The 72,089-nt window shown below is 40.4% G+C and overlaps 4 protein-coding genes across 7 annotated transcripts; 2 read left to right on the top strand and 2 right to left on the bottom strand.

Annotated features, from left to right (window-relative positions):
• Positions 1-17,627: 17,627 nt before the first annotated feature.
• LOC105040076 (beta-xylosidase/alpha-L-arabinofuranosidase 2-like) lies at positions 17,628-24,370 on the top strand. The gene is made up of 9 exons (XM_073256824.1): positions 17,628-18,032; positions 18,813-19,397; positions 19,697-20,002; positions 20,511-20,680; positions 20,793-20,893; positions 21,024-21,374; positions 21,454-21,864; positions 21,982-22,583; positions 24,137-24,370. The coding sequence occupies exons 1-9, from the start codon at positions 17,628-17,630 to the stop codon at positions 24,368-24,370; spliced, it is 3,165 nt and encodes a 1,054-aa protein (XP_073112925.1).
• Positions 24,371-34,248: 9,878 nt separating this feature from the next.
• Positions 34,249-37,445, top strand: LOC105040075 (beta-xylosidase/alpha-L-arabinofuranosidase 1-like). Its single transcript, XM_010916446.1, has 7 exons — positions 34,249-34,755; positions 34,911-35,216; positions 35,373-35,542; positions 35,618-35,718; positions 35,798-36,148; positions 36,239-36,652; positions 36,826-37,445. The coding sequence occupies exons 1-7, from the start codon at positions 34,249-34,251 to the stop codon at positions 37,443-37,445; spliced, it is 2,469 nt and encodes an 822-aa protein (XP_010914748.1).
• An 11,935-nt stretch (positions 37,446-49,380) lies between these two features.
• Positions 49,381-54,071, bottom strand: LOC105040033 (pentatricopeptide repeat-containing protein At5g48910). Its single transcript, XM_010916414.4, has 3 exons — positions 52,076-54,071; positions 49,987-50,048; positions 49,381-49,465 (listed from the first exon to the last, which is right to left on the bottom strand). The coding sequence occupies exon 1, from the start codon at positions 53,967-53,969 to the stop codon at positions 52,341-52,343; it is 1,629 nt and encodes a 542-aa protein (XP_010914716.1). The 5' UTR covers positions 53,970-54,071; the 3' UTR covers positions 49,381-49,465; positions 49,987-50,048; positions 52,076-52,340.
• A 1,777-nt stretch (positions 54,072-55,848) lies between these two features.
• Positions 55,849-67,856, bottom strand: LOC105040031 (protein GFS12). Of its 4 annotated transcripts, none has more exons than XM_010916411.4 (17): positions 67,568-67,854; positions 65,628-65,662; positions 65,431-65,502; positions 63,141-65,315; positions 62,503-62,830; positions 62,144-62,359; positions 61,979-62,051; positions 61,679-61,884; positions 61,522-61,584; positions 61,149-61,357; positions 60,952-61,063; positions 60,274-60,795; positions 58,904-59,199; positions 57,630-57,873; positions 57,480-57,553; positions 56,564-56,699; positions 55,849-56,239 (listed from the first exon to the last, which is right to left on the bottom strand). In XM_010916411.4, exons 1-17 carry the CDS (start codon positions 67,817-67,819, stop codon positions 56,087-56,089), a joined length of 5,166 nt encoding a protein of 1,721 aa, XP_010914713.2. In that variant the 5' UTR covers positions 67,820-67,854; the 3' UTR covers positions 55,849-56,086. The 4 variants fall into 4 exon arrangements, with proteins under 4 accessions (XP_010914713.2, XP_019704179.1, XP_073106776.1 ...); XM_019848620.3 differs by having other exon boundaries at positions 55,849-56,236; XM_019848622.3 differs by lacking the exon at positions 55,849-56,239 and having other exon boundaries at positions 56,672-56,807; positions 67,568-67,856.
• Between the last annotated feature and the right edge of the window lie 4,233 nt (positions 67,857-72,089).

The following is a 72,089-nucleotide window of genomic DNA, read 5'->3' as shown; positions in this document are numbered from 1 at the left end:
TAAAAATAGTAGATTATAAGCGGGTTAGGTCATTTGTTTACAAGTATGGAGAATCACTTTTTGAATAGACTGATTTGAATCTCATAGAGAAAAGAAATAATTTAAGATCATTTTTTCTTTCCTATGGGATCCGAATTAATCCACTTAAAAATGATCTTAGATATTTATAAATATAGGATCTGATCTATTTATAATCCAATATTTTTTATGATGGGATCATGAAGCTTATAGGATTTTGGGTCCAACCATCCAAATAAATTTTAAAAAAAGAAAAAAAATTAGTAAAGTAACAGACCACTGAAATTTATCAAGCCACAAACCCAAGGAACTAAGTAAATGGAAAAAAAAAAATTATTATTTTGTTATTTCCAATAATCCTTGCATAATTTACATTCCCTTCAGGTAAACATATCCCAAGACATACAAGAAAATAAATCCTGTAATTTTTAAAAGAAGTTAGAGATCCATAATAAATCCCTACATGATTAGTAATAAGCTTAATTATTGATGGGCATTGGAGTTCCATCTTTTAGGCGTGGGTGAATTGTGGTAGTAATATTTTTTATAATAATTAGATATTTTTAAATTTATTATTTTTTATGTTTAGAAGAAAAAAAGAAGGGAGATCCATGTGCTTTATAATTATCTGGATTTATAGATTTACACCTACATAGTTATATTTTTTATCTTACGGTTTTAGAGTTTCTAGAAGAAAATTTTTTTCAAAATCAATTCTAATGGCAGTGTGTGTGCTTGAGAGGAGTGGGATTTGTGATTCATGATCCGGACTCGAGATTATTGGCAATGGATGGGAGTTGCTTGATGGACACTATGGTCCCGAAGACAAAACTGTGGCAGCATGGGCTAATATTATCTATGCGAGGTTGGCCCTTAGGACAGATCAACTCACTAATGAGAGTGATCGGAGAGGATGCTACTCACTGCTTATGAGGATATTGCGATGCTGCTAAGGGGGCTACCATCATATGTGTCAGATATGTCTACAAAAGGGCCAACATCGCAGTAGACTGGATTGTCTCTTTTGAAGTGGAGCACTCGGAGGATGTAATTTGGACTAATATATCCGCTATGCCATGTGATTTTTGTGATATTTTATTTTTGAAATTTTTGCATGTATATCCTTTTAAACATCCAAATTTATATGGATACCCTTTTAAAATCGATATTTACATGTATATCCTTATAAAATACTTGATTTGCATGTATACTCTTTTTTTTCTTTATTTTTTGTATATATACCTACGTCATCCAACGTCGTTAAAAAAATTAACAATTTAAATTTAAATGATTGAAATGCTTTATGGGTATATATGCAAAAAAAAATTATAAGAGTATATATGTAATTAGCAATTTACGAGGGTATATAAGTAAATATTAATTTTGAAAGGATATTCATGCAAATTTTGACGTTTATGAGGATATACAAGCAAAAATTTTTAATTTAATTTTTTTCTATTGTATGTTATTTTAACGAGATGGAAAGAATTTAAATACATTAATTAATATCATAGTAAGGATGATTCAAGTATATTAATTTTTATCTATTACTTCTTTGTTGGTGTTTATAATAGAGACGGCTCACTTGTTTAAAAAATTTTGTTCATCTATTGTCATTATTCTTAATAGCAATAGCTAAGATATCAGTCCTTAATGCAGTTGGATGCTCAATTTCATTCTATCTTTGATTCTCCCTTTGGTCATCCACTTGAACTTTCCTATTGCAGCTACTTCACCTCTACTTTGGTCTTGACTATCTAGTATTGATTGAAAAAACTGTATATCATTAGTCTCTTTTGTAACAAATAAGAAGCACTCCATCAAATCTTTATATTTTTCAAACAAACTTATTAATTTATGATCTGTATCTAAAATTATATAAGACTTAAATAATAAATGTCTAACCACAGACCAAATGTTTATGGTCTCTTCAAGCTTCAAATTAAATATGTGCACTGTTGGGGAATACCCACCGACCGACCGACCGATGGCCGGAGGAACCGACCGACTGCCGAAGGACAACCGACTGACGCCCGACCGACCGACTGACGGCCCGACCGACCGACCGACGGCCGGACCGACCGATTGGCGGTCGGAGTGACCGACTGACGGACGCCATCACCGGCTAACTATCGGCTCACGACCGACTGAGGATCTGTCGGACGCACCTTTTCCGACCGACTGAACCCAGAGGTCTGATGGCCGACTCATGTAAGACTCCCCGACCAGCGGAGGGGCCCGACGCCACTCAGCTGGCCACCGACTTAGGGTCGGTCGGCTCCTCCAATAGCCGTACAGCCGCTAGACCTTGTCAGTTCTGACAGCAACATGCGGCACGGCTATCTAGGGGCATTGTCCCGCCGAGGGCATTGTCAACCCTGGTGATTTGACAGCCCCACGGTGACATGACACTTTCACGGCGACTCTGACATCTACAGTGAGTTGACAATTCCTCACTTGACTGCGCCATTAATGACGGCGCCATGCCGTGCTCCGCTATATAAACCGAGGAAGGCAACAGTGCAAGGGATCCGGTCCGCTCCCCCACTTCTCGACTCCAAAAACACAGGCTCGCTCCTCTCCCTCTCTCCCCCTCTCGATCGAGCTCTCTATCTACATTTCACTGTTGCCCAGTCACCTCTCTGACTTGACCGTCGGAGGGTCCCCGCCGGAGCCGCCTCCGGTCAGTATGGACTTCTCGTTTTTGCAGGTGCCCGCTCCCCGGCGATCGGACGACGAGGCGATTGGCCGCAACAGATTGACGCGTCAGGTAGGGGACAGCATGACAAAGACAAGAGCTCAACGATCGAGAATCACTGGATCGGCGAGGTGCTCTTCCCGCCGGGAAGAGGCCTCCCCGCCACCACTGGCGGCGGAGCCCAGCTCTCCACACCCCGCGGTGACCACGGAGGCGCAGATCGCGGCCATCATACGGCAGATGACCGTACTGACGGATGCAGTCAAGAGCCTCCAGCAACAACCGGCGGCCCGTCCGATGCCCTCCAGGAGCAGCCGCCGACGACCGCGCCGATCCCCGTCGCCTCCGCGAGCGCCCTCAACAGCGCTCCCACGGAGAAGAGGAGGAGCGGCCCTGGCGTGACGACCGACGGTCCCAGCAGCCCTCCCTTTCCCCGCTGGAACGGGCAAGGAAGGAGAAACGACCGCGCACGCCGTCGGCCTCCCTCTCGAATCTTTCGGAGACTCCACTCCCGGGGTCTCCCAGCATCGACGAGCGGACGACTACGAGTGCCGGTTCGAGGAAATCGATCGCCGACTCGCCCAATTGCAGATGGACGGCCAGAAGTCTTCGAACGACATCGACTTCCAGACCGCCCAACCTCTCTCCCGACTGGTCCTCGACGAGCCGATTCCTAGTCGATTCAAAATGCCGCACGTGGAGCCATATGACGACGGCTCCACCGACCCAGTCGACCACCTCGAGGGCTATAAAGCTCTTATGACGATTCAAGGGGCAACCGACGCTCTTTTTTGCATCGGCTTCCCCGCTACGCTCCGCAAGGCTGCCAGGGCCTGGTACTCCGGTCTCCGATCGAGAAGTATCCACTCCTTCGGACAGCTCGAGCACTCATTCGTGGCCCATTTCAGCACCAGCCGAAAGCCGCGCGAACGTCGGACAGCCTTTTCTCCCTCAAGCAGGGGGAAAATGAGACGCTCCGCACTTCGTGGTGCGATTCAACACGACCACGCTTGAGGTCCGGGACCTCAACGAAGACATGACTGTCTCAGCCATGAAGCGGGACCTGAGGGCATCCCGATTCACCTACTCTCTGGACAAGACCCTCCCCCGGACATACGCCGAGCTGCTGGAGCGCGCATACAAGTATATGCGCGCGGACGAAGGAGCGTCCGACCGACGCTTGGCCGAGTCCAGAGGCCCGAAAGAGAAGCGGAGGAAAGGTCGGGAGCCCGCCGAACCTAGCAGGCCCCCGACCGATAGTCGGGTCTCGCCACCCCGACGAATCCAAAAGTCACCCCGGCAACAGACTCCGAGGCCGGCACGCCCCAGGTATGACTCCTACACTCCTCTCTCCGCTCCTCGTGCGCAGATCCTGATGGAGATCGAGGGGGAAAAATACCTGCGACGGCCTCCGCCTCTGAAGGCAAAGGGCCTCGACCGTCGGAAGTACTACCGATTTCACCGAAGCCACGGCCACGACACCGAGCAGTGCATCCAGCTGAAGGATGAGATTGAAGCTCTCATCCACCGGGGGTATCTCGGCAAATTTCAGAAGGTCCACCGACCCAACCAGTTGCCGATCGATGACCCCAGCCGATGAGAAGCGGCGAACAATCAACCAACGGCCGGAGTCATCAACATGATCTCCAAGCGGCTGGGCCCAGGGACGTCTGCGGGAGGGGTGCCGACAAAAGGCCGCGCCCGGACGGCGTAATCACCTTCACAGAGGACGACGTTCGGGGCATCCAAACTCCCCACGACGATGCTGTTGTTGTGTCGGCGACAATAGCAAATTATGATGTAAAACGAATTTTTGTTGATAATGGAAGTTCAACGAATGTTTTATTTTACTTGACCTTCTCCCGGATGCAACTGTCAATCGACTGACTTAGGAGGGTCTCCATGCCCCTGATCGGCTTTGCTGGAGACGCTGTCACGACAGAGGGAGAAATCACCCTGCCCGTGACGGTTGGCACTGAACCACGGCAAAGCACGGTCCTCCTAACTTTACGGTCGTCCAAGTTCCTTCGGCTTACAACGCCATACTTGGACGACCCGGATTGAATGCCCTCAAGGCAATCGTCTCGATGTACCATCTCCTTATTCGGTTCCCGACCAAAAACGGAATCGGGGAGATGCACGGAGATCAACAGCTCACCCGACGATGCTTCCAAATCTCCGCTCAAAGCGACGAGTCGAGGGTTCTCTGACAATCGACAAGCTGGATCAACGGGTGGAGGAAGAACGAGGTTCGCCGGCCGAGCAACTCGAGGCGATCCCGATAGGAGAAAATTCCGACAGGAAAGTTTGGGTCGGGTCCCAACTGTCCGACACCGAACTACGCCGACTAACGGAGCTGCTGACGGCCAATGCCGACATATTTGCTTGGTCGGCAGCAGATATGTCGGGCATCCCCCCAGAAATAATAACCCACCGACTCAACATCGACCCGACGATGAGGCCGGTGAGACAGAAGAAAAGGTCCTTCGCTCCAGAAAGACAGAGGGCCATCGACGAAGAAGTGGACAAGCTACTCGAAGCAGGCTTCATCCGAGAATCTACGTATCCCGATTGGCTCGCCAATGTTGTCATGGTCAAAAAAGCCAACGAAAGTGGAGGATCTACATCGACTACACCGACCTCAACCGAGCCTGCCCAAAAGATAGCTTCCCGCTTCCCAAGATCGACCAGCTGGTGGATGCGACGTCCGGATTTCGACTGCTCAGCTTCATGGATGCCTTCGTCGGGTACAATCAAATCCGGATGGCGCCTGAAGATGAGGAGCACACCGCGTTCGTGACTCCCAAGGGCCTCTACTGTTATCGGGTGATGCCTTTCGGACTGAAGAACGCCGGCGCCACCTACCAGCGACTCGTCAATAAGGTCTTCAAAGACCAGATCGGCCGCAACATGGAGGTGTACGTGGACGACATGCTGGTGAAAAGCACGCAGATCCCGGACCATGTTCAGGATCTCGAAGAGACCTTTCACACCCTTCGACGACACCGAATGAAGCTCAACCCGACCAAGTGTGCTTTTGGGGTGACCTCAGGGAAGTTCCTCGGATTCCTCGTTTCTTAGAGAGGGATTGAGGCCAACCCTGAGAAGATAAAGGCAATCCTCGACATGCGTCATCCGAACACCAAGAAGGAGGTCCAACAGCTGAACAGAAAAATTATCGCTCTTAGCCGATTCATTTCTCGATCAGTTGAAAGGTGCCTCCCATTTTTCAAAACTTTGCGTCACGCAAATAGATTTTCTTGGTCGGATGAGTGCCAACAGGCCTTCGAAGACCTGAAGAGGTACTTGGCTTCCCCCCGCTGCTCGTAAAGCCGCAGGTCGGGGAAACCCTGTATCTCTACTTGGCCACATCTTCTGAGGCGATCAGTTCGGTGCTCGTCCGAGAAAACGAGTGCCGAACCCATCAGCCTATCTACTATACCAGCAAGGTGCTCCACGGTGCAGAGGCCAGATACTCGGAGACGGAAAAGATGATTTTTGTCCTGACCGTCTCCGCGCAACGACTCCGTCCATACTTCCAGGCCCACGCCATAGTGGTGCTCACCAACCAGCCCCTGAGGGCGATACTGCGCCGACCCGACACATCTGGACGACTCGCAAAGTGGACGATGAAGCTCAGTGAGTTCGACATTCAGTACCGACCAAGGCCTGCCCTGAAAGCTCAGGTCTTGGCCGACTTCATCGCCGAATGCCCGACAACCGACCAAGGGTCGGGAGCTGAAGACCCAGGACGAGATGCGGTCTCTGAGCCAGACCCGATCTCCACCTGGGTACTCCACATCGACGGAGCCTCAAACGCTCAGGGAAGCGGGGCCGGGCTCCTGCTCATGAATTCGGATGGGGTGGTCACTGAGTACGCCCTCCGGTTCGACTTCAAGGCCTCCAACAACCAAGCCGAATACGAGGCACTCCTCGCCGGCTTGAGGATGGCAAGGGAGCTGGGCGTCGACAGCCTCCGAGCATTCTCCGACTCTCAGCTGATCGTAGGGCAGGTCAAGGGCGAATTCGAGGCGCGAGATCCGACCATGGTCAAGTACCTTCAGAAAGTGAAGGACCTCGTGGCACGCCTCAAGTATTTCAAAATTTCCCACATCCCAAGGACGGAGAACGTCCGTGCCGACGCACTCTCCAGACTGGCGACTTCGACCTTCGACTCCTTGGGTCGGACGTTCGTGGAGAACCTCGAGCACCCGAGCATCGATCGGGTTGACGAGGTACTGCAGCTGACATCCGAACCAAGTTGGATGGACCCGATTGTTCGGTATCTGACCGATGGGGTCAGCCCCGAAGATCCCACGGAGGCCAAGCGACTCCGATGGTCAGCCTCACAATATGTCATCATGGACGGCCGACTCTACAAAAGGTCGTTCTCCCTCTCCCTGCTAAGGTGTTTGGGACCGACCGACGCCGACTATGCTCTCTGAGAGGTTCACGAAGGAATTTGCGGGAACCACTTGGGGGGCAAGTCCCTGGCCTACAAGGTCCTGCGACAAGGTTATTACTGGCCTACCATGAAGAGGGATGCAGCCGAGTTGGTCCGGAGGTGCGAGCCATGTCAAAAGTATGCCAATATTCAACACCAACCGGCCAGCCAAATTGCCCCTATTGTCGCTCCGTGGCCCTTCGCCCAGTGGGGGTCGACATTCTCGATCCTTTTCCACCAGCGTCGGGCCAGAGGAAGTTCATCGTTGTCGCCATCGACTACTTCACCAAGTGGGTGGAGGCCGAACCATTGGCGCAGATCACCGAGCGGAAGATGGAGGACTTTATCCAGAAATCCGTCATCTTCAGGTTCGGATTGCCGCACACCATCATCACCGACAACGGACGGCAATTCGACAACCAGGACTTCAGAGACTTCTGCGCCAGGTTCCACATCAAGCACCGACTGACTTCAGTCGGGCACCCCCAGTCCAACGGCGAGGTCGAGGTGACCAACCGAACCTTGCTCCACGGACTCAAGACCCGACTAAACGAAGCCAAAGGTCTCTGGGTCGACGAGCTGGGCTCCATTCTGTGGGCTTACCGAACGACACCCTGCGTTCCGACCGGAGAATCGCCTTTCAGTTTGGCCTATGGGACGGAGGCCATGATCCCGCTCGAGATTGGACTGCCATCTTCAAGAGTCGAGCGGTATCAAGAGCCGGACAACTCCGAGAGTCGGAGGGCCGACCTAGACCTCCTCCCCGAACTACGGGACGAGGTCCAAATTTGCATGGCTTCGTACCGACAGAGGGTCGCTCGGTATTACAACGCCAAGGTCAGACCGAAGCTTTTCAGGCCTGGCGACTTGATCTTGAGGAAGGCAGAAGTGTCGAAGCCCTTGGACCAAGGGAAGCTGGCCCCCAATTGGGAAGGACCCTACAAGGTAGCAGACACCTACAGTCCGAGAGCCTACCGACTGGAGACCCTTGAGGGGAAATCCATTCCCCAAACTTGGAATGCCGACAACTTGAAGCTGTATTACCAATGAACTTTGTAATTCGATAGTCGGAATACAAATTCAGTTTGAAAGTTCGGAGTTTTAACTCTTCGACTAATGATCGATGCTCATCAAGGTCAAGCCCCGACATGCCAAGGTGGACTTAGTGTCTTCCTGGAACCAACGGCCTTATCGCCGGTGATCCATCGGACTCTTGCGAGGACCGACTCACCTACGTGGTCGGGAGTTGACACTCCTTCGACGATCGATGATCGACGGTACGTCAGACCCTTGCAAGGACCGATGAACCCTTATTGACGGGAGTTGACACTCCTTCGACGATTGACGGTACGTCAGACCCTTACAAGGATCGATGCACCCTCACGGACGGGAGTTAACACTCCTTCTACGGTCGAACTTTCGGGCCAAACCATCGACTGACAAGCCGATCGGGCCCCGACCAAAGAGAGGCGAAAAGCCTACACGACTGACGTCGCGACTTCCGACCAGGCTATGGCCGGTCGAGGGATATTCGACTTACCACCGTCTATCGCACAACGCGACCTTAGTCGCATCCACGACTTGCCGACCGACCTACGGCCGGCTGGACGATATTCGGCTTGCTACCGTATGTCGAAAGATACAGAACGAATACCCGACGCAAGAACATGGGGATCCGACTTATTGTCGTTCCCCCGACACTGCGCCGGATGACATTCGACTGAACGCGTCTATGGAAGCCCGACTACCGAACCTTTACCAGGTTCGGTCGGCTCCCGACTCAACAAGACGCGCCCGACTGATGAGCTCGACTATCAGAAGCCGACCCAAAGTCGGGACTTACCCTTCCTTCGTAGCGACACGAGTTGCCGAACGTCCTACCGACTTATGTGAGTTAGCGATTTACACAAGTTAATGACTCACTAAGGCATTCAACTATACATTTGGAAGAAGGAGACAAAGGGAAAGCAGAAGAAATTTTCATTCAAAATTTTCATTCAAAATGTACAAAGTCGGGTCGAAGCCCGATTACATGTATTTCAAAAAACAGAAAAAGCAAAAGAAAATCGGTATGGCCCGATCACCCGTCTGAGTCGATCTCCTCGACCGATGGGAGATCGGGGATGACTGGTGTGTCGGCCACGAGCGGAGCCGGGTCGACGACTGAAGCTGGTCCTTCGGTCGGTGGGGGACTGGCAGTCGGCGCCGCTTCCTCCGGGACGACTCCCTCCACAGCAACTACGCCTCCCGACGGCTGGTCGGCCATCTCCTCGGTGGCTTCCTCCTCGGCCCCCGGTGGGACGATGCTGCTAAGGTCAAGCTCCGGATACAAGGCCCGGACTACCTTCCGACCGTCCTCGTACCCCACCCGGTATGAGGCGAAACCCGACTCGAGCATCTCCTCCCGATATTGGTCGGAGACCCGGAAGTCTTCAACCGCTCGGTCGGCCGACTCCCTCGCCGACCTTGCCTCTTCCTCCGCGCGGCCGAGCGATTCCTTCGCCGACTCCACCTCCGCCTTTGCTATGTCGGCGTCGGCTTGGGCGATCGAAAGCTCCTCCTCGGCCTTGGCGAGCTTCTCCAGGCTCACCCGAAGCTGCTCGCGCTCGCCTTGGAGTTCGGTGGTGGCGCCGTCCCATTCGTGCCGAAGACGACGCACGGCCCGACCCTTATGTCTGGCCTCCTTCTTGGCCGACCTAAGCTCGGACCCAAGCCGGGAGACCTCGTCTACTAACTTGGCCTCCCGGTCGGCCGACTGCTGAAGATGGTCGACCAACATCGCCTTCTCGGCTTCGGCCACCGCCGACTTCTCCTTATAAGCGGCCCAGACGTTACCGAACCTCCGGTACCCGGCCTCCAGTTCCGACATTGTATAGATCAGCTGCCGATTGCAAATGCTTCGTCAGGATCACATAATGAGAAAAATCTCTAAGGAAAAGAGAAGGTGATGCGAAGCTTACCTCGGCCATAGTCGGGTAGAACTTGGACAGCATCTCGGTTACCTGCCGAGATCTCAGCGACTCCACGTCGGCCGGAAGGAGGATCCTCTGGCACAACCTTCTCGCCAGGTTATGGTCGGCCAGCGCCGATGCACCCTCAGGGAACTGCGCGCTGGGCGGCACAGATCGGCTCCCCGACCTTGTTTCGTCCGTGGGGTCCATCGGGGCCTTCCCTCGATCGGCCGCCCTGACCGACGGAACCGGCAGCGAGGGGATGCTCGAAGTAGAACCAGCACCACCCGCTGCGGCCACGGACCCTACCGGATGATGTTCGGTTTCCCGAACGACATCCGGCTCCACCGCCTCCGGTGATGCCGCCGACGCTCCTTCGGTCGCCTCCTCCACCGGCCTCTCCTCCGTACGAGCCGCCGGAGCCGCGAGCGCGATGACGGGCTCCGACTGATCGGTCACCGACGCTTCGACGATCGGCGCCGCTGGAACAGGCTTCTTCGGGGGGCGCGAAGGTCCGGCCCCCGATGCTGGCCTCTTCCTCATCGCGAATTATCGAATCTCCGCATCTGTCGGCCGCATTCTTGGAGGTGTCCCTGCAATACCGACAAAGGTGTTAACTAAAGAACCGGACTAAGGGTCGGATGAAAAGGAGACCGGGAAATCGGACGATACCTAGTCGGGGGACCAAGCTTAAGCCGGCGTCATAGAGAGCTTGTTCGGTAACAAGCTCCCTCTGCTTCGGGACCGACATATCTTTTAGTCGGTGGAAGTCCTCCCGGTCGTTCGCTTCCACCCGACTGTTGTCATTGGCTTCGGTTCGGGGCACGCCCCAGTGAGAAGGAAAGCCCCAAGAAGACGGAGAAGAAACAAAGAAGAATTGGTTCTTCCACCCATGAATGGACGATGGAAGACCGGTGATGAAGGAATGGCCCTTCCGGAGGTTGAAGAGCCACCACTCTCGGGCTTTAGGGTGGGGTCGGAGCACAAAGAAGGCCCGGAAGAGGGAAATGCGAGGGTTGGTCGGCAAAAGCTGACACAACAAAGCAAAACTGATTATGAGACGGACTGAGTTCGGCGCTAGTTGCACCGGACAGAGTCCATAATAGTTCAGAAGATTCCGGACGAACTCCGGAATCGGGAGCCGAAGACCTGCGTGGAGGTCCTCGACATACAGTGCCAGCTGACCAGACGGAGGGCTGTTAACCCGACCGCCGGCCCCTGGGGCGGACAGTTGAAACTGCTCCGGGATGCAATATTGCTCCCGAAGCCGATCAACATTCGGCCCCGAAAGCGAGGAAGCCTCATCTTCCGGAGTCGATCGGGAGTCGTCGGTCGGGTTCCCCGACCGAGCTCCCTGAGTCGGATTCCTGGCCATTGTACCGGAACTGAATGGGAAAGAAACAGAGAAGAGGAAGAAGGTGAGGAAGACGGAAGACGGACCACGAACCGGAGAAACTCCTCTGGAAGCAAGAAAGCTCTGCCCGCGACGACTGAGAAATCGCCCGGACAGAGTTTCGGCAGCAAAATGACAATGGTGGGGTCTTGGGTCCGAGAGGTCCTATATATATAGGCCCGTCCGACAGCCAAGATGACTCCGCGCCGATCGAAGCTCCACGGATGCGCGACACGTGGCGGCCTCCGGGTGGCTGAGGATTCAGCGCGCCCCGTCTCGGGACGGCCGCACCGCCCATATTAAATGCGAGGGGCGCCGGCCAACCACTTTCGACACGCGGCACGCGCGGACGCGGTTCCGCATTTATGCGCCCGCGCCGATTCGCGTTCCCGATGGGATGCCTGACAGCGCCCCACACTCCCACGATCGGCGCCGGATATCCGGTCGTCTGACGCCGTATCGTCCGACGCCCGATCTCCTGACACCGACGTAACGTCTGACGATGACAAGATGCGACGTCTGACACCTGACGCCGACGTGACATCTGACACCGACTAGACGTCCAGATCGCTTGGCATTTATGAGACGTCTGACATCGGATCAGCCGGCGGTACGGTCGGATCTGTGCATACGACAACCCCACTCCTAGTCGCCCAGGATTGCTGCCCGAGTAAGAGCAACGGCCAGCTCACCATCCGACTTAAGAGTGGAGGGGGGCAACTGTTGGGGAATACCCACCGACCGACCGACCGATGGCCGGAGGAACCGACCGACTGCCGGAAGGACCGACCGACTGACGGCCCAACCGACCGACCGACGGCCGGACCGATCGATTGGCGGTTGGAGCGACCGACTGACGGACGCCATCACCGGCTAACTATCGGCTCACGACCGACTGAGGATCCGTCGGACGCACCTTTTCCGACCGACTGAACCCAGAGGTCTGATGGCCGACTCATGTAAGACTCCCCGACCAGTGGAGGGGCCCGACGCCACTCAGCTGGCCACCGACTTAGGGTCGGTCGGCTCCTCCAATCGCCGTACAGCCGCCAGACCTTGTCAGTTCTGACAGCAACATGCGGCACGGCTATCTAGGGGCATTGTCCCGCCGAGGGCATTGTCAACCCTGGTGATTTGACAGCCCCACGACGACATGACACTTTCACGGCGACTCTGACAATCTACAGTGAGTTGACAATTCCTCACTTGACTGCGCCATTAATGACGGCGCCATGCCGTGCTCCGCTATATAAACCAGGGAAGGCAACAGTGCAAGGGATCCGGTCCGCTCCCCCACTTCTCGACTCTAAAAATACAGGCTCGCTCCTCTCCTTCTCTCCCCCTCTCGAGCGAGCTCTCTGTCTACATTTCACTGTTGCCCAGTCACCTCTCTGACTTGACCGTCGGAGGATCCCCGCCGGAGCCGCCTTCGATCAGTGTGGACTTCTCATTTTTGCAGGTGCCCGCTCTCCGACGATCGGACGACGAGGCGATTGGCCGCAATAATTCTCTTAATGATCCATGGGAACAGTTCGAAGACAGACACAAAGTAAATGGGTAGGGAGGTAAGCACCGAGTTAATCAAATGCGAGAGACGAACAAAAGATAGGTAGTGGTGGCAGATAATCCAATGTGTGGCCACATGCATTCAAAACATGTACTGGTGGCCCTATATTGCAAACCCATCTAATAACTCCATCAGTCACTCTCTGCGACCTCTTTCTCTCACCTACACCTTGTGATCAAGTTGCTTTTTGTCCCCCATTCTCTTGCTGCAACAATAATTGATCCCAAGGGATTAGTGCAGTTCCCATATGGATTTATAATCTAATTAAAATATTTTGTTAGCCTCCGAGCAAAGACGAGCAAACTTTTTTCAGAATAGCAAATCTCCAAATAATTTTTTCCCAAAATAGTAATTCTCCAGATAACAATTTAAAAAGATGACGACACTCAAGTATTCAAAGCCGTGCTAAGATGACGACACTCAAGTATTCAAAGCAGTGCTAAGACTCGATGTAACTGAGATACCTCCTCCTCAACAGTCTCTGTATCTGAACTTAGGCATAAAATAACTCCACCACTTCCTAAAAGAAATGCTATCGTCACTAGAGCAACCTAATTGATTGTCAGCCAGCAAAAAAAATCTAAGATATAACTGATATAATGTTACCCCCTCAACCAACTATTTTTATTAAACAAAAATATATATTCAACAATGATTTGCTATCTTTACCTTACATTCAAAAATTTGGCGAGAATCTAATCCATATAAGATTGATGTTAGCCCCGCCGAACCCAAACCATTGATTTGGTCAAGTTGGACTTACGTAACCTAGCTCTCTCTCACACACACAAACACACCACACACACACATATATATATATATACACACACATGTAGGTACATACATACATACCCGCATGTTTGGCGATTAGACAGGGCAGAACCAAAATTTTGGCATGCAAATAATAAATAAGCAATATTCTAAACATAGCAAAAGAGAGATCAACTCATGGCGATGGTTAGGTGGAAGCGTTGAGGCAGGCGTTGGGGAATATCAGCACACACTCATTCCAACCCAACATTCTATTTTGGCTTGCACTCTTATTTAGCTCTTTTCTATGTTTAGCAAGTCAACACATATTCATATTTGGCTGGCACTCCTATTTGATCTTTCTCTTTATTTAGCTATTCTACATTTGGTTTCTCTTTACTTAGTATGTAATCGAGATATTCCTTCTTCTTGTAATTGCTACAATAGCTAAACCTTGTAATCTATATATACTCCTATTGGAGAACAATGAAATGCAAAAATCAGAAATTATCCTCAATAAAGATATTACCTTCTTTATGGTATCAGAGCCTTGAAGCTCCAACGAGCATCTCTTCTTCTTCCTCCTTCTGTGCTCTCTCATGGCCACCAGTTCATCTATCTCCACCTCCTCCAATCCCTCTTCTCCTCCTCCACCCAACACAACGACCCCTCCGACATATACTGAACTTCATGGGCTGTTACTTAGCCATGAAAGCATGCGGGCATTTAGAAAATTAACTGTTGCTGATGCCACTCCTACCAATCCTACCGTCAATACTGCTCAACGGTTCGTCTATTCTTCTAATGACCCTAGGCCCTCTATTGGCCGTGGCTTTACTCGAGGTCGTGGAGGACGTGGCAAGTTTGGTCGAGGTCGTGGTCGTTTTGATCCACCTGGTGGCCATGGTTCTCAATGGTGTTCATTTTGCAATCGTAACAACCACTCTAATGCCACCTGCTTCTATCGCCCTCAGCAACCATATCTATACTTTTCCTCTCCATAACCCAATGCCAATTTCTCATATTCACCATATCCAAATCCAAATCCATCTCAACGTCACCCTAATCCACCACTTCTCCCTACCCCTCACCCCTCCACTGCCCTCACTTGGTACCCAGATACAAGAGCATCTCACCATATCACTCCTGACATTCATTCTATGTCCTCCTATGATGAGTACACTGGTCCTGATCAGGTGCATGTAGTCAATGGTAAGGGATTACATATATCACATATTGGTCATGGTTCTTTTTCCTCTCCCTACTCTTCTCTTTCTTTTCAGTTATCTAACATCTTACACGTTCCTTCTATTTCTAAAAATTTACTTTCCGTATAACAGTTTGCAAAAGATAACAATGTCTTTTTTGAATTTCACCCTTCTCATTTTCTTGTGAAGGATCGAACTACCAAGACCATAGTGTTATCCGGTTCGAGTAAAGGAGGATTATACACTCTCCATTCCAGCCCTTCTCCGTTGTCTGCATCTGTTCACGTAGCCGAGAGCACCACTCTTGATGGCTGGCACAACCGTTTGGGCCATCCCCATTATCGCTTGCTTCGCTCCATGGTGAAGACCAATAATCTACCCTGCAAGTCTGCACATCTTCGTCCCCTTTGTCCCTTATGTCAATTAGGCAAGTCTAGTAAGTTGCATTTACCTCCGTCCCATCGTCGCAGTCAGTTTCCATTAGATCTTATTTATAGTGATGTTTGGGGTCCTTACCCTACTCCATCTTTGTTAGGACACCGCTACTACATAATTTTTGTTGATGATCAAAGTAAATATATTTGGTTTTATCCATTAATGCGCAAATCTGATGTATTCTCTACTTTCTTACAATTTCAAGCCTTGGTTGAACGGTATTTCTCTCGTACTATTAAATCAATCCAAACTGACTGGGGAGGAGAATTTCGCTCTCTTTCTCAATTTTTTCGTAAAATTGACATTACCCATCGTGTTGCTGCTCCTCACACCCACGAGCAACAAGGGGCTGTCGAACGTCGTCACCATCATATTACGGAAATTGGCCTATCCCTTCTTGCTCATGGATCCGTGCCCATGTCATACTGGCACTATGCCTTTGAAACGGTTATTTTTCTCATTAATAGGATGCCATCTAAAGTCTCTAGTGATGTATCCCCCTTCGAACTCATTCACAACAAACCACCATCCTATGCCTTCCTATAAATTTTTGGGTGTCTTTGCTATCCTCTTCTTCGTTCTTATACTCGACATAAAATGGAGTATCGATCTCAACCGTGTGTGTTTCTCGGCTATAGTCCCTCTCATAGTGCCTATTGATGTCTCGATTTAAAAACAAATCGTACATATATCGCTAGGCATGTTCGTTTCGACGAATCTACCTTTCCTTTTCAATCTCAGTCTTCATTAACTTATCCACCATCATCATCTTCCTCTTCCCCATCTTGGGGCATTACATTACTTCAACCTCTACAAGAGGCCACCCCACTACCATCCGTTCCTCCATCGATTCCACATTCTCCTTTGCATCATCTGTCCAACTTATCATCGGCTGCATCCCCCTTTTCTCGATCTGCCTCAACACCTTCTCCTATGACCGATCCCACTCCAAGTCCTTTTAGCATTAACGACTCTGCACCTGTTCGGACCAGATTACTTACTGACCTCTATTGCAATTTCTCATCAGCAAAACCTTCCCTTCCTACGCCTTCCCCTACAACTAGCTCCCAGCAAGACAAAACCTCCCCTGACCCATCTGCCCAACCCATCCGTACACATTCCATGGTACTTCGACCCCGTTCCAACCAGCCATCCGTCCTCACCACCACTATCCTCACCATAGAACCTACTTGCTTTACTCAAGCCTCTAAATACTTTGAGTGGTGTGCTGCAATGACTGAAGAATTTAATGCCTTAATTCGTAATGGTACGTGGTCTCTTGTTCCACGTTCATCTCATCAAAAGAATTTGATCGGGTGTAAATGGGTGTACAGGATCAAGAGAAAAGCTGATGGGTCTTTCGAACGTTACAAAGTGCGTCTAGTTGCTAAAGGGTTCCATCAGCAACTTGGCCTCGACTACAACGAGACATTCAGTCCGGTTATCAAACCTACCACTATTCGGTCTATTCTAAGTATTGCAATCTCTCAAGATTGGTCCATCCGACAATTAAATGTTCATAATGTCTTTTTACATGGCAACCTAACAGAAGAAGTTTACATGTCCCAACCGTCAGAGTTTGAGGACCGCGACCATCCAGATTATGTCTGTCATCTCCACAAATCTTTATATGGGTTAAAACAAGCACCTCGTGCCTGGTTTCACCATCTCTCCCAGTTTCTTCTCCGATTAGGGTTTGTTGCCAGCAAAACTGATCCTTCATTATTTATTTTAAGGATGAGGTCTCATGTCCTCTATGTGCTCATCTATATTGATGATATTTTGGTAACCAGCAATGACTCCAGTCAGATCTCTCTTCTCCTTCAATAGCTTGCTAAGAAATTTTCTATTAAGGATCTTGGTGATCTCCATTTTTTCTTAGGAATTGAGGTTGTTCGGAACTCTACTGGATTATTATTATCTCAAAACCGCTACATTAAAGATCTTCTTTTAAAGGCAGGCATGGTTGATTGTAAACCTGTTCAGACCCCAATGGCCATGACAAAGGATTCTGATTCAGGGGGTGCTCCCCATCCGGACCCCACACAGTATCGCTCCATTGTTGGGGCTCTTCAGTATGTTACATTGACACGTCCGGATATTTTCTTTGCAGTGAATAAAGTATGTCAGTTTATGTAGTCTCCTAATACTGATCACTGGATTATGGTCAAACGCATCTTACGGTACCTTCAAGCTACAGCTGATCATGGGTTACACATTCGTCGATCCACCTCTCGCTCTCTCCAAGCTTTCTCGGATGCAGATTGGGTGGGTAGTGGGACTGATAGGCATTCCACTGGGGGCTATGCAATCTTTCTCGGCCCCAACCTCATTTCTTGGGCATCTCGTAAACAGAAAACAGTTGCCCGCTCGTCCACAGAGTCTGAATATAAAGCCTTAGCAGATGCATCAGCTGAACTTATCTGGCTTGAGTCATTATTTCAGAAACTTGGCCATCCCTTACATGGTCCCCCGATTCTATGGTGTGACAATATTGGGGCCACTTATCTGTCAGTCAATCCTGTTTTCCATGCTCACACGAAGCATGTCGAAATTGATTTTCATTTCGTTCGTGAACGTGTTGCAAGACATCAACTATCTGTTCAGTTCATCTCCACCCAAGATCAGCTTGCCGATATTCTCTCCAAGCCCTTGGGTACCTCCCATTTTAGGTTCCTAAGGGACAAGCTGAAGATTCGTGCTCCCGATTCTTCATCTTGAGGGGGTGTATCAGCACACACTCATTCCAACCCAACATTCTATTTTGGCTTGCATTCTTATTTGGCTCTTTTCTATGTTTAGCAAGTCAACACATATTCATATTTGGCTGGCACTCCTATTTGATCTTTCTCCTTGTTTAGCTATTCTACATTTGATTTTTCTTTACTTAGTATGTAATCGAGATATTCCTTCTTCTTGTAATTGCTATAATAGCTAGACCTTGTAATCTATATATACTCCTATTGGAGAACAATGAAATACAAGAATCAGAAATTATCCTCAATAAAGATATTACCTTCTTTAGGGAACGTAGACGAAGTCGGATGTTGAAATATCCTCCCGATATGCAGGGCGAACAAGGCAAAACAAGGGTAGGGGGCCACAGTGTGTTGACTTTGACTGTGTGGACCGTGAGTAATCCAGGGATCTCGGTGGAGTCCATCGAACCTAGATAAGTCGATGCCAGCATTCTATCTCAACTCAGATGTATCGAAGTTAGATAAACCTAAAACAAAAAACTAACATTTAACTCAGATATATCTGATAGATCTGCAACTGCTAATCTAAATTTATCTTCTCCCCAAAATCAAAGCGAACTTATCTCGTCTCTTCTCAACCTCTATATAGTCCCAACCCCTCCTTTGCACTTCACTCTCACCATTCCTTAAGCCCCTCTCTTTCCATCTCAAAGGAGAAGAGAGTTTAAAGATGGCAACCTTCCATCTCTTCTTCCTTCTCTCCTGCGCCGCCGCCATTATCTCCCCTTCCTTCTCTCGTTCCCTTGAACCAAGCTTTACCTCAACACCAAGCCGATCTCTTGCCGCCGGCCCGCCCAGTCCAAAGCCCGGCCCTATCCAAACCAATGGCAAGAACTTCAGCAAGGTCTGCGACCCGGCCCGCTTCAAGGAACTGAGTCTAGTCATTGATGACTTCGCTTACTGTGACAAGTCACTGCCATATGAGGTGAGGGTGAAGGACCTCATCGGCCGGATGACGCTCTCTGAGAAGGTGGCACAGCTCGGCGACAAGGCCGATGGCGTGCAGCGGATCGGACTTCCCAAGTACTACTGGTGGTCCGAGGCGCTCCATGGCATTGCTACCACTGGGTTTGGCACCCATTTCGGTGACATTGTCCCCGGCGCCACCAGCTTCCCCACCCCGATCCTCACCGCCGCCTCATTCAACGAGTCCTTGTGGAAAACGGTTGCCCAGGTGTGTGACACGTTCATAGTTTTAGATCTTCATAAGTTCTTGGGTGTTATTATTGTCACCTTTCTTTTTTTTCTTGCTTGTGTTGTATCCATTTATTTTGATGTACTGGTCGTAAGTTACATGCAGTGGATTTAATACCGTATACGTTACTTAGAGATTGGCTAGTTACCGAAAAAAAGGAGAATGACTAGAATAACGTTTTCTGTTAACGATTTTTTTTTTTTTTTTTGGCATCTCAAAAAAAAAAAAAGATTTTCGTTCATGATGATAATTAATTTTCATTTATTTTTTGGTTATAGGCTATATCCACAGAAGGAAGGGCGATGTACAATCTAGGCCATTCTGGGCTGACGTTTTGGAGCCCCAACATCAATGTTGTTCGAGATCCAAGATGGGGAAGAGCTCTTGAGACGCCGGGGGAGGATCCCTTCATGATTGGTGTCTATGCTATTAATTTCGTGAGAGGTTTGCAAGATGTTGAGCAAACTGGGGCTCCACAAGATTTGAGTTCTAGGCCTCTTAAGGTTTCAGGCTGTTGCAAGCACTTTGCTGCCTATGATCTTGATAAATGGTTCTTTGAAGATCGGCATAAGTTTGATGCTAGGGTAATGCTATAGATTTTAAATTTTGATTCATTTCCACCATAATTGTTTTGTTTAGCTAATGTCAAAGTTTGTGTTTTATTTGTTGATTCTTCTATTATGTATGTAATTCATCTATCTAAGTGAATAACATATAACTGATCTTTTATTAATTAATTTCTGCGCTATCTATTTTAGTATAGCTCCGCTTTAATTTTTTTTTTTTAACTTATTTGATCGAGGAAGTGGTCTATTTTCTAGCGTCCGGTTGCCAATTAAGTATTTGTTTTCCTAGGTGATTATGAAGAAATTCTAGAAAGTAGCATTAAAATTTACATACACAATCTCGATTCTTTTTACATAATATATTTGTTTTACTGAATATAGTTTGTTAATTTAAATTTATGAACTGACAGATCAATATTTTTCGTTATGAGCATTCTTTTTGAACTTTATATTCTCTTTTTTGTGGACTCTATATGTTAATATATATTTTTGTGGACTCTAACAATATTTTTTGAGTTGTTTTAAGGTGACTGAGCAAGACATGGTCGAAACTTTTATGCGACCCTTCGAAGTGTGTGTCAAAGAAGGTGATGTCAGCAGTGTCATGTGTTCCTTCAATAAAATCAATGGCATTCCAGCATGTGCTGACACCAATCTAATGACTCGAACCTTCCGAGATGAATATAAGCTTAATGGGTAAGATTTCCCTTTCATATGTTGTGGCGGATTTCCATCTTTTCAAAAAAAAAAAAAATCTTTTATATCATGTCGCCTGGTTAGATAGGTGCTAATCTGTAGTATTTGCCAGGTACATTGTTTCTGACTGTGACTCGCTCGATGTCATATATCATGTAATGAATTGGCTTGGTGACACCCAAGAGGATGCCATTGGTCAAACTTTGAAAGCTGGCAAGTTTTAAGCTTCCTTCTAATTGCTATTTTCCTCTGTGTTCTCTCTTTTTCTTACGAGTTCCTCTCTATCCTTTTCCGTTTAGCATCAGATAAATGTTGCTAGATATTAAGTTCCGTTATGTTATAGGATTGGATTTGAATTGTGGATGGGGCCAGTATAACATCTATCAACACTGGGGGGAGTCAGCAGTGGCTCAAGGAAAAGTGAGGGAAACTGACATTGATAGAGCTTTGACGAACCTTTACATGGTTCTCATGAGGACTGGATTCTTTGACAACATACCGGCTTATGAGAATCTAGGATTGGCAGACATTTGCAACAAAGAGAACATCGAGTTGGCTACCGAGGCTGCAAGGCAAGGAATCGTCCTTCTAAAGAACAACAACGCATTGCCTTTGGATCCAAAGAAAATTAAGCTCGCTGCATTGATTGGCCCTCATGCCAACGCCACCACGCCCATGATTGGAAACTACAATGGTACTTGGTCGAACACATTGTCCAGTTCCAGTGCGCTATTAGCACATTTGTGTTTGATGTAATTCCTTTGCCAATGTAGGTATTCCATGCCGATACACCTCTCCATTGGATGCCATTGGAAAGGACGTCAAGGTTGATTACCGGCAAGGATGTGATGTTCTTTGCATGAACGAGACCTCGTTTGCCCTGGCGATGGCCTCTGCAAAGAATGCCGATGTCACAATTATTTTTGCAGGGTTGAGTCTCGATGTGGAAGCCGAAGAACGAGATAGGATGGATCTCCTCCTTCCCGGCAATCAAACAGATCTCATCGATCAAGTTTCAGCGGCTTCCAAGGGCCCAGTTGTTTTGGTGATCTTATCGGGTGGTGCTGTTGATATCACCTTCGCCGAGAACAATCCTAAGATTGGTGCCATCATCTGGGCCGGCTACCCTGGTGAGGAGGGAGGTCAAGCCATTGCTGATGTCATCTTTGGACGCCACAATCCTGGTAATATTTTACTGACTAAATACTCTTGGATTAGTTTCTTCTACTCTCAAGTTCTTCTAATTGCCATTTCTTAGTGATTTTGTCCTAATATTGTAATCTAACAAACCATTTTAACAGCCGGAAAGCTTCCATTGACGTGGTACAAGAATGATTACATCGATGCACTCCCCATGACCTCCATGCAACTGCGACCAGTGGAGGATTTGGGCTACCCCGGTAGGACCTACAAGTTCTTCAATGGCCCTGTCCTCTACCCCTTCGGCTATGGTCTCAGCTACACTGCCTTCAACTACAGCGCCATCAACACCACCACAAGCTCCCTCACCTTGGAGGTGAACACCACGCAGTTCTGCAAGCCCCTCACCTACATGACCAAATTCACTGCTCCCCCTTGTCCATCCCTCAACACTGCGGACTACAAGTGCAGTGAGGAGATCAACTTTGAGGTTGAGGTGAAGAACACAGGGAACTTGGATGGGTACCACACCGCTTTGGTGTACTCGAAGCCTCCACCGGAGGTCGCCAATGCACCCATGAAGCAGTTGGTTGCATTCCAGAGGGTGTTCGTCCCTGCAAAGCAGTCAGCTAAGTTGAACTTTACCATCAATGCTTGCAAGGCGTTGGCGTTGGTGGATAAGACGGCCTACACCGTGTTGCCCGCAGGGAAACACACCATTGTGGTTGGAGATGGCCCTGAATCGGTTTCTTTCCCAGTGGAAGTAAATCTTCAAATTTGAGCAATCATATGTCATTAATTTCGGTTAGGGTTTAGCTTTTTCCAGAGACTATGATAGGTTCCTAGTGTAATTTTTTGTTAGGGCTTAGCTTTTCGGAGAGCATAGTTGGTTCATGCATCTTAATTTTTTTTTTTAAGGAACTTCTCGTTCCTTTATCGGCAACCGGATGATAAATGCATCAAGCTGTCCTCTCCTCGGCATGACCCTCTTGGCCATCCATGATCCTTGGCCCAGCTCCAAGGCACATATACCGATCGATATACCATAAGTCTTCCTTGTTCTCCACGACCGACCGGTTGTGCGTTTGGTTATACTTTTCGATTTTTAATTTTTAATTTTTAAAAAATATTTTTTAATATTTTTTTAATTTTTGTTATTGAGTAAAAGTAAAAAAATAAAAAGTATATTTAATAACTATATTGCTATAAAGCAAAAAACAACATTTGGAGATGGCAGGTGAAGAGCTCGATGAGGGAGAAGGGTTCGGAAAAGAAGGAAGAAGAAGGTGGGGAGGTGAAGAGCTTGACAAGGAAAAAGGATTCAGGCTCTTTACTTTTTGGTTTGGCATTTTAGATGTGGGAAAGCAAAAAAAGCAGAAAAGTAAGTTTTGAAAAATAAAAAATTTTTATTTTACATATAAAATAATTATTTTAATTTTTACTTTTTGTTTTTCATGATGTTACTAAATATTGCTTTTTAATTTTTACTCTTTAAAAATTAAAAAGCAAAAAAAGTACTTTTTTTAATGGCCAACCAAATGCATCCTTAGTTGATGATCTTATATTGACAATTATTTGCTATTATAATGACTTTTTTCTATTACATTTTAACTGTCTTGGCTATGTCTCGATATGGTCTTCTTGGGACGTTTAGGACCATCTTGGGTTCTCTCTTTTACTTTCTGTTTTATATTTTATTTTATAAAAAAGGAGAAAAAAGGTTCTCTTATGGAGAATAAAATATCATGAGAATAAAAAAAGAGAAAAATATTTTATTGGCTAGCTGGAAAAAAATTTAGATAAAATTTAAGAATGCACAAAAAAAATTCATGGCTCCACGTTTTTGCTTTCTTCAACCACTTCCGCATATTGTGTTAAATTTCACAAATCACAATATTCACAAATCATAACACAAGACAATGCTTTTTTTTTTTTTTTCTGACAATGAGAATTGGAGTTTATTTTGTGTTCATCGATGAAAAAATAATAAAAAAATATTTAATGATTTAAACTATAAATTTTTACATATTAAATTTTTTAATTTTCTCTAATATCTTATCACCATATATTTTTATCATTAAATTCATAGTGTTTGTTTTTTCAAACAGATAAATTCATTGATTTATACTTAAATCCCACATTTTTAGTTCACACAATTTCACAAATCCACAATGAAAAATTTGCCCACTCTCCCACGAATCTAAATTATTCACTACTACAAAATGAGACTACGACAACAACTGCTATGGCAGCAGTTGTTGCAGCAGTTGGGCCAATCACTATCATAAAAATGTTGTTCTCCAACTACTGCTATAGAAAAGCTACCGCAGCGGCGGTTGGGCTGCAACGACTGTTGCAGCTGGGCCAGAGGTGGGGCGACCGGTAGCGGGGCCGGCAAGGCCACGGTGGGGGCCGACGGAGCACCGGGGTGGTAGGGCAGGCAGCGAGCACAGCCTGGCGGTGATGACGGGGCTATCGATGCGATGGTGCATCCTGCTGGCGGTAGTGGCTCGGGTTCGGGTATTGATAGGCTCGCAATGTTGTCGTTAAGACACCGTAATTATCAAATAAATTCGACTTCTATAAAAATTAAAAATATGTAAAAAGTAGAAAGTCGGATCGAGAAGGCAATATTTTGGTTTGAAATATTTAATTTTATAAAAAAAATAAAATTTTGAAAAAAATAATTTAAGTTGAAAAAAAATTAAAAGTACGAAAAATAAATCAGATACTAAGATCTACTAAGATCTACTATTTAGATCCTAGCTTCTACTTGTAATAAAAATAAATAATAAAAATTTAAAAAATATAAAAATAAATTGATACTAAGATCTACTAACTAGATCTTAGCATCTACTTGCAATAAAAATAAAATTTAAAAATTTAAAAGTATAATAAAATAAATTTTACATTAATTGAAATTGAAATCTAATTACAAAAAATTTAAGAAAAATAATAAAATAAAATAAACTGTAATAAGAATCTGAAGTCGATTGGTGCAGCCTCGTCGGAAAGATGGTTGTTGACCTCTCCTATTTCTTCGTACTCTGTAGAACAAACTGACTTCTCTCCTTCTTCTCCTTTCCCTAAACTTCTCATAATTTTTTTTATTTCTTTCTTTTTTTTCACTATTTGTTTTCTTATTCTCAGACCCTCTTATTTATAGGAGAATTTTTCATCTTTTTCTGATAGCAAATGGAGTCCCAAAAGTCCTCAAAATCATATCAAACCTACATCCCTTGATTCTGACCATTGGATCGCATTTGGACGCACGAGATCAGATCAAAATATCACCACCTAGCACCTTATCTCGATCGAATTTGATGTTAGCCGTTAGATCCTTCATCAGATCGAATTTGGACCGTCGGATGGTGCAAAGAATTCACTTTTGTTTTAGTTCTCAGCCGACAAGCAACCACAGCTGTTGGATCTCACTCAGGATCACTTCGAATAGTCCGATCGCATAACTGCTGTGGGCCATCACTGCTTGATATGGTAAAGCTTCTTCTTAGCCATCCAATCGCATGTTTGGCGTGATCTCAGCCGTTCGATCGCATAAAAAAACTTCCACCCGCCATGAGCCACGTTGTGGACTGCGAGAATTTTTATGGATTGAGCCCCTGATTCTGTGGACCGAGCGGTCGATCCACTGTGCACCGAAGGTTATTTAAAATAAAATTTTAGGATATTTTTACTTGATTTTGCTCAAATTTTGTACCTAAAAAATAAAAAAAAAAATATGAATTAAATTACTTGTTAATTCTTTATTTATTTTGATACTTAATTTGCTCAATTAGCTTGACATCAATTATTTATTTTTATAAAAAAATCTAATTTAGTTATGAAATTAAGTTTTTTAGATATTACTACCATTAATTATCAAAAATATCTAAAATAAATATAAAAATATATGACTTATCACATCCTCCAACTTGAACTTTACTGGTCTTCGAGTAAAGAAAGAATAATCTAGAGTTAAGTACCATTTAACTTAAAGTTTCAAATTTTATCATACAATTTTAAAAATAACCATTGATGTTTAGTAGAGCATGAGTGAGGTATGTTATTAAGATATTAATACTAATCAATATGAGAATTAAATTAAAATACTAAATTTTCTCTAAATTTTTTCTAAATTATCCCTACCTTTATCTTCAAATCATTAACCTTCATATGGACAAGTATATTATTACTTCCGTCCTTCATTTATTAATAATTTTTTTTAACGTTGTACTGCTATTGAGTGCTTTAACCCTTTAAGCTTTCTGTTTGATCCATGTAGCAAGTTTTCAGCCAATGACTCCCAAACCAAATGACTTTAGGACACTAGGTATAAGATATTCTTCAGACTTACTCGAATCAAACAGACTATGAGTTAAAATTAGCTTTACAATAGAGTTTTTTTACCCTTCATACCTTTTGATGCGAAACTTAATACTTACTTAGACAAAGAGGTTCGGTTATTCAGTATAAAGTACTTGAAAACTTTTTCTCTCTTTTTTTTAATTTTTTTTATATAAAAAAATATATAATTATCCTACACAAGTCCATATATTTGATGCTAGTAGGAAAAATTAGAAATGCTTAAGAAAAATGTTTAAGTTTTAAACTTTACTCTTTATTGAATTTTTTTAATACTTGATCCCTCGATGTCTCACAAACTCTTTGATCTGTATATCAATTTTTTTTAAAAAATACTTGGTTTAATTAGATTTTTAAGTCTAATCAGGTGCTTAAATGCTAAATACTAACTTACTTGAGGACTTAATTTTTTTTAATTATTATTATTCTCTCCTCTGAATTTAATTGATATTATCCTCAATAGAGTAAGAAAAATAAAGGGTGCATACCAAGAGAAAGAAAAAAAGAGATGTCACCTGATCCAGAAGTCCTTTCAAAATTAATTTTCCTCCCAACTTAACTAATATTATTTTCAAATCTCTATAAAAGATACTAAGCAAGACTCGATTAACCTAAACAAAATATAAAAGATATCAAAAAATAGAAACTGAGTTACTTTCTAAAAAGTGCTAAGTTTACCGTCTTCAGCCAGACCAATACAGATTTTACCTCACCTATCCTTTGTCAAATATTGGATTGACAAATTTTAATAATTTTGGATTGCCAATCTTAGAAAGATAGTCTATGATAAATTTTATTATTTTATTGTCAATCTCTAAAAAATAGTTCACGATCTCATTTTTTATTTTAGGAAGATAATTTACATACTCATTCACAGACCCTTATTTATTGAGAATTTTTCCTATTTGTTCTTCTAAAATACTCATGAATTGAGTTTTTAGATTAGGAGTTGAGTTTGATACAATGAGTACTAAAAGGGTGTCACTTGATTCTAAACATGCATACTCAGGTGTGATCAAGGGCGATTTTAGTTCTAGAGGAAGTGATGATTCTAAAGAGAAAAAATTAATTTCTAGGGCTGAAGAAAACGGAACTCTTGATTTATATATCTTGGGTAGCTTATCCACTCTTTTCTTCCCTTTATCTTTTCTACTCAAATTAGAACCAGCATCAGTACCAGTTCCAAACTCAAGTTCTTCTATGCAATTAGTCTCAGTACTAACCTCCTCTTTTAAATTTATATTTTGACTAGTATCAGTATTAGCCTCTTTTACCTGGTCTTGGTATAGATCTTTAAGAATCCTATCACTTCTAAACTCAAAAATTACTTTGGTATTCTCAAATTAAGGATTCTTAGGTAGGACATTAGATTGATGACTAAGTCCAAGTGGTTGGTGGGTATATGGATTATTTTTGAAACTCGATATTGGTTGGCTCAAGAATTGACCAAGTTCTCTCCTCATGGAAGACTCAGCTAACTGATCTATTTATGCCAAGCCTGACGATGGATTGCTGTTAGATCATAATCATTTGTTGAAGTTAGCTAAACCTATCGTCGGCTAGAGGAGTCTATTGAGGAAGTGAGTATGAAGGTTGATTATAATAGAATGACTGGGTAGGCTAACTAAGCTGACCTCTATTATAGATATAGTTTTGGTATTTGAGCGTATTTTGAAAGTTTTGTATAGGAGAAATTTGGATCTAAGCCTGAGTCTGTTAGGATCTTCAAGAAAAATTAGGGTGGTTCCTCCAATCTGGATTATATGTGTTTGAGAATGGGTCATTGACAGGCTTGAAAAAATCTTGGACAGCTTGAACTTGTTCTTGGATGAAAGGTGAAAACTGTACAGCCGTGGGATATTCACTCACATGATGGGTTGGGTTAGCATAGATAGAACAGATCTTCTGATAATTGAGAGGTGGTGTGTATTGCGCAGGAGATTGTTGATCAAGGATTAGGAATTGATCTAACTTTTGGATAAGAAGGTCGACTTTATCTAATTTTTGAGCTATTAGAGTCAAGTCAGTCTTAGAACTAGAGTCTGTTTGTTTGATTTTAAAAATTTTTATCCGCTTTTAATGAGGTATCAATTTTTTATAGGAAGATAATGAAACATGATTGATCGAGTTTTCACTCAAAATTTCAAACAAAGTATAGGCTTCATTCTCATTCTTACTTATGAATGCACCTCCACAAGATGTATCTACCATCTGTCTATACTAGTCACCTAAACTCTCATAGAAAGCTTGAACAATTTACCACTTAGATAGATCATGATGTGGGCATTTTCTAAGAAGTTTCTTAAGTCTCTTCCATGACTCGTGAATTTATTCCTCTGTAAGCTGAGCAAATCCAGTGATGGCTCATCTCATAATATTGGTTCAACCTATGGAATAGAATTTCTTAAGAAACTCATGCTGCATTTCAGCCTAAGTTTGGATTGGTCTTTCTATTGTGCTAAGCCAGTACTTGACTTTATTTTTAAGTGAAAAGAGAATAGGATTAGTCTAAGTGCATCATCAATAAAATTTTGAATCTTTATCGTAGAACAAATTTCTAAGAACTCATCTAGATACTTGTAAAGATCTTCATTGGTATTCTTATAGAAAGATGGGAGCATCTGGATTATGATCAACTTGATCTCATAATAGCTTGTAGAGATATCAGGTAAGTGGATATAAGTAGATGGGTTATAGGTGAAAGGAATAAAATATTTCTTCATCTGCCTAGGTGGTTCTTCAGGGTTTTCAACCATTTGATTTTCATGTTTAACATAAATCAGTCGTTCAACTTTAAGATTAGGTTCAACTAGATTAGGGTAAAGAGATCTCCTACCGTACATATACCAATGCAAATCCTAATGTGCATGGTTTAGATTTTTTTTTAAAGAGGGAGAGAGAAAAGAGAAGAGGAAGAAAGAGAGAAGTTCTAAAGGTGAGAACCTTAAAAAAAAAGTCCTAGACCTAAAGACGATAGATGAGAAGAATTAGTTGTGGTTAAGTATTAATCGTAATCAAGTTAGCAAGCAATTAAACCTAAAACACCTATAGGTTTCTTAGATCTAACAGTTTGATATAAAGTGGCTCGATCTAGATACAAGTTGGGTCTGTTCTCACTTTCTTCAACTAGCTAGGTAAGAGGTAGGATCATGGGAGTCCTCCCATTGCTTACCTTAAACACCAATTGAATTGGTCAGGTAAGCTAACAGAACTAATTAAATAACCACGAGTCTACTTAGACTTGGCCTTTTTAACCTCTTGTCTTAGACACCAGTTTCAGAAGTGAATCCAAACTTACTTTGCACTTGACTTCACCACAATACTCAAACTAAACTCAATTGATCCTAGGGGTCAACGTCTACTGAATTTTAATTAGGTTTGAGTTAATGATGGATGCTGGTTGGCTGTTTTTGGATTAAAAAAGGGTGATAAAATTTTTACCTTATCTTGTTAATAGATGTTGCCTTTAAATTGATTTAAGATGAATATGTACAATCAATTTCAAACAATGGGTTCTATACAACTATATTAGATGTATAAAACTTATTAAACTTGAAAGCTTATCTTTTTCTCCAGCGATCACTAAAAATAAATCTAAGATGATGAATGCTCCTAAATAATTAAGTTTCTACTCTTGTCATACAATTTTTATTAAGTTTATGTGAGTGAATTTTAGGTTAATTTAAAAAAAAATAATTAATACTAAAAAAAAAGCAGTTTAGGATTAGGATTGATTTCATCAATTTGAAGCGTTTCATCCTTCTTTTCTTCTCTCTTTTTTTTGTTAAAAAAATAAAAAATCAAAAAAAATTAGTAAGCTATATTTACAAGAAAATCAAAGAAATCAAACATTAAAATTAATGTCTTTCTCAGCAACGGCATCAAAAATTTGATAGGCTCGCAATATTATCATTAAGACACTATGATTATCAAATTAAATTTGATTTTAATAAAAATTAAAAATACTTAAAAAGTAGCGAGTCGGATCAAATCTACGGAAAAGGTAATACTTTAATTTGAAATCTTTAATTTTATAAAAAAATAAAATTTTATGTAAAGTAATTTAACTCAAAAAATAAAAATTAAAAGTATAAAAAATAAATCAGGTACTAAGATCTATTATTTAGATTCAAGTTTCTACTTGCAATAAAAATAAATAATAAAAATTTAAAGAGTATAAAAATAAATTGGTACTAAGATCTACTAACTAGATCTTAGCATCTACTTGTAACAAAAATAAAAGACAGAAATTTAAAAGTATAATAAAATAAATTTTATATTAATTAAAATTAAAATTTAATTATAAAAAAATTAAAAAGAATAATAAAATAAAATAAACTGTAACAAGAATCTGAAGTTGATCGGTGCAGCCTCATTGGAAAGATGGTTGATGACCTCTCTTTTTTTCTTCGTACTTCGTGGAACGAACCAACTTTTCTCCTTCTCCTTAGATCTCTAATTTTTTTTATATTTTTTTACTAATTTTTTTTATTTTTTTATTTTTAGATATTATTTATAAATAAATTTTTTACCTTTTTCTGATAGCAAATGGAGTCCCAAAAGCCCTCAAAATCATGTCAAACCTGCATCCCTTGATTTTAGCTATTGGATCACCTTTGGACGCACGAGATCACATCAAAATATCACTGCGCCTAGCACCTTATCTCGATCGAATTTGATGTCAGCCATTAGATCCTTCATCAGATCAAATTTGGGCCATCGGATAGCGCAAAGAATTCACTTCTGTTTTAGTTCTCAGCCGACAACCAACCACAGCCATTGGATCTCGCTCAGGATCGCTTCAGACTGTCCGATCGTGTAGTTGCTGTGGGCCACCACTACTTGATATGGTAAAGCTTCTTTTCAGCTGTCTGATCGCATGTTTGGCGTGATCTCAGCCGTTCGATCCGCAAAAGAACTTCCACCCGCTATGAGCCTCGTCGTGGACCGCAAGAATTTCTATGGACCACACCCCTGATTTTGTGGACCAAGCGACCGGTCCACCATGCATCAAAGGTTATTTAAAATAAATTGTTGGGATATTTTTGTTTGATTTTGCTCGAATTTTGTATCTGAAAAATAAGAAAAAATATGAATTAATTTTTTTATTAATTTTTTATTTCTTTTGATGCTTAATTTCTCAATTAGCTTAACATCTATTTTTCATAAATATACTCTAATTTCATATTTTTTTAAAAATTATTTATTTTTATAAAAAAATTAATTTAATTATGAAATTAAATTTTTTAAAAGATATTAGCACTATTAATTATCAAAAATATCTAAAATAAATATAAAAATATATGACTTATCAGGTATATAATGACTGCTTAAGTCATTATATACATGTCACTCATTTTTTTCACAATCGATATAGAACTATCACAATCAATCATAGATTGGACCTATCGCAGCAATTATATATAACCGCTGCCACAGATCCAGCCTATGGCAGTAGTTATAGGTAACAACTATCGTAGATAATCTATAGCAGCGGTTGCTAATAACCGCTGCCATAGGTAGAAATATAGCAGCGGTTATACCTAACCGCTGTCGTAGGTTGAGATATAGCAGCGGTTACGCAACCACTGTGATAGACATATAGCAGCGATTATGATGCAACCGCTGCTATAGAGACATAATATAATTTTTTTTATTTTTTTTAAATATGATATAATTTTGAAATATAAAATTCATCTTCATCGTTCATTATCAAAATAATTATCGTTTGAGTATCGTCACAAAATACCATCTTGATCTGATAGCCTTAAGTATGTCGATCATTAAAATTTGATTTTGATGACCACGAACGATCATGTGATGATCTGATAGATAGAGACCATCGATGAATCTAAAAATTTATAATAATAATTTTGATAATATTTATATTATACTATCAAAATTTTATTTCAATCGAACGTTATTATTATGATTAATTTAGCACAGAATGATTTGGACTATTAAATAAAAAATGAGTGATCAAAAGACTAAACGGCATCCGATTATAAGATGATTTTTTAGATAAATGATCTTTGCTACTACTTTGATCATTTGTATGGTGGTGATCATAAAATTCCAACCGTGTGTATATAAACAATCCAAAATTATGTCTCTTGATTCTAATTCTTAAAGTTATAAGGTAATTATACTTGTGTTTTTGTAACATCTGCTTAATGTGAAGGGCTCATATACGTGCAGTTTGAATTTTACAATCATCACCGTACAAATGATTAAAATAGTAGTAAAAATTATTTATCTAAAAAATTATCTTAATCAGACGTCATTTGACTTTTTGATCACTTATTTTTATTTAATGGTTTAAATTATTTCATACTAAATTGACCATGATAATAATGTCTGATTGAAGTAAAATTTTGATAGTATAATATAAATATCATCGAGATCATCGTTGTAAGTTTTCAGATCCATCGGTGACCTCTATCTATCATATCATCATGCTGTCATTCGTGACCGTCGAAATCAAATTTTAATGATCGATGTACCTAAGGCTATCAAATCGAAATAATCTTTTGTGATGATACTCTAACGATAATTATTTAGATAATGAACGGTGAAGATGAATTTTAAATTTTAAAATTATATCATATTTAAAAAAATAAAAAAATTATATTTTGCCTCTATAGCAGTGGTTGACGAATAACTGCTGCTATAGAATGTTGTATAGCAGCGGTTTATCAACCGCTGTCATATCTCGAACTTATGATAGTGGTTAGTTAGAAACGCTGCTATAGTTCGAACCTACGGCAGCGGTTATCGCGAGCCACTGCGATAAATTGGACCTACGGTAGCGGCCAGCTATAACCACTGCCATAGGCCACCTATGGCAGTGATTATCAATAATCACTGCCATAGGCCACCTATGGTAGTGGTTATGGCTTATGGCAGCGATTATAGGTGACAGCTGCTGTAGGTCCAACCTATGGCCAACATCATAATGATGGGGAAGAAGGCGATGATAGAGACTAGCGGAGGGTAATGGCTAAGAGAGTAGGGAAGAGGTGGGCATGCGCGAGGACTCTGCAAGGGGGTGGTGTTTAGGGCTAAAAATGGTTCAATCGATTGGGTTTTAAGTGATTTTTTTAAATCAAATCGATATTTCAGTTTAAGAGGTTCCTAAAATCAAATACTTAACTAAATACAATCGGTTTCTTCGGTTCGGTTTTATATTGGTTCGATTTGTTCATATAGCTTTTTCAAATATTTGAACGATTTTTTGGTTTAAGTGGGTTCATCGATTTAGTTTATATTTTTTGTTCTTTTATTATGATCTATAATCAAGTTAAATTTGATCTAACTTGGATTGAAATAGAGTCAAATTAATATTTTAAATTCTTAATTCATATAAAGTACATAGCCTAATTTTGAATATACATATAACATAAGCGTATATATAAATATATGAAGCATATAATATAGGTATATATATAAATATATAAAATGATGATATTTTAATTTCAATTGGTTGGTTCGATTCAGTTTAAACGAATCACATAAATCAATAAATCAATAATCAAATTAAAATATTCAAAATATTGATTTTTTTTATTTTATTTAATTGAATCAAATTAATTAAACCGTCGAACCGTCATATTTGATTTGGTTCAGATCGGGTTGGACGGTTTAGACAGTTTAACAGGAATTTTTTACACCATAGTGGCTACTGTAAAATGGTGGTGGTAAGAAGATGGGCATTTGCTGGGGCTCGAGAAGGATCTGAAGAAAAATAAAAATTAAAATAAAATACTACCGCTGTTTTATTAAAAGAACGGTCAATCCGAGCTCAACACGTAGTGCCGTAAGAGAGTCCTGGACCCTCGTTTATTGTATCGTATAGATTGTATAGATTTGTTTCCCTTCTCCCGCTCGGGTGACAAGTTGTTGAGATCTAAACGGAACTCAGTTTCACCTTATCAGCTGCTTTAAATTTAAACTCAAAATTAACCCGCCCACCCTTGCTGCTATAAAGCCCACCCTACCTCCCTTCTCTACTTTACTCTTCTCCATTCCTCCATCTCCTCGTACCAAAGAGAAAGAAGAAAGGGAAGATGGCAGCCTTCCGTCTCTTCTTTCTTCTTTCCCTCGCCACCATTATCTCCCCTTCGTTCTCCCGTTCCCTTTCCCAAAGCCCAACCCCTACCCCAAACCAAAACCAGTCTCTTGCCGCTACTCTGCCAGCTCCGAAGCCCGGTCCCATCGAGTCCAACGCGAGGAACTACACCAAGGTGTGCGACCGCGCCCGCTTCGCCGACATCGGCCTCGACATGGATGACTTCACCTACTGTGATATGTCGCTGCCATACGAGGTGAGGGTGGAGGACCTTATTGGCAGGATGACTCTCGCCGAGAAGGTCGCCCAGCTAGGTGACCGGGCTGGTGGAGTCGGCCGGATTGGGCTTGCCAACTATCGCTGGTGGTCGGAAGCTTTGCATGGCGTCTCGGACGTTGGCCATGCAACGTACTTTGGTGACATCGTCACTGGTGCAACGAGCTTCCCTACCCCAATCCTCACTGCCGCCTCCTTCAATGAGTCTTTGTGGTTAAGTATCGGTCAGGTATGCATAAATTCAAATCATGACATCTGTGAAAGAATCTTGATATTTATAAACCTATTTTATTATGAGTGTACAATGCAATCCTCCTTCCCTCCAGTAGGTTTCTTCAATATCTTGCATTGTTACGATAAATATTACTTGTGCTTGGGTTGTAGGTCACATCCACGGAAGCAAGGGCTATGTATAATTTAGGCCACAGTGGATTGACCTTCTGGAGCCCAAATATCAATCTTGTCAGAGATCCAAGATGGGGCAGAGCTCTAGAGACGCCAGGAGAGGATCCATTCATGGCTGGCCGCTACGCTGTCAACTTTGTCAGGGGCATGCAGGATGTCGAAGGATCAGAGGTTGCTAAGGACATGAACTCCAGGCCCCTGAAGACCTCAGCTTGTTGCAAACACTACGCTGCCTATGATGTTGACAATTGGTTCTTCCATGAACGATACTCTTTTGATGCAAGGGTAATGCTATAGATGATAAACTTGGACTAATTTCTATTAGTTTTCTAATTATTTTACATATAACATATCATTTATTAATTGTATATATATAATTGATGTATCGATTAATAGAATCTTAGTTGCGTATTCTAACAAATCTTGTTAATTGGTTTGAAGGTCACCGAGCAAGACATGGTTGAGACCTTTGTTCGTCCCTTTGAAATGTGTGTCAGGGAAGGTGATGCCAGTAGCATCATGTGCTCCTACAATCTCGTCAATGGCATACCAGTGTGCGCCGATGCTAGGCTAATGTCTCAGACCATCCGTAATGATTGGCAATTTAATGGGTAAGATGAACACTATATATATGTTCCTTCACCACCTTATAATCACTAGATTCAAACTGACAGAAGATCTTTCAGTTATATTGTCTCCGACTGTGACTCGGTTGCTGTCATGGTTGAAAATGTCAAATGGCTTAGTGATACTGCTGAGGATGCTGTCGCTCAAGTGATGAAAGCTGGCAAGTTTTCTGCATCTCATTTAGCTTCTTTTTTTAACATTTGATGAATAAGTACTAAGGTAAATTCCATATGTTACAGGGTTGGATTTGGACTGTGGATACCCCAAAGATCCATATTATGAGACCTACACTTTGTCGGCAGTGGCCCAAGGGAAAGTCAGGGAGGCTGACATTGATAATGCTCTGAAGAACCTGTATATGGTCCTCATGAGGGTTGGATTCTTCGACAGCTTGCTGGCCTACGAGTCCCTTGGAGTTATGGATGTCTGCACCAATGGGAACATTGAGTTGGCCACTGATGCTGCCAGGCAAGGAATGGTCCTTCTGAAGAACAATCTCACATTGCCTTTGGACGCAAAGAAGCTTGGCCTTGTTGCTTTGGTTGGTCCCCATGTCCAAACCACCAAGACTATGATTGGAAATTACGCAGGTACGATATCAAACACTTTCTCTAGTTCGAATGACTCGTCGAAATAAATATGTTTGATGTAATGCCTTCTTTTGTTTCTTTTGGATCTAGGCGTACCCTGTCGATATACATCACCCTTTGATGCTATTACAAAAGAGGTTAAAGTTGACTACAAGCAGGGTTGTCGTAATGTGGCTTGCACCTCCCAAGACGGTATTGTTCGGGCTGTCAACGCTGCGAAGACTGCCAATGCCACGATCATCATTGCTGGATTGGATCTTGGAGTGGAAGCTGAGAGTCTAGACCGGTCAAATCTTCTCCTTCCTGGCTTCCAAGCTAAGCTCATCAACGATGTTGCAGATGCTTCCAAAGGCCCTGTAGTTTTGGTGATCTTATCCGGTGGAGGTGTTGATATCTCCTTTGCTCAGAACCATCCTAAGATTGGTGCCATCATCTGGGCTGGATATCCTGGTGAGGAAGGAGGCCAAGCAATATCTGATGTCATCTTTGGACACTACAATCCAGGTAATCAGTTGTTAACCTCAGCTTCATAAAAAGTTATAATCATTCTTAAATCTTGCACTACTAAGCATTATCCGCGTTTTTGTTTAATTTACCGACTGATTACTATGATTACTTCTAATAAAGAAAAATCTTTTCAGTTGATTTATTTGAATGCACTCCATTTAATTTGACAGGAGGAAGGCTACCCTTGACATGGTACAAGAATGACTATGTGGACATTATCCCCATGATCTCCATGAAACTACGTCCAATCGATGAGTTGGGTTACCCTGGTCGAACCTACAAGTTCTTCAATGGCACTGTCCTCTACCCCTTCGGCTATGGGCTCAGTTACACTACTTTCGAGTACAGCAAGCTCAACTACGAGACGAGCTCCATCACTATTAACATCAACTCCACGCAGTATTGCAAGCCGCTCTCCATGAAGCCCAACGCCACTGCTCCACACTGCCCAGCTGTCGATATCACCAGCTTGCCATGCGACGAGGAGATCACCTTCGACGTCGAGGTCGCCAACACAGGCAATATGGATGGCAGCGAAGTCGTTCAGGTGTACTTCAAGCCTCCGCCGGAGGTCGCTGATGCCCCTCTGAAGCAGTTGGTGGCATTCCAGAGGGTGTTCGTGCCGTCGAAAGGAAGAAGTAAGCTGAGCTTCAGCCTAGATGCCTGCAAGGCATTGACCTTGGTGGAGAAGACGGCATACGTTGTGGTGCCTTTAGGGAAGAGCACCATTGTGATTGGCAATGGCGATGGCGAAATTTCTTTTTCAGTGGATGTCAAGCTCCAAATTTAGGTGGTCTGTATCTTAGGTTGTTTGAGTGGCATTCAATGAGTGGTTGAATGATTTTTTTAGGATCTTTAAGCTTCTTACGGGGAACTCCTGGTTCCTCTGTTTTGTGATCTAATAAAGCAATATTTAATGCCTGCTTTTGTTTTCATGGCAAATATTGGGCAAATCTTCGTCGTTTGCTGTCAATGACCTTGTTGAAGAGCTTCCCAAGTTATCAGTTTCATCTACTTTATGAGTTAAGTTTACTCGTCATCTTTAACCAATGGATGTCCATGACTATTATAACCGGGTCCAATTTTCCATGGTAATAAGATTGAGGCAAAGGAGTTGGACCTGTTTGGCCAAGTAACTTTGCATCTAAAATGACCGTATCCCATCCAACGTTGCCTATTTTTCAGTTTTATGTTAATCGACCAATATTTCCACGAACTGGGAATCTTTCGTTGAGATTGGTTATTTTGATTAAAAATTCTGATTAAATCGTCCGTTAAGACTAATTTCATCTTATTTGCTTCTTTAAAATTTAAAGCAAATCATTCATTCATAACTTGCTCAAGAAACACCTGAGGATCAAATTAATGAAGTAAGGCACTATTTGATAATATTCTTTATTGTTCATTTTTCATGCCTTTTTCTTGTCTTTACATGAGTTGGTATGTAAGTGTGTGGATACCCTTAAATTCTATTTATTATTTGAATTATTTCTGAATTTTCGGTGAATTCCCTGATGCAAATGTTCCTTGGTTCTGATCTCGTGAACGATGTTTGTCACCAATTCATCTTTCGTTTTATGATCCAATCTTTAATTATGAACACTTGGCATATTAATTCTTCTGGTTAGTGTGAATATTACAAATATTCAGAAAGGTAATCAGCATTTCATGGCGAAAACAATATGTTGCAGTAAAATAAAACATTGATAACCACAGAATTCAGAACAGGGACTCGATTTGATGGAACAACATCAGCAGAACTCAAACTAAGCACACCAGGGACTCCATAACAACAGTCAGGACATGCCATCAATATCTAAAAGACATGGTTGAAGCTTATTAAGAACACACTACAAGCTAAAAACTGCGTTCTACATTCAAGCTCCTGAACCTAACATCAGATGGTTCATGGCTTGAGGGAGCCATCTCCATCTCCAAGCACTGCACCCATGCCTGACCCACCTTTTGTGAATATGGATCCACCTTTCCCAAGCCCATGAGCCAGGCCAAACCTATGACCCAGGCCTGATCCACCTTTCATAAATCCATGATTTCCAAAGAATGCTCCAAACCCAGGGTAGTTGCCAAAGGAAAAGGTCTCAGGCTGATACGGTTTGGGCTTGCCCTGGATCTTCCTTCCTTCAACACTCATGAGAAAGGTGGTGAGGCTGAAGGCCATAACCAGCACCATCTTAGTAGACCTCTCCATGTCTCTTGCTCCAACTAGTATGAATGGATTGGGAAGTATGGCCACCTTTCCTTCCCTTTTTATAGCAGAGGGTTACTTGCACCAACCAAGTAGCAGTTGAGCCTTCAAGAGCCCTTGAAAAAAGTTTGCTTCCATGTGAACTGCTTTCATTGTCCTAGCCAACATGAAATTCCAGCAACAAGTTCCATGAATAGCAGTAGATGATCCACTTAAGTTTTCAGTGCTTGGCTTTGTCATATATTCCTAGAAAAGAGATGTTCATGCCTAGATTGCCTAAATTTAAACCTCCATTTCATTTCCTTCACTTTCCTGGCATTCACAAGTAGAGGCCAAGTGCAATATGTTTTCCTCAACTTCCAACTTCCAACCAACTAATTTGCATAGAAAGATGAGGTTCACAAGCAGTATAAGGTACTGGAGGTGCTGGTGGTTCCATCCACCCGATGAATTAAATTTGATCATGTATAGCAATTTATAAAATAAGAAACTATATGACAGCGTTTGTAATTTGCACTTGACTAGAAACCATGTAATCATAAATGATGTATGTGGGAACCAATGTAGAGAGTCTTGAGCAAGGATTCGACGTGTTAGATAAGAGCAAGCTAGAACTGTGTCCAGCTTTCAGTCTGCACTGCTCAAACCTTGTCCTGATCAGCTGGGTTTGAGTTAACTCTTCAAAGATGGTAATGTAGGTAGGCTGTACCTTTCTATGTGGAGACTTCTCGAGCTTCTTCTTTTCTAGTCTTTGTTTCTGTAATTATCTTAATGAAAACTAGGTGTGCCTTTGTCTCGCTTTCTTTCACGGAAAGAGGGGTGTTGAAATTGGCACAAGTCTAGCCTGACATTAGCTAAGATTGAAGTGCCTTGAATCAGCTTGATCTTGCAAGAGCTAGCTCAAGTTCGAGCATGGTAAGGACGTAACGATATTTGAGTCAGTTAATAGTTTAAGACCAGCTTGATGCAAGTATGGCTACAAGTATGGGAACATAGGGAGAAAAACATAGAACCTAAATCATGTCGAGCTTAAAAACATAGAATTTCCAGGTGGAAGAAGGGAAATAGCATATATTTCTGTTACTCAATATGAGGCTGTAAGCTTAAAGCATGTAAATGCACAAATGTCAATAGCCACTAGAATGTGGCTGATGATGAGTCTTTCTTTTCTTTTTTTTCTTTATTTTATCTCCTTCACTTCTCTATATTCCTACTTCACTCTACTTACTATTCTTCTCATTTTTCACTTTGCAAATATCTGATTACTAAATAAATGCTGGGCGGCTACGTGTCTCCCTTGGACCTCAAAAAAAAAAAAGAAAAAAAAAAAGGGTTTTTCTCCAGATAAATTAAAAGGGATCAGAACTCAGAACGAAGCTCACAATTCATTTTCCAGAGATTATGTCACGCACCGAACCCAATACCCGGATCGGATACGTGATGGCCGCACACTCCTTAGAGCAAGCCCTAAAGAATATGCAAGGCCAAATTAAATCATTACAACCTTATCAACCATAATATTTAATTTCAATAATAATTCATAAAACTTGCATAATTATAATTAATATTCCTTCAATCCTCTGATCAGGTATCAACGGTACTCTATCTATGCATCCGCTCACTCACAAATCCATACCATAGCCAACCATGGACATCTTGTAACTCTGAGAAGAAAAAGAAAGATGAAGGGATGTGAGCTTTACAGCCCAGTAAGAATTCCCATATCACACTGTTATAGTAATATAGTCTGAAAATAAGGATAAGCAATAAAATATAAAATCTCATGTTCAATGTCCAGAATAATGCAAACATCCATAAATTTTCTGTCTTATTAAAATAAATGCATCATCATATGTTAACAGGTGAAATACTTTTGTTCAATAATTATCTCATGTCTTATCTTTCATTTCTCCTTTCATAATCACATGATTCTTAACAGTTTCTTTCCGGCTCTAGACTATCCAAGTTTATACCTCAGTCATCATCCGGATCGAATCCACTTAAAAAGTCTTTCAAGACTATTCCAGGATGAGCTCCTAGCCGGCTGTCCCACGTACCAAAGCCCGTGAGAGGCTGTCCCAGGCATAAGCTCCTGGCGGGCTGTCCCAGGCATGAGCTCCTGACCGGCTGATCCACCTGTAAGCCAGTGGGGGCTGTCCCAGGCATAAGCTCCTGGCGGGCTGTTCCATATAACAAGACTAGTCCATACCATATATCTCTTTCTTTTCATTTAATCATTATGTGTTGATTTCATCAAATCAATTCTGACTTGCATTATAATCAATTCAGATATGTCATATCCATATAATCATGCCATCAATCTCTGATACATATATATTGACATAACATACTCATGCTCAAAATCAAATAACAGTATCTCAAGTATAATAAATTCATCGATCTCAAATCCGACGATGCAAAACCAATAATGCAAGACCAACATAAAATAGCATATTTATAATGGTGATCATGTACAGAGATTCTTACCTTTACCGGTGACTGATCCAAGCACAAAAATCAATATTCTTCTTTGATTTATGAATATCTTTAACAAAATATTCCACTCGATATCATTTGCAGATAATCATCTCTTCATAACCCTGATCAAATATAAAAATCATATATGGAGAAAATTACCGATAATCGATCCTAATAACACAAATCGAGGATCTATCTTAGGATTAATCAAAATTAGGATTTATCTAAGTATCTAGATCCTCCACTGATCCATAAGACTTTTAGAGAGAAAAATTCATGAAGAGAGATAAAATTTTAGAGAGAGAAAGTAGAGAGAGAAAGTGGAGAGAGAATCTTCGTATCCTTCCGATGAGGCAATCATGGTCGAGACCATCAGAGATCCTATCAGGGTGACTCAATATGAATCAAGTGTTACAAATTGCAAATAGGATCAGACTGGGATCAGATCTACTGCACGAATTTCGGAGCAATCTCAATTCATCATATTTTTATTTCAAATATATCCTAGGGTCTGTGATGCAATCAGAGAGAGGGTAGAAAGATTCTAGAGAGATAAAATTCACAAAAAGAGAGAAAGATCTAGAGAGAGAAAATAGAGAGAGAATCTAGAGAGAGAAACTGGAGAGAGAAGGTAGAGAGAGGAGAGAGAAAAAATTTTTCTCTCTTCTTCTTCTTCTTATTTTATTTTATTTTTATTTTTCTCTTTCTCTTTTTCTTTTTTCTTTTTTCTTTTTCCTTTTTTTTTTCTTTTTCTTTTTCCTTTTTCTTTTCTTTTCTTTTCTTCTTCTTCTTCTTCTTCCTTCTTCTTTTCTTCCTGCGGCCTCCCTTGGCTGAAACAGGGGAAGACTGTGAGGTCCCCCCTTGGCGGCTCGGGCTCCGACGGCTGGGCCGAAAATCCGGCAACGACGGTGATGGGGTTCGGCCGGCAGCGAAGAGGAGAACGGTGGCAAAATCAAGAAAAAATTCAGAAAACAGGAGATTTCTTGTTCATGGATTTTCCGGCGATCCTGACGGCCGACGAGGAGTCTAAAACCATAGGAAGAAAGAGAAGAGGGAGAGGAAGAAAGATTGAATCCTTATCTGAACTCCGGTGGCCTCTTCGACCTTCAATTTTCGACAAACACGAGAAGAGGCTGTCGTGGCTTCTACGGAGAAAAGGGGAGGAATCGGGCTCAACGGTCGTCGGTGGAGGCTCATGAGGGAGAGGAGAGTCTTATTTATAGAGAATCCTAGTGTTCTAAGAGGCCTAGAGTCCTTCTCTGATCAGGATTCATCGGAGAAGATGACTCCCTTCGGGAGTCTCCTTTCGTCCCCTTTTTTTTTTTTAATCTGGATTATTACATTCTCCCCTCCTTAAAATAATTTCGTTCTCGAAATTAAGTTATGTTGTTCGAGATATCTATTTCAAAGTATACATTCTTCATGTCATTCTCAAGCTTACGATAATGTCATATATATTATTTATTTCTCATGATCTTGTTATAACAAAAATTATTTGAAATCTCAAACTCATCCCTTCTTATTGATTTCTTAATTTTTTGAAGAACTGTAATATTTTGGACTTATATTAATATACCTCCATTATTTGTCTAATACATTCTACTCAAATTTATAATTATTTCAGGCTACCCTTGATAGAAAAATAAATAAAGGTCAAACATCGGTCACTCTTCACAATCATCGATTTCTTTCTTCTCTTGACCTTCCAACAAATTTTATATATAGACTCTCATCTTAAGAAAACATCAATCTTCTATATCAGTTCGAGTAACAATATTAAATTATAAAAAATATGAGATCTATGTTAGGACTTTCTAAGTTTGAACTAATACCAGAACTATCAAGTTGTAACTTGATATGTCTAAAATTTCTTGGCATTATCTACAATGAAACAACCTACTAACAAAAATTATCCGGCTATGATCAGATTAGATCAAAATCTGTAGCATCCTTTCATTATCAATAAAATCTTTCCTTATTTGCAACTAATATATTTCATCATAATATCTTTTGATTTAAAGGATTAATATTTCTAATCAATTCAGATCATCACGCTTTTGCTGCGCACTCTGATCTCAACTTACCAAATTATATAAGTCTATTAAAGATAAAATATCCTTATATGTTAGATCAATCCAGGATAGATCCAACTTTCAAATTTCATATAAGACTTAGGATAAAATTTTAAGTTTCTTTATCTTTACTACTTTTGGGTATAGCATATAAAATTAAATCTTGATCCACTTCCTATGTTTGAAATCATTGTATAAGTTTCATCACTCTTCAAGAATCAAACATGTCTAGAATCAATTGGAGTTAACTTTAGATTTATCTTACAATCATTCAGATAATTTTTAAATCAATCTTCCTTTTTAAAAGAATTAATTCTAACTTGACGAACTAAAAGAACTCAGGCCAACATCCTTATGAGTAGAATCAACTTGATTATTTCTTATAGAACTCCCTTCATCACAACCCTTAATATTAATCAATAAATCTATACAAAATCTTATCCTTTGTATAAGTCATTCAAACTTTAACACTAGCAAGATGTCTTAGTTCAATTTAAAAATCCAAACTTTGACTTGAATAATTAATACACTTCACCATCTTCAACAATCACAAGAAAATTAAAATGTAATCCAAAGATAGTAATACGAATTATTAAAGATTTCATCATAACCTATATATCATACTCTGACAAAATTAATTTTCTTCTTTAATTTAATAACAATATCAAAATATTTTTGATCCATTTAGAAAAATAAATTTTTAATTTGAAATTCAATGCAACTTGAAAGATCAAGGAATCATATTCAGAATATGATATTTTGAGTAACCAAAAAAAAAAAATTTACCAAGATGTGTATCTCATATTCTCATAAGTATATTTTTCATCTAAGATTGAGTTTCATATATGACCTCTTATGGGTTCAATGTTCAAAAATATTTCTCTCTCATATGATGTAATTTCTTCTTAGATCATACCCTAATTAACTTTCTTTGATAAGTCCAAAATTCATAATGTTCAGACAATTATCATTGGAATTAAAAAAAATCATGATCTTTTAATCATATAAGTTTTATATTTCAAAATCATCTAGTATACTCAACATAACTTATTAATACCTCCCACTTCATTCCAAGGTCAACTCTTTTCATACTTAGGTCAACCTTACTAATTGAAATCTAAGATATAACTCGTCAATTCTATTATAGATATCATATGCCACTTATACATAAATTTCATCTTAATATCTATTGATTTAAAATCTAAATATTGAATCTTCTCTTTTATATCTATCATGTTCCTCATAATCATAACCTAAGTTTAAATATCACTAAAGTCATAATTTCAAATAATTATAATCTTAAGCTTAAATACCACTTAAATCATATTTTTTAATGATCATAACCTAAATTGTAATATCATTCTATCATACCTTTAATAATCATAATCTTAAACTCTGATTTTATCAATCATACTCTATTGATTATAATCCCAAAATTTTGATATCACTTATATGACAATCCTTAGTGACCCTAAACTTTCTGTCATATCCTAATTACTTGTATCATTATCTCCAAATAAACGTAACCTAAGCTCTAAGCTCAGATGTCACTCTGTCACATCCTACTGATCTTACATAAAGTTTTAATATCTCTTCATAATCTCTAGTGATCTTAAACCTAAGCTTTGATATTATTCCATTATATCCTATCACGTATATCATAATCCCTAATGATCATATCCTAAGCTCTGATACCATTCTGTCACGCCCCGAACCCAACACCCGGGTTGGATACGTGATGGCCGCACACTCCTTAGAACAAGTCCTAAAGAATATGCAAGGCCAAATTAAATCATTACAACCTTATCAACCATAATATTTAATTTCAATAATAATTCATAAAACTTGCATAATTACAATTAATATTCCTTCAATCCTCTGATCAGGTATCAACGGTACTCTATCTATGCATCCGCTCACTCACAAATCCATACTATAGCCAACCATGGACATCTTGTAACTCTGAGAAGAAAAAGAAAGATGAAGGGGTGTGAGCTTTACAGTCCAGTAAGAATTTCCATATCACACTGTTATAGTAATATAGTCTGAAAATAAGGATAAGCAATAAAATATAAAATCTCATGTTCAATGTCCAGAATAATGCAAACATCCATAAATTTTATGTCTTATTAAAATAGATGCATCATCATATGTTAACAGGTGAAATACTTTTGTTCAATAATTATCTCATGTCTTATCTTTCATTTCTCCTTTCATAATCACATGATTCTTAACAGTTTCTTTCCGGCTCTGGACTATCCAAGTTTATACCTCAGTCATCATCCGGATCGAATCCACTTAAAAAGTCTTTCAAGACTGTCCCAGGATGAGCTCCTGGCCGGCTGTCCCACGTACCAAAGTCCGTGAGAGGCTGTCCCAGGCATAAGCTCCTGACGGGCTGTCCCAGGCATGAGTTCCTGGCCGGCTGATCCACCTGTAAGCCAGTGGGGGCTGTCCCAGGCATAAGCTCCTGGCGGACTGTTCCACATGACAAGACTAGTCCATACCATATATCTCTTTCTTTTCATTTAATCATTATGTGTTGATTTCATCAAATCAATTCTGACTTGCACTATGATCAATTCAGATATGTCATATCCATATAATCATGCCATCAATCTCTGATACATATATATTGACATAACATACTCATGCTCAAAATCAAATAACAGTATCTCAGGTATAATAAATTCATCGATCTCAAATCCGACGATGCAAAACCAATAATGCAAGACCAATAGTAAAATAGTATATTTATAATGGTGATAATGTACAGGGATTCTTACCTTTACCGGTGACAGATCCAAGCACAGAAATCAATATTCTTCTTTGATTTATTAATGTCTTTAACAAAATATTCCACTCGATATTATTTGCAGACAATCATCTCTTCATAACCCTGATCAAATATAAAAATCATATATGGAGGAAATTACCGATAATCGATCCTAATAATACAAATCGAAGATCTCTCTTAGGATTAATCAAAATTAAGATTTATCTAAGTATCTGGATCCTCCACTGATCCATAAGACTTCTAGAGAGAAAAATTCATGAAGAGAGAGAAAATTTTAGAAAGAGAAAATAGAGAGAGAAAGTGGAGAGAGAATCTTCGTATCCTTCCGATGAGGCAATCATGGTCGAGACCATCAGAGATCCTATCAGGGTGACTCAATATGAGTCAAGTGTTACAAATTGCAAATAGGATCGGACTGGGATCAGATCTACTGCACGAATTTCGGAGCAATCTCAATTCATCATATTTTTATTTCAAATATATCCTAGGGTCTGTGATGCAATCAGAGAGAGGGTAGAAAGATTCTAGAGAGATAAAATCCACAAAAAGAGAGAAAGATCTAGAGAGAGAAAATAGAGAGAGAATCTAGAGAGAGAAACTGGAGAGAGAAGGTAGAGAGAGGAGAGAGAGAAAATTTTTCTCTCTTCTTCTTCTTTTTATTTTATTTTATTTTTATTTTTCTCTTTCTCTTTTTCTTTTTTTTTCTTTTTTTTTCCTTTTTCTTTTCTTTTTCTTTTTCCTTTTTCTTTTCTTTTCTTTTCTTCTTCTTCTTCCTTCTTCTTTTCTTCCTGCGGCCTCCCTTGGCTGAAACAGGGGAAGACCGTGAGGTCCCCCCCTTGGCAACTCGGGCTCCGGTGGCTTGGCCGAAAATCCGGCAACGACAGCGATGGGGTTCGGCCGGCAGCGAAGAGGAGAACGGCGGCAAAATCAAGAAAAAATTCAGAAAATAGGGGATTTCTTGTTCATGGATTTTTCGGCGATCCTGACGGCCGACGAGGAGTCTAAAACCATGGGAAGAAAGAGAAGAGGGAGAGGAAGAAAGATTGAACCCTTACCTGAACTCCGGTGGCCTCTTCGACCTTCAATTTCTGACGAACACGAGAAGAGGCTGCCGCGGCTTCTACGGAGAAAAGAGGAGGAATCGGGCTCAACGGTCGCCGGTGGAGGCTCGTGAGGGAGAGGAGAGTCTTATTTATAGAGAATTCTAGTGTTCTAAGAGGCCTAGAGTCCTTCTCCGATCGGGATTCATCGGAGAAGAAGACTCCTTTCGGGAGTCTCCTTCCGTCCCTTTTTTTTTTTTTTTAATCTGGGTTATTACAATTTAACACCTATTCTATATGTATGACTATCTTTATAAAGCCTATATCTCTTATATTGTATCTAGTATCCTTTGGTAGTGATTTTATGTCCTCCAATACTGAATTTTACTTCAGTATCACGAAGCTTAGATGTTTTGGAACCTTCATCTAGATGATTTATGAACATTGCGATGGTTAAGGCGTACAAACATTTGAGTTAAACAAAGAACAAGAACCTTAGGACATAAATGAGAAGTAAAAGGACCAAACAAGCTTTACTTTAATCTAGACAAGTGAAAGGAAAACAGCAGTTATTAATTCAAAAGATACTAAGTATGAGATAGAAAGAAAATCAACAAGTTTCATTTCCCATTTGGAAAGTAATACATTGAAAATCAAAAGCACAATGTCAGAATGAACCCAATCCATGTAAAGTGGTAACAATGTGGATTCCCAAGAAAAAAAAAGGGGAAAAATAAGACAAAAAGGAAAGTAAAAAAATATTATTTTAACCCAACAAACATCTTCACAATTACTATAAGCATAAGCTAGCTAGCCTCCCTAGTACTACAGGAATACTGAAGTTCAATATTCTCCGTGACATTCTTTAATATTTTTTTAGGTTACATTCCGGCATTCAAGCATTTCAAAACAACTATTATTATTGTTGAAAATTGTTGTATGATAATCTTTTAGATGATTTCATATTCCTCGTGATCACTTTCCTTTCAGAAAGGAACACGGTGATCGATGCCGGCCCCAATGGCAGTTTTCTTTTTTAAAAAAAAAAAAAAAATCTTACTCAAGAAATTGACAGCCTCCAGCGTTAGTGTTAGTTTTCTACCATGATATTGGATCTCGGTCATTTTTAAGCTTAAATTCACCATATTCCATATTATCTGAGCTAAAACACGAGTCACCAACAATCGAACTTTGAGGTGAAATTCTCGTAAAAGATAAGTACCTAACAATCTTGAATCCGGATTAACTCTCATGAACCGCTATATGGTTGCAATCTCAGTGGGGCCAGCGACTTGAATAGGACTGCCCCTTTTTGCTTTTTTCCCTTTTTTATTTATATGCTGCGTACTACTTGGATCATATTTCCAAAAAGTGATAAAGTGATAGGAAACCATACAGAGAGAGAGAGAGAGAGAGAGAGTATAAGAATGTATTTAAAAAAAAAAAAAAATCTGAGATGTCCGAGTAATGATGGAGTCTTGAAACTCATGCCCACGAGTTTAATTAATAAATAAATAACATTATGGAAGATCAAGTGCATGAAGAAGATTATATAAAGATGGATGAAGGGGAATATTATATAGTGGATGCGTTTACTCTGTGTGTGTGAGAGAGAGAGAGAGGGAGAGAGGGAGAGAGAGAATGAGCTACATATATCACATTGAGTACTAAAACGCACCAATATGGTTAGAGAGAGAGAGAGAATGAGCTACATATATCACATTGAGTACTAACATGAGCTACAAATATCACATTGAGTACCAAAACGCACCGATATGGTTACATGTCACCACACTAGATAAGCTACATACCAGTGAATGGGCTAACAACCACGCTAAAGTGTGAAAACAACAGTTTATCCGAGGCTCCATAGCATCGTAAGTTTAACAAGCTACAAACACCAGAAAGCACACTTAAACAAACAAAAAGGCTCTATATCGCCCTCTACATAGTGAACATAGGTCCAATATCAGCAATCCCGTCACGGCTTTCCACCTCGACGAGCTCTGAGGCCCGCGCCAGGTGCTGCAGGCACGCTTCCGATGATGGGGACGGTTCCAAAGATCGGCGTGCCAAAACCAAAGCCCCCGGGAACCAGACCCAAGCCGCCGCCGCCGCCACCAAGCCCAGGAGAAGTAACGACGCCCCCAAACCCCAAGAAATTTTGAGGCTTGTAAGGTTTAGGCTCGCTCTGAATGTTTCTTCCCTCAAGACACACTGCAAAGGTGGCAAGGAGGAGAGCAAGGATCAGCACCATCTCATTGGTAGACCTCTCCATGGTTTGGTCTCTCAAATGAGCTTGCTTGGATAGTGAGGTGGTGTACCAACGCCATTTTATAGCAAAAGCAATAACTCAGGACCAGCTTAGCAGCAGCGAGAGCCTTTAAGGGGATTTTTATTACCAGCTCCTTTACCATGTGAGCCTCCTTCATGGCCCTTCCACTCTAGTGGACCTATGACTGGCTTGTGGACGCCTGGTTTCCTCTGACTGGTCCAAAGGGGCCATCAGAATCTAGTGATACGCATACCACTCAATCTACAAAACTGGAGTGGGTCTAATTACATCTGCCTAAAAGAGAGAGAGAGAGGAACCACCAACCATAAGGTGGCATAAATATAAGAGCGCTGCTACTCGGACCCAAAAATGGGACAAGGAACCATTAATGTGTTGGATAGACATCTAGTTGGACACCTTAAAGAGAGAAGGACATTAATGGAAGGTAAAGATTGTGACTCACCTTCCTTTCTCTTCTGGTCAACAAAGGAGTTCTGAACCGGGCCTGCCAGTTTTCTGGAGATCCTGCAAGGTGAGGAGGCGATCATGTCACCAAAGGTGGAGATCCTAAAACGAAAAATGAAAAAGAAAAAAAAAAAGAAGGAAATAAAGGAAGAAGAGAACTATAATTGCTTATATCTTCTCTGTTTTTCATTTATCCATTAGTGATGCAAAAGTTTAAAGAGAAGGAGATCACCTTGGGTAAGTAAGGGTTGTCATATGGTTCAATCAAGTCTTTAAGGTTTAAAAATTTATTTTGTTGAGTCAAAAGATTTTGTTTCAAAAGTCTTGTTTTCTTGACTATAATCAGAATAGAGGAAGAAGAGGGATGGGATCAGGGTGTAACGATTGAGGATAAGGAGGAAGAAAGGACTGAGAGGATCAGCTTCACCTAAATTCCAATGCTGCCCTTTTACTTTTTCCAAAGATGCATTCATTTAGTAGCCATCTCATCTTTCCACAAATTTATCATCCAGGTTTGGGTCCCATGAACGGACCCAACTAGCATGTTGCAGTAAATAACAATGTCAGAATATTAATGATGTTTAAATTCCTGGCACCAGAAACCCAACCACCAACTAGTGCAGTTCTATTTTGTGGTACCTGGCAGACCAGTGAAAATTAATGCAAAACTATGAAAGGAATGAGGAAGAGGGGAGGTGAAAAAATCTTAGGGCGCCCCGCATCTGACACGGAGATAATATGTCTAACTACAATACTATGCCTTTAAGATCAAAATTTAGGGGCTGTTATGGTAACACAACCATGTCTTTGGCAAAGATAACCCTCCAAAGTCGTATAAGAAGCAGAGATCATTGAGGATCCTTTTTAGTTCAACTCAGGTGGATTAAGCTTCAAATTCCGCTTTCAAATACATAGTTCGGTTTCTACCCCCCCAAAAAAAAAATACATAGTTCGGTAATGTCCAAATGTAATCATATCATTTATATTGTCTAAGCACCAAATAAAAATAAGTATATGGAACTGAAACATGACGAAGAAATTTACATGCTAGTTTGCAGAAGAGGAGCTGTCAATACTGCAGCTAATATAAAAGATCAACTAACAGAGATCTTTAAAAAATAAATAAATAAACAAAAACAAAAACCAAAGACAAAAAAAACACAAAAACAAGAAAAAACAAACTCTTAGTGTGCCGTTGGATGACAAATACTATGAAGGTAAGCTAAATCATCGGGAACCTCTCCTATCATGCGGTTAACACAACTACTTTTGCTGAAACGTAATAGTTTGGATTGCAGCATATATGCCCAGATATTGCACTTACACAATATACTTACAACTGATAAATGCATTCTTTAAGGTAAGAGCTGGTGAAACTGCTAGCCACGCACTGGACAATATTAATGGGTTGTGACAATTTAGCAGAACCTCTATTGCCAACTTACAAAGAGAAACTATAACAGACAAAAGTTGACAAACATGGCATAGTCTTCCAGAAAACTAGCATGGCATAAAATGTGATATAGAATACTTGGGAGACTACAAAAAAAGGAAAAACAAATGGTCGGGAGAGAATAGAGAGAAACTAAAGATTGCAACATTTCATCAAAGAGTATAGAGTTGTCTATGTGCAGAGTGGAATTAAGATGCTGCACTGAAACTTAATGATAAATTAAATATGAGTGAGGAACCAAACATAATTAAATTACAAGAAAGTTAAATGCTCACTTGGTCTACTTCTCATATGAATTGATGAGGAGGTTGGGGATATGACTAAAAAATGACGGAAGCAGCGGTGAGCTATATTTTAAGAGTCTGAAGAGATTTCTGAGACAAGGTTGAGGTTTTGCCAGACATGATTCAAATATGAACATACAAACTTCTCTGATATCTTTAACCTAAGTAACTAAAACAGAGGCTCAGGCATTGAGGTCAGTAGATAATGCTCAAACGACTTATTTGAAATTCAATGATTTTCACATTTATAACATTATAATAAACACGAATAAACTGGTGGATATGTTAATAATGGTATGACAATTTGATTGTAGAGGGAAAAGTATAAGTGCTTCTAAGGGTGATGATACCTTTTTTACATTTTTTGGTTGAGATTTTTAACTTCATATTCCAGTTCTCATCACCTTTTCCCATAAAGATCAATGTTAAACCCCTGAGTTGTTCCCAGATGCTGTTGGAATGCAGAACCTTGCTAGGCTGGTTTTAAAGATGGCACTCATTCTTCTCTGCATGCCAATTCCAAAACACCTAAAGGACCAAGCATCATATTGTAGCAAAGTATTATATATTTTGAGCTAATGATTTAATTGATTCTATACTTCTGTTCAGCTGACTCTACTGCTCTGCATTATATACTTCCAATTTGATTAAATTCTCCATCTCATATAATACACAACGAATTTCTCTGCTTTGAGCATGAAAACTCTCTCTGCCCATCAAGAATTCATGAACAACCCCATCCACCTCGACCCAACTGCAACCTGCAATCTTCCGAACCTGTAAATCATTCATCTTCCTTCTCACCTTTCCCGCATCATCCCATCGCCCAGACTCATTAAAAATGTTGGAGATAAGTGTGTAAAACCCACTATCTTGAGGGCCCAACTCAATTATCTTTCTCCATACACGATCGACCACTTCAACTTTCTTATGAATTCTACATGCACTGAGCAGGGTCTTCCAGATAACTGCATTAGGTTCCACCGGCATCTTCTCCACCAACTCCAATGCCTCTTTCAAAAGCCCTGCACGGGCTAAAAGGTCAATCATGCACCCATAGTGCCGTATGTTCGGAATTATCTTGTAGTGATTGGTAAAGAGATCAAAAATCATCTGGCCCTCATCGACCAAACCTGCATGTGTACAAGCACTTAAAACACCAGTGAACGTGATATCATTAGGGGTCCTAAGGGAATCCTTTTGCATTCTTGAGAAAAAACAAAGGGCTTCCCTACCGCGACCATGGGCTGCAAGACCTAAAATAATAGAATTCCAAGCTGACAATTCCTTATGCTTGAGCTTTTCAAAGATGCCAACAGCATCCACAATGCAGCCACATTTTGAGTACATGTCGACCAGAGCCGAACCAAGGATCGAATCTGCTTCCATACCCATCTTGTCCATGTAAGCATGGATCCACCTCCCTTGACTGAGAGCACCAAGCTGTGCAACCGCTGGAAGAATGCTCACAAGGGTGATTTTATTTGGTGCCACACCTGCAATTTGCATCTCGAGGTAAAGGTCCAAGGCCTCCTTGAACCGGCCATTCTGTGTATATCCCGAGATCATAGCTGTCCAAGTGATCACACTCCACTCTGGCCTCATCTGGTCAAAGATGCCCCGAGCAACTTCCACGTTGCCACATCTCAAGTACCCAGATATCAATGAATTCCATGAGAACTGATTCCTCTCAGGCATTGCATCAAAGAGGTCCTGAGCAATCTCCATCAGCCCATGTCTCACATACCCATCAACCATAATGCTCCAAGAAACTACATTTCTCTCAGCCATTCCATCGAAAATCTTCCGGGCAGTCTCCAAATCTCCATTGTTTATAAACCCTATGATCAAATCATTCTGAGAAACAACATCTGGGACGTTGCATTCTGCTAACACTTTATGAGCATCATAGCAAGCAAGGCATTTTGCATACATTCGAACAAGAGATCTCCGAACAAAAACATCACAAAGGACGCCTCTTTTGACGGCCTGCGCGTGGAACTGCCGGCCTTCTTCTAAGGCCGAGAGAACACGGCATGCTTTGAAGAGGGATCGGAAGGTGTCATGATGGAGAGTGAGAGCGCCATCAGAGAGAAGCTGGTGGAATTTGAGGATTGTGTCTTCTGGAGTGATGACAGGAAGGCGGTGATGGGGTTCCTTAGGAGCTCTGTGGATTCTCTTTGGAAGTCTTCCATGTTGTTGAGGAGGAGGAGGCAATTGATGCTGAGGAAATTGCGCGAACATTTCAAACTTCAACAGCTTGTTAACGGTCGAAAATGTAGATAGCTTCGTCTCCCCTCGATGCTTGATATTATTCTGAGCAGCTAACTTGCTCAGCGCAAGGCCTTCACTTTGAGAACCAGTGGATTAATCATTGGCCTATTTGGCATCACATTTATTTTTTATTTTATATTTTAAAAAATAAAATCATAAAATTAAAATAAAGTTATATTTTATACTACTGTTATTATTTTTTATTTTTTTAAAAAATTATTTTTATTATTTAAAAAAAATTAAAAAATTTTATCTTTAATATTCTTTAAAATAAAAATTTTATTTTTAGCATCATTATTAATATCATCATCAACATCACGATCTTCATCACCATTATTGCTATCATTATCTCTGCTAATATCAATACCACCGTCATAATTACAATTGTTAAGTCATCACCTTCATCCTACTATATCAATTATATCTTCGTCATCATCATCATTTATACTGTATAACTGATAATCCAATCATCACCATCATCATCTCACCACTACATCTATAGTCTCTAATTATGCCATATCATTGTTGGCCCACCATTAATATTATTACCCTCATCTCCGCAACTATCATCATATTTATTTTTTTAATAACTAATTATATCAAATGTATTTATATTTTTAAATATAAAAAATTTTGATTATAAAAATTAAAATTTAAAGTGATGCTAAACGATATCTTAACTTATTAATTATTTTTTAGGAAAAAATTGTCCATTTCTATCATTGGGCACCAACTTGCACAATTCTGTTGTCCAATTCTATGCCATATCATGACAAATTTTATTATCACAATAGGCATACATCATAAGGTAATAACATCATTATAGTTACTAAAAATCCTTTAAAAAGCCAAGATAATTTTATATTAGGCTAAAATATTCAAAAATTTATCTTTGTAATATTTAGTTGCCGCGTGTACTAACTGTTCATTATTGCATGCGTGCATGATGGCGTTTTAAAAGCAAAATGGTGGCATTATAGATATCTTTTTATTTGAAACATCATTTTACACTTAAATGGTCGTGCCGTAGATATTTTAAAAAATAACAAAAAAATTGCAAAAAATTCCAGTAGACCCTGGCAATGTGCAAATTATAACCCTTTTTATAATGTTAAGTGTTCATGATATATAGCATCTTTTTTGGGTCATCGTACACGATTAAATTCTCAAATTAACAAACATGGCCTTAAAATGGCCTGTTATTAAATTTAACTGGCTGTCATCTAAAACCATGCTTCAATCTCCCGAAATAATAGACTGCATCACAACAATATATTCAATTAACGGAAGCTAAACAATTAAGATCTGGTGCAATAAACCTTGAGAGCAGAAAGCTATACCATAGAATCCATCGCAAAGATTCCAAAATATGTGGAAGGTTAGGGGATAGACAACCCACGTAGGAAACTCCTCTCTTTTGCCGTGATTTTTTTTGTATGGAAAATCTACAAAGGTTGATACTTAAATAGCCTTATGTCTCGTAATCAGCAAACCGACCAATTATCATCAATCCCAATCTATTAACAACAAAGAATTTCCACCTCTGGAGACTGGCAAGAAATAAATGAAGAGAAAAAAAATCCTTTATGTTTAGCTTTATACCCATCTGATTTTGTAGAATGATGCAACCATTGAGCATCAGCCAATAAATTCAAATGCAACTATCATTTACTCCTAACTTATGATTTATTTTTTCTTCTCTTGAGAAAAATGGTGGCAGTGCCTCTTCAGATCGGAGCCCAATTCCAATTTGGCAAATCCCAACTCAAACTTGAGGATGACATACTATATTTATGTTGGGTTTTCTGCAAGGGTATACAGCAAAAAAGTCCAAAATGGCTAGACAGCATTACAAACCCAGTAGGAAATTTATTTCCTGTTTTATACTGCTATAACCAAAACACAATGTCACACAAAACATAGACGGCACATCACCTCCATGAGGTGAGGTGCCCATGGTTGTTCCTTTTTTTCTTAAAAGATAATTTACAACAATATTTCATGCAATGTACATTGAATTGCCAATAAAATTAAAGAACTGCAGCTGAATATGATGCAAGCAGAAACTATACTGCTCAGCAAAATCCCTAACAACAGATCTTCAGATAACCATCTTCTGTTCCCACAAGAAATAATCGTGAGAGCGGAAGCACACTGATGGTGGAGAGCACCGAGAGGTTTCTCATCCCCTTATCAGCAGAATACAGCTTCTGAGGTGAAAGCCAATGCTGTCCGCCCTGCTGCCAAGGGACCATTCATCAGGGAATAAATCAAGGAAACAATGAGAGATTATTTTGTGCATATTTTTCAAATAAGTGATAAGCAAAGATGGTGTCACATCCCGAAAGATCGGAAGCTTTTCTGCAAAGTTCCAAGGGAGGTCAATAATGGAGCTTGCTGAAGCTCAGACTGAAACAGTAGGGTCCTTGAGAAATGAACCCACCACAAATTCCAGGTGGTCAAAGACCACAATGTTGTGTTTAAGGATTCAAGAATGCAGCATGTTTAAAATCTTAATATGTATAACTCCATTTAGAAAGCAAGATAGACTAATATTTACATACTTCAGCGGTTGATCTAGAAAGAGAGGTCAGTGCAATCTTATTTCTGGAAACTGAGAGTATGTCCTGACCCCAAATGGAGAAGCTGGAGATGCCATCAGAATGGCCTCTAAAAACATTCAATTGAGAAGCCAAGTTCCTGCCATACAATGTTGAGCAAAAATTCAGTCAAGGTACAAGCTTTCATTGCTCTGCTTACACACTGTTTCCTAAACTATGATGTGCTTCCTTGATGTTGTCGTGCCACCTAGATGAGCAAAGTGTTTTCAAGGAGTAATAAATAGCAAGCCATTGAATAATTAGAAAATCAAGGCAGAAAGAAAGAAAATATGTGCGTAACATTTCTTTTCCACACACACATTTCTTTTCCAGCAAGGAATTTGGAATATCCAATTCTTACACATATAAGGTGCACATTTGAATAAAAGTTTTTTGGCACTCAGTGCCTTCTGCTTACTGTTTCCTTAAAAAAAATAGAAATAAAAATAATAAAAAAAAGAGGTGCACATCCAGTGACTAGCTGCCAAAAATTTAATTTTGTTTTATTTTTTTCTTTTCTTGAGAAAACTTCAGGTAACATTATAGATTTCATTTCAATTCAAAAATATGAGTTGACAAGTTGTTCAGCAGGAAGGAGGATGAAGGTACTTAACATAATAAGAAAAACTTAGTCTTGATATACCAAAACTTTTAAAAAATTACAAAGAAAGAGCGGTGAGTATATATTTTAATATGTGATGGTATTTGATGACAAAGAGTCAAGTGGCTCCTCTACCTTTCTCTTTATTCTTAATACTACTCAGTTGTCTAATTAAGCAAACATTCCATTTCAAAATAAAAATTCTTTCACTATCCGATACAGAAACAGTAGAATAAGATTATAAAATATGAATAGATGGTACTGGTCAAACAATAGTACCTTCTCAGATCCCAAACTCGCAAGGTTTTATCAAGAGAACTGGATACAAGCAAATGATCCTCCAGAGATGCTAACTGCATACACCAAAGTTTAACCAACAATTACATAATATTCAAATGATATCTGATTTAACTGCTTCACAAAGCATACCTTAGTAATGTAGCCGTCATGTGCTCGCCAAAGAGCAATGATATTTCCACTCCTCGCATCAAGCAACCTACAATGTCCTGAACTAAGCCCAGAAGCAATCCAAGATGGCGAAGCTACAGCTCTCTCTGCTTGAAGCTTTTCAGACCCACAGGAGCAAATGGCTGACACAAGCGATGAAAAAGAATATTCAGTTACATCACTCTTCCACAGGTGCAGTTTCCGGTCTTGAACAACATCAATGAACCTGCATGAAGTAACATTATAAACAATAATAAGCATATACATTGGCATATAAGTACAAGCATGTTCGTAAAAAGATTATTTTTTAAGCATACATGTTTTTATGAAGATGAAACAAGGAGAGGAAATATATCAAAGTAACTTGATGACACCATAAAATTGGCAACCAAACCTCCTACTAAAATAGTCTCTGCAGCCAAACCCAGTTAAGCAGGCTACATAGAACTAGAATGAGGAGATTTTTCACAACTGGTTGTCAACCTGACAGCAATCATTCACATCTTGTGTTGAAACATACTAGTCTATTCCAGTAAATGGCCATGCATTATTTCCGCCTAAAGAAAAGGTCATGCTTATGCCGAAGTTTCCAATTCCTTGCTGAAGGATAGCTATGGTAGAATGAAATTCTGCCCTCCGGCTATAGTCGAAAGCCATAGGTTTGCAAGCAACACAAGCACAACATGTGTGTGTGTGAGAGAGAGAGAGAGAGAGAGAAACCGAGTATGGATAAAGTTTAGATTAGAAATCAGAAGGGTTGGATGTAAACGGAAAAGACATAAGAGATTTGGTCATGCAGATAACTAGATATGCTATCCACACCACAAAACACGTTTTCATATCCCTCAGCTTTCTGATTAAAATTATTGTAGCCATCCAATAACCTGAACTATTTTCACATAGTGATAACCTTTTCAGATAAATGCAGTAGCCACATTATCAAGCATGCAGCTAACAAAAATCCTTAATGTAGTTGCAGCAACATATACATGTCCACAGCATTGTCATGTTCCTACATCTACATGCCTCTTCCACTTTTTCTGGACTTCTGATGGTTAGGAAAATCACCAGAAGTTCTATATAATTAAATACAAGTATCTCCAGGCACAACAGGAGCAAATAACACCACCTAAAGAAGAAGATAAACACCATTATATATAGCACGAAATCAGTTCAAGGATATGAAATTATCTGGAAAACTCATTCCAAGTGAACTATGTATTTAACATGTGGCCAATAATGAATTCAAAAATTACCTGACTGAACCATTTCCCATGCCAGCTATAAGCTTATCATCAATCTCTATGTGATTCATGCATGTGTACAAACTACCACTGAATGCATTAGACAGTATGCCACCAGAGAGTGCATTTGGAGTAAGCATGTTGGGCTGCTCTGCATTCACCTTGGCTGACATCGACAGTGGGAAATTTGTTGATGATTCAGCATATGCTGCTATCAGCTTCCCAGTTTGTCCATTCCATATATGAATAGTACCGTCACAAGAAGCTATCCTTCCACTGACAGATAATATGCAGATAGCATTCACCACCTACAAAAAAATAAAACCTCTTAATGATAGTAGTAATGGAGAAACAAACATAGACAAACATGGAGATAAACCTAAGGGCCTGATCTTTTGAGGATAAAAAACTTATTCAGAAATTTGTATTTTCTGGGTAAGTATTTTCCAAGCAACATTTAGGTAGAAAAATAATTTTTCCATCTTCTTTTATGCATTGGAAAATAGCTCAAAAATCTGTTATCCATGTTCTTTTGCATTACTAGTTTCTTGGATAAGTTGCTAAGATCTATCTATATTTTGCATAAAACCCTTTATTATATAGACATTATTATACATAATAATATAATATATTATATTATATATTATAATATATAATATTATATAATATTATATAATATATATTCATCAATATAGATATATATTATATATAATAAATTATATTACATATAATAAAATAAAATATATATATATTACAATATAGTATATAATATTCTTATATATTAAAATAATATATTATTATATTATATCGTATCATATTATAATAATATAAGATATTAATATTATATTGTAATACTAAAATAATATATCATATTATAAGATTATATTAGTATAATAATATATTATATTAAAATAATAAAATATCATTATCCAATAATAATATTATATTATATTATACATAAGATAGTATTATATATTATTATGTTATTATTATAGGATTAAGGGTATATTAGAAATGACATAAAAATATTATTGTCTTAGTTGATGAGAAATAACTTACCCATCTAAATGGATAAAACTGACCCCCCCATTTCATAGGTAAATACTGTCCATGAGGAAATAATTTGCCTACCTAAAGAAGTGTGAGAACATGGATAAGTTGGTCTATGAAAAAACTGACTAGCTTTCTCATGATATTTATCCACCAAAGAACGGATCCTAAAAGGCAAGTGACATGCACATCACATAACTACAATAATATTTTTTTTTTTCTTCATGGAAAGATGGAAAATGAAAGCTTTCTGATCTTAAAGAAAGAATATCTCAATTCACATTAATGATGTAACAATGAAATCCTCAGAAAACACAATAAAGGAAGCCAACCTCATCATGGCCATAATAGCCTGATATGCAGTTCATTCTAGGCAATTCCCACTTCTGAACACTTCCTTTGAATCCAGGACCAACTCCTCCAGTATAAACTGTGCATTCATCATGACAAACAGCTAAAGATCTCAGAGCTCCAGGATGAGCACGGGCGGAGTAAAGAATTGACGCTTTGATCTTCCAAGGAAGTTCATCTTTTAAGCCTCCACTGCGTCCAAGAAAATCAGGAACATCCCAACTAGCATCAGGACTAGGGAACCAAAACCATGGTTCATGGCTGCCAAGATTTGAGGTTACTGAATTATTTACTTTTGCAGTTTGTTGATGCTCATTTACAAGCCTGGGATTTATCACAGACATGCCAGTTTTAACTCCTTGCGATTGCGGAATAGACCAACCAACACCATTAAGCAATAGTTTGGCTGGATTGTACTCTGATGAAGAAATTTTTCCAAATGCAAGCCTTTGAGAGTTCAAAATTTCACCACCACTTCTACAAGTTTCCCCAAAAGACTCCCACTGAAAATAAAAGTGTAAGATGGATTAGAATGATGATTTATAAGTATACAGAATAGCATAGCCTGTTGCAGAAGGTACAAGAAGATAGCCTTGGGATCACCAACAAACAAAGGCATGCTCTTGGGCCCCTTGGCAGTTCAAAAGAAGCATGTTTACCTTCCATTTGTAAATCTTGTGAAGAATTTGCTCCAAAAGAAACCATGTGGGACAACACTTGCGAAGATTCTCTATGCCAATAAGGGATGCAATTGGAGGATACAAAAGCAAGCTGCAAAACAGTCACAGTTTCATATATCATTACATCATTAGGGCACTTGTAGGAGCTCTCCAAAATTAATATTGTTTTCACCTACATAAGGTCTCTTCTGGTTTCAATCTGAAACTTTTCGCCTATTTTTAATTGAGAAACCTTAGAATCTCTACCATCAGGACCAGTTCCATAAGTTGCTGCCTGAGAAAAGGCCAGCTCATCAAACAGCTCTTTGAGTTGCGGCATGACACATACAGAAGTATATTCTGGTCCAATCCTTTGACAGACTGCAATAAGTGTAGTTGCAGCAACCTAGCCAAGATAGCAGATAGTTTCAGCAAATATTAAAAAAAAAAATGGGGATATGCTGCATGCAAATAATATGAGGATGAAAAGAATTAGCATGTGATAACACACTATAAAACAAGAAATGGATCCCAAGGAAAAGAAAGGATAAGGAGCGCAGGGTTAGTTGCCTGAATCACGGAAAGATCCATATGAGTCTGCATTAGAGCCTTCACATGGAGGCAGATTTTGTCCTGCAAATATAAGAAAAGAACAATAAAGAAAATGAAGAACTTCCAAATTAAGTGAATAAATAAAATAAATAGAATCAACCAAAACTACTTAAACCTGAATTAACTCCTTAAGGATTATTTCTACAGGCAAGACCAAGACCAAACCATCTAAGGTGGAAAAGCTATCGATTAAAGTTAAAGCATTCCAGCTCTGCACAGGCTCAGGCTTATTCATCTGAGAAACATCGATGCATGAGAGAATAACATTCCTTAGTAAAGGCAGAAGCTGCCTGACAATAAAATTTTCTCCAAGAAGACCACCTGTTAATCAAATGATCCATAATAGATTATGAATACTAACAGCCATGAAGAAAAGAAAATCCATAAAAGAGAATCTCATAGCCAACTGAAATACCAATTCTAACCAGAGCATCAATTCCATCAGTGCAAAGTCCCTTCCCAAAAGAGTGGATTAGTGGTAATATTGTCTGGAACATGATTTTGATGTTAATAATAATCCAATATTGTATATTATATTTGAGAGAGGTCTTAATCAAGGAACTCATCCTGCAAAACTCACCTGCTGAACTGTAATGGGAACACCAAGCTCTTCGCTAGAACCAATCAAAAGGACAGCAGCAGCAGAAGCAGATATCTTGTTAGGTGAGTTGCATAAGCTAGAGATCACTAAAGGATGTAACTTCTCCAGATATGCTTGTTTACCCAATCGGTTCCACAAGTCCCGCACAAAGGAGTCTTGGAGGAGAGATACCTTCAGATGTGAATATTCTGATACCTGTAGTAAAAATCGTAACATATAGAAAATCAGAAAGTGTAAATTCTTATGCCCGCACAAAATGCAGCATGCAAATTGGCAAAACCAGTAACAAGCAAAAGCAAGCTACATGAAATCGTCATATTGGTTTTTTCTTAACCGGCCTGTAAAATCTTCTGAATGATGGGCAAAATCAAAGCTTTTATTGCTTGAATGCTCAAGCACTTCAGAAACTCTTTCAGCAGACATAAAGCTGATTCGGTTTCAACATCCAACAAAGGTGATGTGATAAGTGGTAAGCAGTAGGGTGCACACATTTCTGCAGCATATCTTCCCATAGCTTTCAGGGCTCCTTCACTTGCAAGTTTAGCAGCATATAGAAGGCGATGACCAGTTTTAGTCACCAGTTGAAGTGGAGAAAGAAACAAATATGCAGACCTGACTGTTGGAGGGAAGTATTGTGACTCCAGAAAGCATTTTGCAGATGGTCTCCTGGAGAGAAAATGAAGCACTGAGAGGCAGTAAAGCATATGATATTATGATGCATAAAATACTAGAGACACTAACAGGATGAACTTATTGTGAAGGAAATATTGTACATAAATAATAAAGAGTCACACTGTGCTTTATTTCATTTTCCTTCTCCCAGCAAGAGAGTTTAGTTGTTCCACTTCCATTGTGAATAATCACAGTTTCAGTGTAAGATATCTTCTATATGGTCAAGAATCCATCTATCATGTTCTTTTTTACCAAATCCTATATTATTTCAGACCATAGTTTTTAATCACAGAATGTCGAATACCTCTTCCAGTCCCTCTGGATGGATGCTTCAACAAGAAGTGCAACATGAGGAGGCAGTTCCTGCACTGTTCCTGGTAGGATGCCATTTTGCTTGTATGCAGCTAATGAAATAGGGTCAAAAAGTGGCCTCCTCAAATAAAGTTCAGCCAATATGCACCCAACGGAGAATATGTCCTCTGCAAGATCTTCAGAACTTACTCCCGAAGAGGATGCTTTTTGTCTCCAGTGCAAAAACTCTTGAAAGCCCATTGAACCACTATCATCAGCCTCAAAACATTCAAGAAGACAACTTAAACTAAAATCAGATGGCATTGAGGGAGCACTGGAAGGTGATTTTAAATTCTCCATTTTGGAAGGCTCATTTAGTGGAACTTCCACAGGTGAAAAATTCTGAACAAAATTTTCTACATAACTGTAGCTTGGATTTAAATAGCGTGCATGTTCACAAAATAAAGTGGCTTCTTCTAAATCTTCCAAGAAACCAGTTCCTGAAGGGAAATGATCCTGAGAAGTAAGGTGCAATTGACCAGTATTATCAGAAGACATGCTTGAGTTTTTCTCATTATCATTTCCGTGAACTTGATACTTACTGCATGATTCTTCATGGCTGTGATAATGAGGGTGAGGTATGGTTCCACGTCGCTTAGGATGCGGTTTCATAAAGAGCTGTCGACGCCCCATAGATTTTGGCATTAATGGATCAGATGCAGGCAACATTACATTCTTGGCAGTAATAGATGCTTGGCCAGAAAGCTTGTAACCAAACGTTATGTCAATCCAATGATGAATTTCTTGCGATACACGAACACTTTCCAATGCAGCTCGATGTAATGAGATAAATTCTTCAGGAGATGCAGCCCATGACGGCACAGCCAGATCACTCATCTCAGAATGGATAGAGGAGAAAATTCGAGGGTCACTGTAAAACTCAGGAATGCACTCATCTGGAGTCCACTGGTAAAGTCTTTGCATGTTAGATGGATACTCATTAGGCTCATAGACAGAGCGCACAGCAGAACGAAGTATTCTCAAAGGTAGCCTTCTGGCTTTGTAACTGCAGACTGCTAATTCAGAAAGGCATTCATCAGAAACATGGTGGGGAATTTCTGATGTTGAATATGTGAAATCCAATTGCTCATCACCTTTTGCCAACCTCCATTTGCTCTTCTTGAGGTCCCTCCAGCCAGCATCAGAATTTTCATCTGGCTTTACACTGAAGTCTATGATCCAGGGCATCACTGTATGAAATGTATGATCACCCCACCTCCTCCCAGCTAATCTATTTAAGACAAGAAGGTATTCATAGTTGCTCAATTCACCTTTCCACCACCGCTTGAAATCAGAATGCCAATCCATAGACATTGACAGCTTCAAATCAGCATAAATAGCTTGACAAGGACAGTTCTCCATGCAGCAACATGCCCTCAAACAAGCAGGTTCTTTCAAACTCAGGCAACCTTTCAGAAGATGCATGTCACTGATGCTCAGCCATGACCAACATGAATCAGTTAACTGGATGGTGGAGGGGCATATGTTTCCATGAGCAACCCCCAAACCATGCATGTATGCTAAAGCAGAAAGCACCTGATAAATTAAAAATCTAATGTTCCAATCTGATTTCAATGCCCTGGGGCTATAGTGCAGAACACTTTCTAGAGTGTATGGAGCCTTAGCATGCAATAAATAATCATATGCAGGTGTTTTCAGAACACCTAAAACAGGGGAAATGTTAGGATGTCTCACACTGGCAGGAATAGTGCTCTTGCTGAATGCAGGAAACCCAACCAACTTTAAAAGATCTGTACCATATCCCCCAGTTAATTTTCCTTCCATTAGGAGATTTAGAGATGAAATCACAAAGTCTTCAGTTAATTCAGATGTATATTTGCAAATTAGATCTTTGATAGTGGCAGAGGAGCCCCTATGGACACAAGCAAATGGACCCAATGCAGCGATCACCCTTAAACATGTTTCCTGTTTGTAAGAAATGGTGGTGGAACCTTCAATATTCCGGGCCACCAGACCTTCCCCTGACCATAGGGAATCATCACCCGATGAAAATGGCACGCCATCACTGAGAATAGCAGCATCAAGTTCAGCTTGACAATGATCTTGTTCTGACAAAGACATCTCCTCTTTACCATCTGTGAAATCATTGTCCAAATAGTTGCGGCCACTGCAGGAAGTGAGGTCATGCATACATCATAAAGCTTTTTAGGTGTCAAGTTTGCACATTCCCAGAGATAAGGATACTTGTTTAACATACATAAGCGAAAAACACAATGACTTACAAATTTGCATCCAAGAATTTTTTATCATCATTAGATATTGCCACAAGCACAATTTGAGAAGAGACCTCCTCACTGCAATTCAGCACTACAGATTTCCAACATGAGACATGAAGGGAACACAAGTTGATGGGAAGGGGAAAAAGCAAAAGCTTCAAATTGATGTGACAAACAGAGATAGATGGGAAAACTTAATTTACCCTGCAGTATTTTCTGTTCCCTGGTTCAAGTATGACTGCAGCAACGGAAAGATTATGAGTCAAAAAAAAAAAAAAAAAGAAAAATCAGCATCATCCATCAGTAATGGAGCAACTTTAATACCAGTCTCAGACAATAAGAAAGAAAATGGCAGGCATATTAAACACTTAAGACTAACAGGATCAACTAGTCCAACACAAGTATATAGGATTGGAGGAACATAGGTTATCCTTTATGTATTAACCAAAAGGAACTAAAATAATGAATTACTGCAATTTTTAAATGAATAAAATCATACAGATCTTATGAGACCTATTTGAAATTTAAAATAACCACGTCATCTCCACATCCAAATTGAGAGAAAGTACTATGTGGCAAAGACAGCAGTTATTTTTAATCACCATGTCCCCTCAATATAGAGTCATTAATTTTACTACATATTGTACAGCTAAGAGATCTCAATCACATAAATTACATTAGTCCTTGACAAGAATCTTTTAGTATTTTTTAGTATGTCTTGGACACCATTGTACCTCATAAACAAAAGAAAGGGAAAAGAAAATCCTGAGGGTGACATTAAACCATTCTAACCGCACAATATTTTTTTGCCTATGTAATCAAGTGAAAGCTCTAAATTGACATTGACAGTAAATTCTTTTATGCCACTTGAAAACGGGGACTTTGAGAAACTTAAAAACCAAAGAGTTGATTTGTTGGTGAAATAACTCAGTTTTCTTGCTGAAGACATATTCTCATGTACATGTTCATTTCAAGATGAGTTAGTATTCATTTCAAAACCTAACTTTCAATGTTCAGCAGCTAGGTCATTATCTGGATAGGAAATTAAACTTCATATTCAGATTGCCTTCAGGGGTTTTTGGGTCCATAGAAAAGCAATACTTGTGCTAACTTATATAGATATAGTCACCTTTTGGCAATTAGTTACTTGCTTTAGAGCATGGTTGGTGATTTTATATGTAAGCACATCAGCACTGATGAATTTAACAATCAATCTTAAACTTTAATGGTTAAATGACTAAAAATAAAACTTATTTATCAGTAGTGCAAAACTATCCAATATCATCTTCAAGACAAGAAAAGAATGATTCAAAAGTTCCATAGTGTATTTTTGAAGCATCTATGAAAAAAGATTGTGCTATTTCCATACCAAAGCCTGCCAACTGTTTGTACATTAGAGATATCATGCGAGACATTGTAATTTACTTGCTAATCACACTAATTTACAAAGACAAGACTCAAAGGTTGCTCATGGTCCAATATATTACAGGCATGTTGGGTTGGGGGGAGTTGGGCTCTGGCATGGGAATGGATGAGCGACCATCATTCCAGTTGGGAGGAGTCCCATTGCTATTCCGATTCCCATTCCAACTCATTCTGATACCAATTCCAATCGCGAAACCAAACACACCCTAATTGCTTCGTCCAAGTCAATAGCCCTCTTCACCACACTGCTGTCTATCCTTTCCCAACTCATAAATACTAAATATCAACCCGGGTCCATGGATTTCTTCTCACATACATCAACCAAATCCCAACAAAACAGTCTTTTCGTTAGAAAGCAACTGGCATGGGAATTCATAAAACCTGCATGTTTGCTAAACACACACTAACCTTAGTTATAGAACAAAAAGATCAATTTTTTAGAACAAAGTCCCAAGGAAAACAGTAGCCAAGCAAAAATCGAAGGGAACGGAACGAGATTTTGCTAGGTACGCTAAAACCTGCGTTAAATAAACAAAAAGTTCGAATTTTTGAACCCAGATCTAGTTGGGAAAAGAACAGCACATAAAATCTACGAGAAAGGATTGAAATTTCGCAACTACACACGAAAACCTCAGTTAGCAGACAAAATGATCTAATCTCTGAAACTAGTCAACGAAAAAGAAGCAAGATTCTGGAAATGGAAGGACGGTACTGAGACCTGTACGACGGCGGTGGAGCCAAAGGGCAGGGCAGAGTCGGAGACCCCATAGCGGAAGACGAGATCGGCCGAGAGATCGGACCGGATGATGCGTTCCAAGCACTCGAAGCACGGAAACGTCGCGCCCCCCATCGCTCTCCCTGTGGAGGCGGACCAGAGTGCGGCTTTGGCGGCGGCGGCGGTGTGGGGATCTCGCCGGAGCTCCTCCCGTGGCCGAATTGAACAAGGAGAAAAAGGCAATGGAGAGTCCATAGGGGTGCAAGAGGAACCATCGGGGCGATATGAGCCGTCTGATTGGTCGATCTAATTTAGGATGAAATCATCCATCCGACAGCTTGAATTTTTCTTTTAACCTTAGGTTAGTGGGTCGTTCTTGATAGTGGGCTGTTAGGTCCCCAGGGCCACTAGAAAGTGCCCCACAATGACTAAAGCCCAAGTTGCAGGCACCTTGCAACAGAGAAATGCCGGGCTCTATTTGACATGGCCAAATTCTTTGTGCACCGCACCACCTCATCCGAATGATCCACATCGCACCCTCATGATTGATGTAATCGGGCATCCATAGGTGCGGAGAAAAATAGAAGCGATGCCCTATCCAATCACCGAGTATATTAAATGCACATCATAATCCATTTTTTAAATTTGGTTCAATTTTAACATGACCAAAATATCTTTTTCCTCCAAAACAATCCTGGTATATCTTACCATCTATCTGGACGTATCGAATGCTATTCTTCTCTCTCCTTTTCCTCCTTTTATTGAGGTTCTGTCCGTTCAAGAAAAAAATTTTCAGCCACAATTCTGCACGAGGTTCTTGAATAGGTATAAAGTAGGTTCCAAATAAAGTTCTCTTTTCAGTTTTGAATACAGCATGTCGTAAAAATATTATATGAAAGTATAATAAGTCAGAATGTCATGATATTTTAAGTTGATATTATGACATCAGCTCGGAAGTATGTTTTTGAATATTTTTATGATATCCTGAGGCAAAATGATCACATTCAACATTAAAATTGTTAGATCCTTCAACTAAAATGCCTACCGAAGGCAGTTTTGACTATATTATATCCTTTCAGATCCGAATGATGATATTATATATTCATATAATGACATCCTGTAAAATAAAATGGGAGATTTTTGGCTAACATCCTAAATATTAATTTTCTTCTATTTCTAAGTGCACCCATAAGTGGTGATCACGAGAACCTGCAGATTCTAAGTATCATGTTCGATGAACCTGATTTGGACCTAGATAGACGGGATGTTATGGATATGATCCGTTTGCTAGGCATAAGATTCATCAAAAATTGGGTTACTACATTAGGCTCCACGGAGATGACATATGAAAGAATATTTAGTGAATCATTTGGAAAATCACTCGAGGAAATGGACAGCCTCCTCTCCTCGAGTCTGCATGATGCAGAATTGCCAAGAGACATCTTCTTAGCACACGCACGACACCTGCAGAAGCTCTGCTCATTGTATCTGGAGGGATCGTTCAAACAGGAGCAGCTCTCGGACAGCACTCAACTCTCATTGAACCTCACCAAGCTCATATTAGAAGGTTCTATGTTAGAGCATATATCGGAAAGCATAGAACGGATCTTTTGTGGTACTTAAAAAGTACTGCAAGGTGCTATACATACTTCAGAGACGTCCATTAAAAGATTAATGATCGTGCGCATAGAAATATTTAAAAAAAAAATGGATAAATCTCAAGGATATTTAAACAGTTTAGATAAACATCATATAACTATCTTTTTTTGAATGGATAGTCCAAAATATGCACAGCATCCTGTGATACTTTTTGAGTACCGCAAAGGAGCTCGTTCTACATATTTAGGGAAGAGCATGCCGTGTTCTGCTGATGGCTTTCCTCGACTGCAACACTTGCTATTATCATGTCTCTATGATATAGAGGAATGGAGGGTGGAGGATGGGGCGATGCCCAGCCTCACCCACTTAACCATCACATATTGCAGATGGTTGAAGATGCTTCCCGAGGGATTGCAGCACATGACCACCCTGCGGGAACTGAAGCTGCTTTATATGCATGATGAGTTCAATGACAGGGTCAGAAATGATTTCCAACGCATCCCCTCCATTATTTTTGAAAGATGAGCACCTTTGTAAGTCACTCCCTCTCTCCTCCATTTCCTCTGTTATTTCCATCCCTCAAGATTTTACTAATGGAATAAACTTCTTGCATGATTGAATACACTCACGCACCACATGTTTGACATAATATCATGCAGAGTATTATGCTTTATTTCTCTCTGATTTTGAACGCTCCAATTGCAACAATTTAATTTTGGTTGAGTTATTGTGCTTCTAACAGAGAAGTTAAGAAATCTTATCCTAAAATTTCTTTCCCTTCTCTAGCTTGGGAAAAAAACTCAACCAAGTACTGCTGATCTTACCGGAGATTGATCTTTACTATATCTGTTTGTTTCTTGTCAAATACATACAGTTGGATGACAGAATGGGATAACTCAATCCACCTCTTATAACACCTCATGCACCAAAACACTGATGAGACCATTAATAAACCTGGGAATTATATGTATAATATGATGCTTTAATCCTGAAATGCCTGTATGTATGCGCTCTGTTGGTCCCCATGCTACAAACTCTAGCTTTATCTCCTTTTTTTTTTTTTTGATGAATTCGGAAGCTGGAAAAGCAGCCACCTACCAATTTATTAAAGCAGGTTGAGAAGCAGAATACAAAGAGATGAGTTTAGTATCTAAACCGGTTCTGCAGGAAACAAAACAGAGTAAAGGAAAACAGATTTTGTGGCACCAGGAAACCAAACACTTAAGAGGCGGTGGAACAAACTCTAGCTTTATCGGTAACATCCCAGCCCAATTGGGCCAGAATCAAGCCCAAAACCCAAATCCCATACAAAAAAAAAAAAAAGGGGACGCAGCGAAGAAGAGTCCCGCTGGGAGTCTTCTTCCGCTCAAATACATCGGAAGAGAAGCTGAATTCGAGCGGGATTCGACCTCCCCTCCACCCTATAAAAACCCCCTCTCCTTTCCTCTAAGGTTGGCCATGACGAGCATTGGATTTCCCCTTTTATTTTTCTCGAAATTTTTCGTTGAAGCCGCGGATGTCATCATCGTGTTCATCTCAAATACTCGCCGAAGACTTCACCGGAGTCGGAGGTAAGCCCTTCTCCTCTTTCCTCTCTTCCTTCCCATCCTTTCCATGGCTTCGTGCACCCTCGCCGGCCTTCGGGATCGCCGGAAAATCCATGAACAAGGTGATCCCTGTTTTGCTCTGTTCAGCCGGACCATCTTCCTCTCTTTTCCGACCACCGGCACCGCCGGTTGCGGCGTCCCATCCCCGAGACCGGACCCTCATCTCTCTATCCCTCTTCCCTGAAGGTCTTGGCCGTCGGTGACCGGCCAATGACCGAAAAATAAAAGAAAAGGGGCGGATCCTCTATTTTTCGAGAAGAAAAAATAAAAAGAAGGAAAGCTTACCGGCCGAACTCCGTCGCCGACCGGCTTCGCATGGTTGGCCATCGTTGCCTGACCTCCGATGAAGCCACCCACCTCGTCAGAGCCCGGGTCACTGGAGGGGGGGACCTCACGGTCTTCCCCTGTTTCGGCCCAAGGGAGGCCACGGGAAGAAAAGGAAAAAGAAAGAAGAAGAAAGAAGAAAAGAAAAGAAGAAGGAAAAGAAAAAGAAAAAGAAAAGAAAAAGAGAAAGAGAAAAAGAAAAATAGAAAAAAAAATAAAAAGAAAGAGAGAATTTTCTCTCTCTCCTTTCTCTTCCTTTTTCTCTCTCCTCTCTCTACCTTCTCTCTCTAGATTCTCTCTCTAGAATCTCTCTCTAGACCTTTTTCTCTCTTTTTATAGATTTTGTCTCTCTAGAGTCTTTCTCTCTCTTTGATTTCATCACAGACCCTAGGATAAACTTGAGATAAAAATAAAATGATCTGAGATTGCTTCGAAATTCGTACAGTAGATCTGATCCCAGTCCGATCCTATTCGAAATTTATAACATTTGATTCATATTAAATCACCCTAATATGATCTCTAATGATCTCGATCATGATTATCTTATTTGAAGGATACGAAGATTCTCTCTCCACTTTCTCTCTCTACTTTCTCTCTCTAAAATTTTCTCTTTCTTCATGGATTTTCTATCTCTAGAAGTCTTATGGATCAGTGGAGGATCTAGATACTTAGATAAATTCTAATTTTGATTAATCCTAAGAGAGGTCCTCGATTTGTGTTATTAGGATCGATTATCAGATAATTTTCTCCATATATGTGATTTTTATATTGATCAGGGTCATGAAGAGATGATTGTCTGCATATGATATCGAGTGAAATATTTTAGTTAGAGAAATTCATAAATCAAAGAAGAAAATTGATTTCTGTGCTTGGATCAGTCACCGATAAAGGTAAGAATCCCTGTACATATCACCATTATAAATATGCTGTTTTACTGTTGGTTTTGCATTATTGGTTTTGCATCGTCGGATTTGAGATCGATGAATTTATTATAT

This window comes from Elaeis guineensis, chromosome 1 (assembly GCF_000442705.2).
Source record: "Elaeis guineensis isolate ETL-2024a chromosome 1, EG11, whole genome shotgun sequence".
Classification (NCBI taxonomy): Eukaryota; Viridiplantae; Streptophyta; class Magnoliopsida; order Arecales; family Arecaceae; genus Elaeis; species Elaeis guineensis.
The sequence above is the reverse complement of the archived record's forward strand: the minus strand, read 5'-3'. Positions and strand labels throughout refer to the sequence as shown.

Excerpts from the sequence above, each read along its gene's own strand:
- LOC105040033 (XM_010916414.4), bottom strand. The coding sequence starts at position 53,969 with ATGTTCGCGCAATTTCCTCAGCATCAATTGCCTCCTCCTCCTCAACAA.
- LOC105040031 (XM_010916411.4), bottom strand. The coding sequence starts at position 67,819 with ATGGACTCTCCATTGCCTTTTTCTCCTTGTTCAATTCGGCCACGGGAG. Across the intron at positions 59,200-60,273 it reads GCTATTATGGCCATGATGAG|GTGGTGAATGCTATCTGCAT; the intron begins GTTGGCTTCCTT and ends ATTTTTTTGTAG. Across the intron at positions 56,700-57,479 it reads CGAGTTTGGGATCTGAGAAG|GAACTTGGCTTCTCAATTGA; the intron begins GTACTATTGTTT and ends ATTGTATGGCAG.
- LOC105040076 (XM_073256824.1), top strand. The coding sequence starts at position 17,628 with ATGGTCAAACGCATCTTACGGTACCTTCAAGCTACAGCTGATCATGGG. Across the intron at positions 20,003-20,510 it reads GGCATAAGTTTGATGCTAGG|GTGACTGAGCAAGACATGGT; the intron begins GTAATGCTATAG and ends AGTTGTTTTAAG. Across the intron at positions 20,894-21,023 it reads TGGTCAAACTTTGAAAGCTG|GATTGGATTTGAATTGTGGA; the intron begins GCAAGTTTTAAG and ends GTTATGTTATAG.
- LOC105040075 (XM_010916446.1), top strand. The coding sequence starts at position 34,249 with ATGGCAGCCTTCCGTCTCTTCTTTCTTCTTTCCCTCGCCACCATTATC. Across the intron at positions 35,719-35,797 it reads CGCTCAAGTGATGAAAGCTG|GGTTGGATTTGGACTGTGGA; the intron begins GCAAGTTTTCTG and ends CATATGTTACAG. Across the intron at positions 36,653-36,825 it reads CTTTGGACACTACAATCCAG|GAGGAAGGCTACCCTTGACA; the intron begins GTAATCAGTTGT and ends TTAATTTGACAG.